Source organism: Diadema antillarum, unplaced genomic scaffold (assembly GCF_040938485.1).
Source record: "Diadema antillarum isolate AM-2024a unplaced genomic scaffold, OU_Dant_1.0 seq00000119_RagTag, whole genome shotgun sequence".
Taxonomy (NCBI): Eukaryota; Metazoa; Echinodermata; class Echinoidea; order Diadematoida; family Diadematidae; genus Diadema; species Diadema antillarum.
This window is the reverse complement of record NW_027271200.1, coordinates 1,826,917-1,890,151: the sequence shown is the minus strand read 5'-3', so window position 1 is coordinate 1,890,151 and position 63,235 is coordinate 1,826,917. Positions and strand designations below refer to the sequence as shown.

Here is a 63,235-nt window from a genome sequence, read left to right as displayed (position 1 = left end):
GATTATATCAATGATAATCAATGATAACAGCAATAACAATGACAATAATGATAATGATAACTTAGAGCAGACAGTGTAAATGTGTATGCGTACATTGCAATTTATGTTTGCAGATACCGTGACCTCCTTAGTTGGTCTAATTTGCCGAATATTTTACATCTTAAAGTCACAGAAATAACAATAGCAGTGCATGAGGAATGGGCTTCGTCATTTGTAAGTCATAATGCAACTTATTTTTACTTAACGACCTAAGAAAGATGATTCATCAATATTGATAGGTCGTTGCATTTCAAACAAAACATTTAAAGTTTTAAACCTGAACAGCTACAAGCAAAGCGTCATTTAGGAACATAGTAACTGTTATCGTTAAATATCTTTTAACTTGATGCTGTGGTAGAAAACGCTTAGCCCGGTTTACAGCTGGATTAAAAGTCTTAACATTCGAAAGTTTCGAACTTTTCTGTATAACCTTGACATATTTTAAGATAACTGGTTTATTTCGAACTCGTGGATTAAAATGGGGCACAAACTGCATTCTTTGTCACGATCCGTCGAAAACTCATTGAAAAGGAGACAGGTACTGTGTGTTCGTGAAATGCTACCCACTCTTAAACTGCTTAAGTCTTTTGTTTGCGACATGAGTTGATTTATCCAGAATATATCTTGCATTAGACACAAATACGAAGACAAACAAAGCAAGCAGTAATGTAACATCATTCATTATTATGCTTCGATCGGCCGATCATTACAATTTTTTTTGTAAACAAACAGAGTTTAAGTTGACACAACACCCACAAATACAAATGTCATCAAAATATGATAGTAACATGTGTTTGTGTGTGTGTGTGTGTGTGTGTGTGTGTATGTGTGTGTGTGTGTGTGTGTGTGTGTAAGTGTGTGTGTGTGTTTACAAACGTCAATATCCATACCTCGAGATATGACATCCATTCGTAATGCTTCTCCCCACGCGGTCTCCAACCCAAGCAAGGTCCATTGTCTGTATACATAATGAGAAAAATCAATTTGCGACATGTTGTACATTATCTTTATACGGTTTTCCCCTTTTTACCAGTTTCATGAACTTCTTTTTTTAATTCACATGTATACCTGCAAAAGATGATAACATTATTGCTTTTCGCTTGATATGGACATAAAATACACCAATGTGGATCGAGTCTTTAATAAAGACAAATGAATGACGCAGGGCGCAGCTTTTGCAACTAAACGAGTGAGGGGGAATTATAGTTATGATACCATAGTGCTTACCGAATGAAAGCAAAATTAAAAAAAAAAAGAGAGAGGAAACGGAATACTAAAGACAGACGGGGTCTGAGGAAGAAAAGTGGTTTTTTTTTTTTCTTCATTGTTATTATTTCTGACAGACTTGACTGTACGAGGGGATACATTGTGAAGGGTTATAGTCCCGGAACACTAGCATGTGCTCAATTTTGAAATCAATATACTCCCTATATTGATTATCAATTTTTGCGAGGTGCCTGGAACATTAAAAAAAGTATTTTTATTTCAGAGTCAGAAGCACACAAAGCAAAATCAGAAAAAAAAACATTCTTAAAGTGGGATCTCCAACAGAAGCAATCTTGTGAGAGAGTGACCCTACTGTGCATTAGTACACTATTTGAAGATTATGTAAACTCAAACTTTCAGAAGTTAAAAGAAAAATGTTCAGGAGATCATAAGAATGCTAAAGATAGATTAAAGTCATGAAAGTAAAGAAATGAGAAAGAAGCTGGAGGACAGACTACAGGTGAGTGAGGCGACAATACAGTGTATATGAAAAAAAAATATAATCACAAGCATTAATTATTGTTCTTTACCTACCAATGTATACGATGGAACATATGCCACTGTCAATGTATCTATATGGTAGGCCTACTTCATTACATGAAGTTATTATATCAGTTAGATATAATATAATCTTCCCACAATTTTAAGCATTAAATTTTGACGTAAAGTTAGCCCTTGATTGTAAGTCCTTCTAATGTCCTATTAATTTTTGTCTTGGTGTCAGAAGCAACAACAACACCAGCAAATATTTTCGCCCTTTCTTTGGAGACTATGGAAATCGAATCAGTATACATCAAACATTTCAACCATTTTATTAAGGGTTAGAATTTAACGACTTTCAAAGGTTTGCAATTTTTGTGAAAAGGTGATCGGAATGAGGATTATAGTCCTTGGATAGAATTCCCCTTTCTTTTATATTATTTAAAGATTTACACATTCCTCTGCCAGAACAAAACAATGAAGGAAAGGTTGATGTTTGATACACTGAACAGCGGAAGGCTTGAATGAGCAAACCAGAGACTGCCTTTCTCTATAATACCTGTGCATTCTGGACGAACTCGTTCTGTGCAATTTGTGGAGCATTGTAAGCGTAGATTCATAGTATAACTTAATGCATTACACTGTAAATCACAGGAAATCATACATAATCATTGAATGACAGCTGCTATAGTTAAAGGACATTGCTTCCATGTTCTTACTGGAAGTTTGCTCTCCCCTTAGAAATCCTTCGTATGTTGTGGACGCATCGTCGTAAAATTTGTCCAGGTAGAACTCCTTTCTCACGAAGTTGGATATCGGCGACACGTGAATTCGTTCGGGCCCCTAATACATGGGAGAGTACACAATAGCACATTCGTCACATTAGATTATGTGTAAAGGGGCCGGGACTAGGGACAAAATAATATCTGACAATCTCGAAACGACTTATAGATCCATTCATACATAGAACTGAAGTACTGAAGTTATTTGCAACAGCCACGTCTTTTACTGTTTCTTCTACTTCCTTCTTCTTCTTCTTCTTCTTCTTCTTCTTCTTCTTCTTCTTCCTATACTGTGCAGAAACTCCTAAGAGTATACTCACACACTTCCACACTTCCACAGCACCGTTACAAACTACTCTCTGAATTTCTTCCTCAAATACTACTACAACTACCACCGCTTGGCTACCGATGTACCAACAGGTATTAAACTCTGGTAACTACTGTCAGCACTTCAGTTGAAGTTGAAGTTCATTATCTAAACAGTTTATATTCACATCCAGAAAGACTTCCATATTATGTACCCCCACTATTCACCTACATTGTATGAGCTTCCTCTGAAGTCCGCATTTCCCTATAGGACACCGAGATCAATGTTACCCTAACTCTAACCCTAACTCTAACCTAACCCTAATCCTAAACTGAGTAAACTTTAATCCTAATCCCAAAGCCACCTAAACTTATTCATGTTACTTATACATAATGCATTGCGGGGGGGGGGGTCGATGGCAGTCTTGCCTAAATGATACAGGATAATGGCATACAATGTCATGGCATAATACATAACAAAAGACACATGCATTAATACAGAATAAAAGGTACCAGAAAATAGCATGAATGCTAATCAAGTCCGATACCTGTCCTGTCTGATGCAAAGGTTCTAAAAAGGTAATAAGTACACTGCAATGAATAGCTCTACAAATTGTAGTTTGAAAAAACATGAAACATGAACATATTTACAAGCATTCATTCTGCCATAGCTAAATACACGATCCAGTTTTTTGGTTTGTCTGCTGCGTCAAGCAGACAAACCTTCTTCGACCTCAAGGTCATTTCTAAACTTCTGGGAGAAACGAGGGAATTCAATCATAAAATCGGCCTATTCGTATACATTGTCAGAAGGCCTATTATACGATGAAGTCACTTCGGGTGACAGATTTCTGGATATAACGCTGGTCCGCTTTGGACCACAATGAAGGTAATATACATACATCTGGGTACACCGACTGCTGATCCAGATCAATGATTTTCTTCGTGAAGGGGTGCATCACTTCTATATTATCGTCCGAAGTTTCTGCCATGGTTGTCCCAGTAATGGAGCGAGCGTAATCTGTGCCCGATCTCGTTCCTTGCACGTCGATGAATGAACAAAGCTCAGACGATTCCAGTTCTACCTCTCGACACAAATAAAGTCGCACGCAATACAATGTATCCATAAAGGCGTAAAAGCTACCGTCGACAAAAAAAAAGAAAGAAAGAAAGAAAAAAAAACTGTCAGTGCGTAAATAGTGCCAATCCTGTTCGTTTCTATTCTATCAGGTCTCCACACCTCAGTGCTCAGTATAAATCGCCTTACCCGTATCTTCTCGAGTGTCAGACAACCATAATGGGGGAAGTTTTTGAAAGGAAACAATGTTATTTAGACGCGTTGCGCTATATTACTTTTCTTGTATTACCTTAGAGCGACGCACCTATGTTTAAAGTGCAATTCAACACGAGTATGCCCGTAATATTTATGTTGGCTCTAATAAGCAGAGTAACATCAGAGGGGGGATGGGAGACGTTTCATCGAAATCAGACCTTAAGATATTGTTATGACATTTTTTAGTTTATAGTTTTCGAGAAAAAATGATGAGTGGAGCATTGTATATATATATACATACGCAAATTGGAGGAGGTATATCATTGTCGTCCCTTTCATATCTCACTCTGACCTGTTTAAATCATATAACTCTCCAATATGAGAAATCGCACATGTAAAAGAATGTTGCGGAGTTTTAAATTATAGTTTCACATGCTTTCATCAAAATTACGACAAACGACTTTGGAAATGGTGTTGATCCAATCTCCTTAACAATATAAAGGAGAGTACCACAGTACATGTGATGCCATCACCCTGTAGAAACTGGTTCTATACAACTTTAAAAACAAAAACACACAACTTCACCTGGCCCTAGTGTTTATGCTCGCACCTGGTTCCAGTCCAAGCTATTGTAACAAAAGACTATGACATCATCACTTCTGTACTTTTTTATCCATTCGATCATTAAACTGATATTATGGAGCTTTATACTTTGGTCGAGGAATTAACAAATGCAACCTCAGTGGTTGAGAGGATGACGTCATCACCTCAGAATTCTCCTTTCGGTCTGTACACATGAATAATATTTAATTTACGAAATTCATATCTTGGTCAATGATTTATAATTCCTAACCATTTCTCCCGTCGTTGCTATATTATGATTATAGAATGATACAGTACATGGTCCCAGGATACATCTTTATAGCTGATTTCACGTCAAAACAGAAGAAATTTAAGATTTATGTCCTTTTCAATGGAAAACTTGTTAAGCTGTGCATGATGACACTAGCTGCTTCATAAGACAAGGGAAACCTCTATACGGATCTTAGAGGCCCGTTGCATAAAAGTTACAATTATGCTAACTTTGCCATCCAATGGTAACTTCCATGGAATTCTTGATTTTGATTGGCTGTTGAGTATTGTTGCCATGGTAGTTACCACTGGATGGCAAAGTTACCATAATAGTAACTCTTATGCAACGGGCCCCTGCATGCCGCACTGTTAGTCTGATTTCATTAGGCCTACATCATATTTTGATGAAAGCCACATTGGGCATCGAGGAGTGGAATTGCACACTTGTACTGCAATTACAGACACACAAAAAATGTGCAGACTATGGGAATTAGGAGGAGGTATCAGGTTTACTAATTCATATTTACATGACGAAAGTCGATCGTATTTGCGGAGTTATGGCAGCGTCAGTTGTCATTCACACACTGCATTTCGTTTTGATCTATAGCGCCCTCCGGCTGGTTGGGTTGCCATACATGACACCTCCAGTGAGGAGCACAGACACATAATAATGGGGTGCTTTCTCCGTTCATTTTGTCGTTTCAGTGACGGTCAGCGACTCATGGTATTTATCACTATTGTTATACCCCTTTGCCTGTTCGTTCGCTTCAACCATGTAGAGCCAACAGATGGGAGACTGTTTTAGTATCGAAAATTGTAATTATCACACAGCACACGCACACACATGCGCGCGCACACACACACACACACACCACCACCACCACCACCACCAACAACAACAACAACAACAACAACAACACCAACCAACCTAATAAGAAATTACATCGTAAAAAGCAAGCGCTGATTTTAGTTGTGGTAGGATATTCAGACATTCCTTTTTTCACTACCAGCTTTTGGGGTGTTTACTTTTAGTAAATCATTATTCTCAGCTCTGATTTGTGTTTTCTTGTAAGAGAGGTCTACCTGTGCGTTTTGAATGCCACAAAACCTTTTTTTATGGGGGGGGGGGGGGGGTGGAGGGGTAAGATTGAAAATGTGCAGCTTTCTCTGAGTGAGAAATCTGCCCTCCAAGAAATATCATACATAATCATACACAAAAAGTTACATCTAAAACAATTTTTGTTAAACTAATCATTTTCATTTTCATTATGATAGTGTATTCATGATGAGTCCTAAGATCGAGTTCTAAGAGTAAGAGGACTCGTGTATTCATATGGAAAGTTAAAGGGACATTCCAGATGATTTTCATAATTTCACATCATGTAGGCCTAGTACGGTACATAAATCGACAGCTTCATGCATAGATTCGTGGAATTTATTGTGGTCCTTGAGTAGAGAAACTAATAAACTGAAAATCTTAAACGAATTACACTGCAACAGTGTTGATGACATCAGAGCCTCACATATTATGTGTTCACTTTGACATATTGGTTGTTTAAAAATGTTGTCCATTCAGTGGCCATTTCTGTGTGGTGGAAAGTGCTTTTGTGTGGGACTTTTGATTCAGTGACCAAGATGATGTGCATATCAAGTTCTTCTTGGTTGTGAAGACATTCACTTGCTTATGTGCATAGGATAGCACACCTGTGTACAACAATTGTTTATTTCTAGAGGGTGAATTTTTGTGTGCGGCCTTTGACAGAAATGGGTACTTTCTTTTGCTGTCCAGTGTAGTAAACATACAGCACAACACTATACGACAACAGGCATTTCGTAGGGCGTACATGAAACCCCCGAATAGATGAAGGTTAAATTACCAGGTGTTATTATTCCTGTCCCATCGTGTATAAAACATACGTGTATAACTTTAACATAACTTTATGAGGGTGATACAGGTGTTTGTTTGTGGAAAGAGTTTGGAATTGCAGGATTCAGAATACATCATCTCTCTATTATGAAATTTATCTTGCAGGGAATCCAGCAGAGAAGCTCAGCACTAAGGATCCGTTCACTACTGACTTTCCACAAGCAGGAATATTTATGCGTGTGGTATGTGGTGACAGTACGCTTTGACTGGCGTCGCCTTCGCTTCTAGCAACGATTCTCTGCGAGCTGCTGCAGGCTGACTCTTTGACACACCTGCGCATCGACGGCGCGGAATGCATTTTTTTATCGGACGTACCCATCTGTATTGGTATTTTGTGAAATTACGTCATCGGTTTAGCTGGCAGTAACTCCGTGCACCTTGCACTGTATGGTTTCAAACGGACTTCAGTATCCAGAGTAAGTCACTATTTGCCAATACCTGCTCATTTTAGAGCTTATCTGGCCGAGTTTTCTAAATATGTCGCAACCTGCTACGTCTGCCTACCATCGCCGCGCATCAGTATCGGCCATCTGATTCGTGTTATGCACATGTAAACATACACTAACTGCATTTTTAATGTAGTCCCACACATACCTTTTCATGTGAGCATATAGTGATATTTCACTACAGTTTCAGTTCCGTTCAATTTCAGACATTTGCATGTTGCAAACATGATCTTGAAGTTGATGTAGGGATGTCAGTGGGGAAAAACCCCTCAGAATTTAATTGCATAATTGTGTTTGTACTCAACTATCAACTGATGTAGCTGAAAGCACCTCCTCAGCTCAGCAGAGCCAGAGGGACTTACAATCGTGACAATGCATGGTCAATGACAATGATGTTACATAATTATCTGACCCTGTCTTGATAGTAGACTAGGTGTAAATATGTTATTATATTGGACTACCAAAATAAGTACTGGGTTTCTGATCCTTGGTTTTTATCATTGCACCTTTCCAGTTGCAGAAGGTTGAACTTGTGTTCCCCAACAAGAGACCATCCCAGTGATGCCTGATGGATCACCGGGGGATCCTGAACTCCTCCAGCAATGCCGACATACCTGTGGAGGAATGGAGGTCATCCCTCCTGGAGAAGAAGATTGACCTCTACAACTTTGAGAGTGTTGCTGCAGAGGACTGCCCCTACATCCTCAGCAGCCCACGGTCGCTACGAGCCTGTGCCCGCATGAAAATTCAGGTACACCACAGTATGATACAGTAATAATAATAATAATAATGAAATTTTTATAGCGCATATGTTCCCTATGCGCTTTACAATCTCATCTCGAAACATATTATAATTAACAATTTACTTTCAATATACACTCACATGTACAAAGAAAAAAAAATTAATTCACAAATAGATAAGTCTTTAAAGAAGATTTGAATGAGACCAGTGAAGACGACTGACGGATATGTTGTGGTAGTGAGTTCACAATCTTGGGGCAGCAACTGAAAAAGACCTGTCACCATAAAACTTTGTATTAACTTTAGGAATGTGGAGAAGGGATTGATGTTACAGTGCAAAGGGAGGAGTGTATAAAATGCGATGAAATGTGTCATTGTGTTAATGTAGTGTTGACTTTGTTAAGCAATGTGGAATCCCAACTGTTTATAATTCCAGTGTAGACTTGGTGTCAAGAGAATGTGTAAAACCAAATGACTACAAAAATATTCTTGGATTATTATATGTGTTATATGTTGTGGAGGAAGATATGATAGAAATGTCATAGATATCAACATAATTGTTTGTTTGTTTGTTTCTTTTTGAGGGGGGGGGGCACATGTCTAATAGGTCATAGATGGAAGACCACTTCAAATGACTAGGTACCTGTGAAAAGCTACACAGGCATGCTGAAGGATAAATTCACAAAGGATTTTACAGGGATCAAAGGATGAAAGATTTAAAAGACGGGTCTGTGGAACTGGGGAATGGGCTGCAGCAACCTCCACTTTTCTTCTTTCAAAAAATTTGAAAATAAAAACAGAAACGAGAAAAATCACAAGAAAGTGAATCCTACATCATGGTTATCCTTGTATGCATAAATTTGCTCAGTATGTTGCGTGATTTTTGCGCTGCATTGAATCTTGATCTGCAGAATGTATATTAATGTATTCATATGCAAAGTGAAGAATATTGACTGCTCTGTCCTCAGCCCATTGAGCTCTTGAGTAAGCCGGAATCTGACTTCGAGGAGGAGCTCCTAGCAGCGGGTCATCAGCCGGGTGAAACTTCCAGGAAGCTGTATGATGCCCATGAAAGACAGAGACTGAGTAAGTCAGCATGTTGCAGCATTCACATACTTATTCTGTCATGATAGATGATAGTACCTCACTCTCTGATAAAGCATGATAGGTGGTCTTTAGTGGAATAAAGCTTGAAGGTACTGTTTACCATTGGGAGCAATGATTTTTAAAAATGTTCGAATTATCACATTTCATGCATATGTGTAGGTCAGTTGTATCACAAAACATCCTACCATATAAACATTTTGCAATAAAGCCTGAAATATAAAGGAGATATCACTATTTTCTCAATAAGCCGTAACTGTAGACAATTTTAATAGTCTGGAAACACTTCCGTTATAACTCTTGTTCACATTTTGTATATTTAACAGTACTTAACATTGATTAAATGTATACTGATTAACTTGTTTACACTGGTTATTTCTACCCCTAACTCTCATTTTAGAACTACTTTGAATCATTAAAGCTGGGTTTTTGTTTCATCTGCAAATGGTAAACAATGCCTTTTTAAAAGTAGCCTGAAAGGGAGAATAACCCAGCAATAATGTCAAATCATCAGTGGGAGACTAAATCTTGAATGTACAGTTTTGCAAGAAGACTGTCAGCAATTTAGAAAATGGAATGAAATATTCAGACCAGGAAGAAAGCTAAACAATGAAAAAAAAATATTTGTGGTCACCAGAAAGGGAGAGTTTTTGTGTGTCAAATTTGATTTTTTTTTTTTTTTTTTTGGTGCAACCAGATTTGGAAAAATTAGTGGACAAAGAAGATGTGGCACAGGCAGTAGGACTGTGTTAACATTTCTTGTATCATACTAGACTTTCATCATGTTCTATAAGCTGTTGACCTTGTCAACTGAAATTGAACCATTTCTTATGAGTATCTGGTATGTAAATTGTAATCTTGAGCAGTCAAAAAGTCTGCCTGAAAGATGATCTTTAAGCAGAAATTCACAAAATAATACCCCTTTGATACTGCGCTCAACTTTAGCACCCTTCTGAAGCGAGATAACTTTAGCTTGGGCTCAATTTTTTTCATACTGCAATTTGCAACCACGCAAGTTACGTGTGAGACCAAAGTATTTGTCATAGTAACCTATCGCCCCCCCCCCCCCAGCCTGCTGTGCTTCCCACAAATTCAGTGGCAGTATGCATGCTTACTTAAGAGTACAAATTCAGAACAATCCGTTGTTATGCATTACGCACAAAATTCAAACAGTCATCAGTGTATAATGTACAATGTATGTACCTTTGCCACTTATTACTTCCCACAGGTTAGTCATGTCATTTGCCATGTTCAAGAGTTCAAGAGTCTTACCCAGTTGTGAACTGTGTGCAGCATAGAATACTACACTGTACACATGTAGTTTACATACCCTATATAGTGCATGCGATGATTAGTACACAGCGAATTGGTGGCAACAGTACAGCAGTAGTACTTATGTGTTGGTAACCCAGAAGAGCTGTACATGCTTTCTGGTTTATGGGTCAATGAATTGAGTACCTTTTATAGTGATCTTAGCTCGGGACTGAAGCGTACCTCAAGTACCTCCCGAGAGCGGACTAACTTAACCCTACAAAGACTGAGCTATTTTGGTAGCTGGAAAGACTGGGGGGGCCCCTAAATGGCCCCTCTCCTTGAGATCTCGGCCGTGGATTGCGCGATCACCGCGAAAATGTGCACAATGGTAGTGTGCGATGTAATCTACAAGATCACATAATTAGATTTTTCAAAATAGTCTCCTTTTATTTTATATCAATTGATTATGCTAATTTATGCAAAAATCAGATTTTTTGCTATAAATCAGTAAATAAAGTTCCAAAAGTGCAAATTTTTGGTCCAAATACTCTTTGTGGCATTCTTAGCAAATGTACTTGAAAAAAAATTCGGTATCAAAATTAATTTCTTATATATTTTATTGTTTTATGAATTTCTTATGTATTTCCTTGTTTTTTGACCTTTTGTTTTTGTCTTTTTTTTTCAGCAAAATTGTATGTCAGACGTTTTTGAAGAACAATACTGCTAAAACAAATTGATTTCAGCCATAGAGAGTAAAAATAAGCACATTTATATGAACCATGTGAAAAATATCAATTTGCATTCACTTTGTACACAAAATCACATTTTGGAGCCATTTTCAGTCCGATGTGCACATACAAAACGTTACATAACATCAGAACCATACCCCCGGGCGTCACAAATTTGGTGTCAAAATGTGCGGGAAACTCAAAACAAAAAAGTCATAGAGCGTCGCGGTGAAAGCAATGCGCGTTGCCGAGTAATCGCACAAAATGTCGAGGGGGGCCTTTTAGGCCCCGCGCCCCACCTCCCCCAGTCTTTTTAGGGTTGAGCTTGGGCTAGGTATTTTCGACCTTTCATACTGGGGGTTAGCTTGCTTCAGGTCTGAACCTGAAATGAGCTAACACCCAGTATAAAAGGGGTATTAGTTGAAATTCATTCCATAGATTATAAAGCAAATTTTGACACTTCAGTTGCGCATGGCATATTACGTACATCAAGAGACAGCCAATGATGAACTTGTGCTGACACATGCATTTTAATCATATGCCTTGTTTTAGATCATGTACTAGATTCAAAAGATGGATTTGATCAAAACCACCCTTGTGTCATTGAAGTTCGAGTTATGCTAGATGTGTATGGCTACTATAAGTCTTTTGTTTTTGTTTTTGTCCAGGGAAACTGTACATGTGTCGCCGTGCCAGGGAGGAGATTATTCAGGAGGATGGTGGTGATGAGAAGATTGAGGTCATTGACCCAACCAAGCTGCTATTCCAGGGATGGAACAAACCGCCAGAGCGAAACTCAGGGCGCAATGTCAAAGGTAGATTTTGCAGTACCTGGTATGTTTGTTGCAGGGGGCTTGAATTCTTTCTTCATGGCTGTTACAATATCAGTTTAAGATTGGATTCTTTGTGTGTGTGTGTGTGTGTGTGTGTGTGTGTGTGTGTGTGTGTGTGTGTGTGTGTGTGTGTGTGTGTGTGTGAGTAAACATAGTGTGCTTCAATAGCCTCATAACCTGTTGAGGATGGGCTGATTTTGCTACAACACGCATTTCCCATAGACACTTGCCCGAGTATACTCGGGACTAGTCCTCAATGGGTTAAACTCCAAAGCCCTCTCTCTATATACGAAGGAAAGGTCCCAGAATTGAAGCTATCTCTTACATATTTCAGATGGTTGGGACATGCAGTTTTGATGGGTTCTGCATCATTTCAGAGCTGAGGCTTTCTTTTTTCAGTAGATGACAGGTTCAAATCCCATGGTTCCTTTTTTCCGACATGTTTGTTAAATTATGGATCAGCAGTTGTGATCCTACAAATTTCATTTGTAGAGGAAGACAAACTGAAGAAAATTGACATCTCAACCTTCACCCCTCTGATTGATATTCCCTTTCTTTTCTAAGACTTTCAAAATTTGACCTGAGCTGCAGAATTTTGTCTGGCAACTTTTTGTTCATCTTGATACAATGAAAGCGAACAGATTCAAAGGCACCATTTCATTCACAACTTTTATTTTTCTTTGTCAGTTGTGGCCAGTGTAAGAGTGGCTTATTGTATTAGCTGATAAACTGATAAGTATGTTGAAGATGATTCTTCCTTTTACCGGGTACTCAGGATTGCCATTATTATAATGCAAACCTATATGCATACATGTTCATTTGAACTTTGCAATGTTTAGATGCCAGCAAAGTCATCATACCCAAATCTGGCCAGGCTAATTCCAACCGACGACCTGGGGCAAGTCCTCGGCCATCGCCACAGTCATCGGCTGGCAGGGTGTCGACTCCCTCCAAGACGTCGACCACCTCATCGTCCTCGAGGACGTCCACCACGAGGACGACCTCATCGTCGGGGAGCAGGAACCTCAACGGGCTCCCTCCGCGGTTAGTGAAGCGATCAGCCTCCATGCCACCGACGTCGAGAGTGCGCCCTCAGTCGGCCTCGGCCTCCGGTAACTCAAGCTTCCGCAGCTCCTGCCGCACGCCGCTGAGCCAGAGGGGCAGCGAGCGACCGTCTCGTTCATCCTCAAGGCCCAGACCGTACAGTGCATCCACTCTTCCAGAAAGGGTGAGAATACAGCAATGCATAAATATGCCTCACTGAAGGTTTATTGATCAAAGATCAACTAATCACTGTTTTTTTTTAAGTTTGTTGATCACCAATGAACTCATTAATGACTTTGTTTATAGAAAAATCAAATGGATGTGTTTGCCATTTTCTTCTTTGTTGACATGTTTGAACATGTATGTATGCATGTATATATCTGTCTTCTCATTTTTGAAGCGCCATGAGCACTGAAAGGTGGACCTGTGCGCTATACAAGTAGCCACAGTCTGTTATTATTAAAAGTTAAAAAGATGAACATACCAGAGACTGCAGCGATCATACTTATGTAAAACTCTGTTTTAACCCATTGCCCTCTAGAATCAGGTTGGCACTTTGTATAGGCTATGGTGATTTCAGAACCAGAACCTTGTAGGCATTAGGTTACCAGACATAGCAGTAATAACACAAATATTAGGCCTTGGTTTTAATAGATTTTTAAAATCAATACCAATAGTTTGGATGTTGTTTGTTTTTCACATAATATATGTGACCCTGCACCACAAAACACACAAAAGTCGCCAGACATGGATTTTTAGTGAAGGGCAGATTCTGAAAGAGCAGACTCTAAGCTTTACAGTGATGTATAGTTCAATTGAAATGGACTCTCCTAACCTATCTAAATATTGGAAAGAAAGAGCACACTCTGGAAAAGTGTGGACCGAGAAAAGAGGCTCTGAAGTACAGGGTCTATCTGTCTATTCAAGCGCTTAATCTTTACCAAACCGTGCTAACTGTGCGATGAATGGGACAAAAAACAGAGCACAAACCACTGGAGCAACAACAATGAAGGGATTATCAGATTAAGTTGAAATTAAGCATGCTCTATCAACACATTCTGTACATGATTACTGCCAACTTTCAAAGCAGTAGCATTATCCCTTCAAAAGTTATCAGACTTGAAAGTGAAGAGTGTGCAAAGGATTATAAAGAAATGAAAAGGGGCCTCTAAAACATACCTGATCTTGATGTCACTACTTTACAAACAAAAAAAGGGTTGTAGAAAAACTGCTGAAAATGCACTTTCCCAATCATTTTATGATCCCAAACATAAAAATGATGTAGAAGAAGGATAACTGTTTCAGATAATATGAAAAACTTAATATTGACTTGGTTGACCCATTTCACCTTTTTTGAGTCCTCACTTAAAATCAAGGGGTGCGACTTTTTGTTCGTTTTGTGGTGCACGGATGTTTTCCTGCTATGTTTGGTACTTAAAGTGCTGATGCACAAAATCATCATTTCACTAGTCAGTCACTGGAGTCAAACCCACATTTAGGGAGCACTCTCTCCACCCCCTTGGGGTGATTCCACCCTCCCTAGGTCTCTTTCATGACCACATACCCATGTAATACTAGGTACAGTAGGTGTACTCCTTTCGACAACCTGAAAGTACATGTTTTTGTGTCGAAACAATCTAGCAAACAGTGCGAACATTTCTGAACTATTCCAATGGGTTGCTCAATTGTCTTGGCAGTCTTTGGAAACTGCTAGGACCTGTAGCAAGGAAAGAATGTAGGGCTGTGCTGATATTGCACATGAAGGATAAATACTGCTTCTCACAGCATGCTGAGTGAAACCAGGAATGTATGTTGGTCACATGTTTACCTATCAGTTTTGTTAGACAGTCATGCATAAAGTTTCTGAATCATAACTAGCCTTGGCCAGTTGTCTCGGCAAATATTATGCACTTACAATCGGATCACACACCAGTGAATCGGAGACGCTGTGATCATATAATACTGAGACTCACAATAGAGAGGCTTGCCATGAGAGAGAGAGAGAGGAAGTAAGGGCGCTCAAGCATGGTGGGATTGTGCATGTATTCAGGTGTACTCTGAGGTTGAATGTACATTTGTAAGGCGAACAAATGTATGATGAATAGTGGAGGCCATGGTATTGTCAAAACTTTTGGACACATGGTATGCATTGCCCCTAGAAATAGAAGGGGTAGACGATATCTATGTGTGTCACAACAGGAGCCCTATCTCAATTTTTTTTTTTTACATTTCTATTTGCTTGTCTGTTTTTGTTTGTTTAAGGCGACATAAGGCTGCATTCACCATTATCCTGCATGAAAAAGGAACCCAATAGTACAAAAGATATCATTCTGTATCTCAGTGCTGGAAATGGAAGAAATCATCACCAGTTATGTAGAAACAGGCAGTTACCACCTTGAGACCACTTCCACTAGAAGGAAATGGCAATGGTTGAACAGAAACAGATCTGTTGATAGGGTTATCAGTAGAAATGTGTATTAACAGTTCTAGCAATTCCTCTCTGTAGTAAAATACACAATTTTCCCCACACAGGAAAAAGTGTAAAGACAGATTGCATTTGCCAAATCTGGCTCACTAGGTCCCACTCAAGTTTCACATAGAAGGTCTATGGCGATTCACTGCTTTGCTAGACATGCGTGCATAAAGCACTAAATTTTGTAGCTCGTGTATGAGTGAGCTATAATCTTCTGGGATTGCAGATTAGCAGTTTTTCCCTCAACAGACCCATTCACAGGATTTAAGAACATAATAGCTGACTACATACGCTGTCTTTCATAGTTTTACACTTTCTATATTATCAACCTGGACTTTCTCAATCCATTCTGAATTTGTCAGGCTATCAACTTCTGGAATATAGGTAAACATGCACATACTGGCATGCCGTCCATAGCACACATGCAGTTATGATGATAGAGACATGTGCACAGATTTTCTAGGAAATTTGGTCATATTTCAAAAGGTTATACAACATATCTTGAAAATATTGGATGCTTGAATTACAGTTCTTGATAAACAACATGGTAAGATCAGTGTATAGTTTATGCCATCCATTAATTTACCAAAAGAGTGTACAGCCACTGTCTTCATGATGTTGTGTAGGATTGTTTGGAGAGGGGAGAGGAGGAGGGGGAGGGGGAGGGGGAGGGGGGTCAAAGTCAATACTGTAGTCACTAGTATCGTTTCATTCACTTGATCCACATGTGTGTTTTGGTTTGTTTCTAATTTTGATTTCTGTTTTCTATACTTATTTGCAACCCGTAAGGATCAGAAAATTTTGGACTGCATGATGTTCAAGCGGGAGCAGGAGAAGGAAGACTTGAAGACCCAGCAGATGGCGAGACGGATCTGGGATGAGGAGAGACAGAACGAAGAAAGGGTGAAGCTGGAGAATGAGCTCCAGAGGAGGAAGCGAGTGGTGGAACGGGATCGGGAAAGGGAACGAAAGAGGGTAAGAGTTCTATCAGAAAAGCAGTAAAATGAGAGATAGTAACCACGTTACTTTGCATTAAAAGATGTTTGAATGGATAAGCGTTTTGCAGCCCAGACAATGTTAAAGACACTCTGACCTTGATTTGTCTCTAGCACTGTCTTCTTCTTTTGTATGTGTAATTATGGAAAATTAAATCACAACATGCATGGAACTACTTTGATTTTTATTTATGATGCCATAATTTTTGATAGTGTAATGATTTCATAGGATAATTTGAGTTGTCCGTAATCAATTGAATTGAGGAATACAACAACCAACAAGCCTGTGAGTGAACAAATTGATGAATAAATCATGACACAAGTCAAACAATACACAAATTAGAAGTTTTCACATTCAAAGCAAATGAGTTGAACCTTTTGCGCTGTAAATGATGTAGACAGTGATAAGATGAAGGCAGGCATATTGCCATGTCCATATGCATCATTTGAGATGAATTTATAGTGTGATTGTCATGTGAATACTGTGTAACACAAGTTTACATCTAAGGAATCTTTTTCATTGAGATTAAGTTTCCCTGTCAAAAAGCAAAGCTGAAATGTGTCAGTGCCCATAAGTGCATGTAATAACAACATCTAGTGTTTTTATTTGTTTCAATGACATTGGGTCTTTTGCTCATGTTCATAGTCCTCATTTAGCAAATGCATGACGGGTGTGTTTCACATATAATTATTTACACCTATTCTCATCTGTTTTACTTTTGTTCGTTTCCTCTTCAATGCTGACAGCAAGGAAATACAGGACCACTCTGTATGAAAAATTAAGACCTGCACAGTTGCCATGTCTGTGTTATACCTCTTCATGCCCCCCATTTACAGATACAGCTCCATCACGTGGTACCAAATATCAACTCATTTACATTTGTCATTTCTATGTTTTGTCACATTCCTGCAAACCTTTTCCAAATATTGTAAACGTGGATATTTTCGCACAAATAATTTCTGCCCTCAGCCAGGTAAGATGGGTTTCGCTTGTTTTTAATTCCACGGAATCAAGACATCAACTACTGGAACATAGTATGACAAGCAAAAATATTCTTGTGCTTTCATTTTTTGTGCTAGTATCTGGTTGCGTGAATTGTGCGCAAATTTCAACATTGCGAAAATTTCAACTTTTGTAGAATGTTTGCCTCTCGATATGGAAAGTGAAGGTGTTGGGATTTGTTGTGTCCTTGTTTCATCTCGTCGATGTTTCATCATCTTGTTGCATCTCCTTTTATATGTAGGAGCAGATGCAGAAGCAGCGGGAGAAAGAGGAGCTGGAGAAGTTGAAGGAGGTGGAGCTAGCCATCAAGCACAAGGACAAGAAGCACCAACTCCTGTCCTCTCAGATGGACCTCCTCAAGGTAGAGTTGTCCTCCTCTCCGGTCTCTTTTGTTCGAAAAGTAAGACCACCTTAGATTTAGCTCATGAGGCAGAGGAGAATATTTTGCGATTGATGGCAAGTCAGGAAATCGGGACATACCCAGGCCATCGATCCATTGGAATCATCATGGCCGGTGCCACATTTTGAAAAGTGGGGTGGGGGGCACTACAGTGCACTCTCGTTATAGCGAACACGGTTTTAACGAAATTCCGGTTATAACGAAGTAAAAATTTGGGCTGCAATGTCATCCACTCTATGTATTTCTATTAATTGTTCAGTTATAACGAAATTCCGATATAACGAAAGAAAACTGCCGGTCCCAAGGACTTCGATATAATGGGAGTCCACTGTATACATTTTCTGGTACCACTTTAGGTTTTCATCAGCTGACAAGCAAAAAAAAAAGAAAAGAAAAAAGGCCTTCATCCGCAACTTCTGCTGCCACTTCCGACCGAGTTTCATCAGCCAACAAGCCCCCCCCCCCCCCCAAAAAAAAAAAGGCCGTCAGCGCAACTTTCTGATTCCAAAAGCTTTACCACATTCTATGTTTTTATTTTTCTGGTGGCACTTCCGGGGTGAAAAAAGAGGGGGGGGGGGGGCAAATGCTACACCCTGTATATTCCTATATTGTGAAAAGAAGTGGGGGGGGGGGGGGGGAGGCCTGGGGGGCATTTCATAAAGCGTTTTGGTGGGATATTTTTCTGACAAACTGTTACAAGCTACTGAAATTGTTGCATCTGATTGGCTGAGAGTAAATTTGTCGGACAACTTTGTCAGACAAAATGCTTCATGAAATGTCCCTCTGAGCTGTGATCCACAGGAGCCGTAACCTCCTGTTATATCATCATCCCCAACCGATGAAAGTTTTCTGTATCAAAATTGTCTTTTGCCGTGGTGTTAGCAATATTTTCTTCAGTGGTGGCAATGATAATATTCTCAATGTACATTGTTTCATTTCTGTCCCAGATTCAGCAGATTGAAGCCAGGCAGCAGGTTGAGAAGACCAAGAAAGCAAAACAGGTGACAACTAAACCCAGTTAGTTTGATTGAAAGTTTAATGGCTGAAAACTGCTGTATTCATATGTGCATGTCACTTTGTTTGTGGGAAAAAAAGAAACAATGAAATTACACCTTCACGTCCAACTTGCATTTTGTTGTCATTCGCGGTGTCGTATGTAGGAAATTCACATTTAACTTTAATAAACTCTAGGGGAGCAAGTGTATAAGATTGCTGAAATCTTGAAATAGAACCTCCATTATCTTCTTTCGAAGATAATTGAGAAAGCTGCTTTGTCTCAAGTCTCAAACTACCTGGATACAAATGATCTCTATGTTGACAACCAGTCAGCTTACCGACGTTGGCATAGTACTGAGACCGCTCTCTTGAAGGTACAAGACGACATCCTCAGAGCACTGGACAACAAGCTTTTTACCTTCATTGTCTTCTTAGACCTGTCTGCCGCATTCGACTGTGTTGACCATGATATTCTGCTGGCTTGCTTAACAAGCCACTTGGGCATCTTTGGGAGTGTGAAATCTTGGTTCACCTCTTACCTCTCTGACCGCAGCTTCAGGTTGAAGGTTGCAAGTGAGCTTTCTGAACCAATGTCTCTCGCTTTCGGAGTTCCTCAAGGTTCCGTACTAGACCCGCAACTTTTCAGTCTATATACTCAACCCATGGCTGACATCATCAAACACCATGAGGGCATACAGTACCATAGCTATGCTGATGACGTGCAACTATACACCTCTGCAGACCCAAAGGACAGTGGGCAATCGAACTTGCTCTCACCACATTATCTGTGTGTCAAGGATCTACAGCTGTGGATGGAGGGTAATATGTTGAAACTGAACTGTAACAAAACTGAATTCCTTGCTGTCGCTATCCGCGGTTCCATCCATTGATATCTGGGGGGCATTTCATGAAGGAACTTGTCGGGTAAAATGTTCGACAAGTCAATTATATCCGACAAGTTCAGAGAAATCAGCCAATCAGACTAAAGAATTTATCAAAACTTGTCAGATATAATTGACTTGTCGGATATATCATCCAACAGGTTCCTTCATGAAACACCCCCCTGACGTCACCTTGACTGTTGGTAATGTCGTCATTCATCCATCAAGTTCAGTTAGAAGCCTGTGTGTCGAAATCAACTCCTCCTTGAAGTTGAATCACCACGTTTCGTTTTTAGGCAGTTCGCTTCATTTCCATCTCTCAAATATTGCACGTATCAGGCCCTTCCTTGATCAGAAAGCTTGTGAAACATGCTGTGAGAGCTCTCATTACCTCAAGAATAGACTACGCAAACTTCATGCTATCTGGCACTTCTTCATGTAATGTCCAGCGCCTTCAACATGCTCAAAACCGAGCTGCAAAGCTGGTTTTTCTGGCCAAGAAGCGTGACCATGCCTCTTCTTCAGCAATTACACTGGCTCCCTGTGTAAAAGCGAATCATCTACAAAATCTTGTCAATCACGTACAAATGTCTTCAGAATTGTGCCCCACTTTACCTCCTGAAACTAATCTCACGTCACCAATCTGAAAGACGAGGAATGCAATCAGGCCAAGACCCAACCCAGCTATCTGTCCCTAGGACTCTCACTCAGACAGGAGACAGATCCTTCTCAGCAGCTGCCCCACGCCTGTGGAATCAGTTCCCTCAAAGTATCAGGGAATCACCATCTCACGTCAGTGTTCCAGAAATCGTTGAAGACTTTCCTTTTCCATAACTGATTGACTAATCATGTACATTTTGGGTGTTTTTTTCTTTGTCTGTCGTAATTTTTTCTCCTATCTCCCAAGTGTAAGGTGGATATTATATTTTTTTGAAGCGCTGTGATACATGTTCACTCATTGTAAGAGCACTATATAAGTACCCATATTGTATTGTATTGTATTGATGTGAGGAACAATCCATTATAATTGATATTCTTATTATTTTTTGTTTGCTTGTGTTTCCTTGATAAGAGATATCAGCTCACTTGTTCAAGCATGAAGATTTTATTGTATCCCCCGAACAGAGTTCGGAGGATACTATGGATTTGGCCTCGTCGCGCCGCGTCCACGTCCGCCGCCGCCGCCGCAGAGATTTCCTTGTGAGCGCTCTACCAGCTGTGTGTCTTTTCCGATCATCTTCAAATTTGGCATGAAGGTGTATTATGGTTAGACGAAGAAGCCTATTGTTTTTGGTGATGGCGCCCTCGCTTGTTCCGTCTGTATACATGAAGAGGTAAATCCAATAGGTCTGTTTGTGAACGCTCTACTGGCTGCAGTTCTTCTTCGATCATCTTCAAACTTGGAATGAAGGTGTATTATGGTTAGACGAAGACGCCTATTGTTTTTGGTGATGGCGCCCTCGCTTGTTCCGTCTTTATACATGAAAAGGTAAATCCAATAGGGTCTGCTTGTGAGCGCTCTACTGGCTGCAGTTCTTCTTCGATCACCTTCAAACTTGGCATGAAGGTGTATTATGGTTAGACGAAGACGCCTATTGTTTTTGGTGATGGCGCCCTCGCTTGTTCCGTCTTTATACATGAAAAGGTAAATCCAATAGGGTCTGCTTGTCAGCGCTCTACTGGCTGCAGTTCTTCTTCGATCATTCCTTCGATCATTTTCAAACTTGGCATAAAGGTGTATTATGGTTAGGCAAAGACACCTATTGTTTTTGGTGATGGCGCCCTCGCTTCTTCCATCTTTACACATGAAAAGGTAAATCCAATGGGGTCAGCTTGTGAGTGCTCTACTGGCTGCAGTTCTTCTTCGATCATCTTCAAACTTGGCATGAAGGTGTATTATGATAAGATAAAGATGCCTATGGTTTTTGGTGATGGCGCCCTCGCTTGTTACATTTTTATACATGAAAAGGTATATCCAATAGGGTCTGCTTGTGAGCGCTCTACTGGCTGCAGTTCTTCGATCATTTTTTCGATCATTTTCAAACTTGGCATGAAGGTGTATTATGGTAAGACGAAGAGGTCTATTGTTTGTGGTGATGGCGCCCTCGCTTGTTCCGCTTTATAGATGAAAAGGTAAATCCAATAGGGTCTGCTTGTGAGCGCTCTACTGGCTGCAGTTCTTCGATCATTTTCAAATTTGGCATGAAGGTGTATTATAGTAAGATGAAGAGGCCTATTGTTTTTGGTGATGGCGCCCTCGCTTGTTCCGTCTTTATACATGAAAAGGTAAAATCAATAGGGTCTGCTTGTGAGCGCTCTACTGGCTGCAGTTCTTCGATGATCTTCAAGCTTGGCATGAAGGTGTATTACGATAAGACGAAGAGGCCTATTTTTGGTGATGGCGCCCTCGCTTGTTCTGTGTCTATACATGAAAAGGTAAATTCAATAGGGTCTGCTTGTGAGCGCTCTACTGGCTGCAGTTCTTCAATCTTCAAATTTGGCATGAAGGTGTATTATGATAAGACAAAGATGCCTATGGTTTTTGGTGATGGCGCCCTCACTTGTTCCGTCTTTATACATGAAAGGTAAATCCAGTAGGGTCTGCTTCTTGATGCTGTGGGTTCGGGGGATACATGTGCTCGGCTGCGCGACCCGCCGAGCACGAAATTTCTAGTTTTCAGATAATTGCTATTTTAAGCGGACTGGTACTATTCGATTACAGCAATGTCTTCATCCAAATAGTAGGAACAAGGATTTGGGGTTTTTATGCCTCCGCCAACGAAGTGGCCGGAAGCATTATGTTTTCGGGTCGTCTGTCCGTCCATACGTACGTCCGTCCCGTTTTGTTTTTGTCGATATCTCAAGAACTGTGTGGTGGTTTTACATCAAACTTGGTATGAGGGTATATCCTGGTTGGATGATACTTTGTTTGGATTTTAGGGTCACGGGGTCAAAGGTCAAAGGTCACAGGTTATTTTGTGGAAAAAAAAGGTTGAAAATTCATGTTTTTCTCCATATCTCGCAAATGGTTCAAGGTATCTTCATGGAACTTAGTATATATGCTTGTTCCAATGGGCAGTGATTATCTAGGGAAGTTGGGGGTCATGGTTCAAAGGTCAGGGGTCAAAGGTCAAGGTCAACTCCTCAAAATATCACTACTCTCCTTATATTTATGCAATGCCTGAAGGTTTTTTTTTTTTAACTTGATGTATACATGTATTACCCGATATATATTCTGTGGGAAGTTTCTTGCCTAAAGGTCAAAGGTCAAACGTCAAGTGAAAGTGCTAAATTGCACTTCTTCCTCCATATCTCAAAAGTAACTCAAGGTATTATCATGAAACTTGCATATTTATGCATGTTCTACCTAACAGTGATTCTATTGGAACTATGAGGTCAAAGGTCAAAGGCCAGGTTTAGATAATACTATTTTACCATTTGTTACTGAAATTATACTTTTTCTCAATACCTTGAAAATTACTCAATGCATAAACTTACAAAAGGGTCAAAAGTCAAGTAGAAATCATCAGTTCCCCCAAATACCTGCACTCTGACATTTTAATCATTCATCCAATTGAACCTGTCATTTTAATATTTTGCCAATTGTGTGAAACTGTCATCACACATTGTCAAGACATTGTACTATAGACCTATTAGGAGAACCATGCATTATGGCGGAGGCATACACCAGTCGCCGTAGCGACATTTCTAGTTTTTATGTGTGCAGTGCCTCCAAAGGTATGAATTCACTGATTGGTTAGACTTGCAGTACATGTCTACAAAAGTATCAGAGTTATTTTGTCGGTGTGTATCATGTGTTTCACACAGGAGATACTGTTTAAGGAGAAGCAGAACAAAGATGAGGAATACAGAAGAACAGTGGAGAAACATATCACCTTGTCGCTGGATCTGGCAGAATCTAAGAGGGAAAAGAAACAACACGAAGAAGTGAAAGTAAGTTCTTAGTTTTTGTGTGTGTGAGATAGAGTGAGAGAAGAAAAATTACTATTCCATCAAATACCATCACACAAGAGCCATGATATACAGTTGAACCTCTCTTATCCGGCCTCCCTTTATCCGGATCTCTCTATTATACGGACGCAATCTCGCCGTGATTCTTTTTTTTTTTCAATAATTACGGGAGGAAAGGGGGATTCCCAATTCCTTGAGAACTCCTACACAAACACGCATGAATTACATATTACACTATTGTACTTCCAACATGATTAACATACATTACATCAAATTTCCTTCCGAGTTCTTGCAAACACGAACCTCTATTTTGGGGTCTGTTTATACTGAGTGTAACAATGAAAAGGTTGCAGTATACACATTACTACATGTGGTACTACAATGGGCTACATCAGTACATGTGTATGTATATGTACATGTATAAAGCATTGAGTCTCCCGTATCCGGCCAAATCCCTTATCCGGATGAGCCCTGGTCCCGACTTGTCCGGATACGAGAGGTTCAACTGTATATGTGAAGAACAGTGGTAAGTTTGAAATCAAGGGTTATTCATTTGTAGATGATGAAATATATTTCCCCAAACAGTACGTGTCAGTGGAAAGTAGGGGTACACCTCTCAACGAGTTTGGTAATGGTGTCATAATCCTTATCTGTGGCAAGATCGCTTGTAATTGATCACTGGGATATTTCATTGTTCTTTCGGTGTTTAGTGCTAGATTTCTTTCCATGCATTGTGCATAAGATGGAGTGATACATTAACCTTCATATTTAGTCATGTCACAAGAATCAGAATTGGTATGTATTTATGAGACAATAAAGTTGGCTGTTATGTATGAGCATTACTATTGACATGATAAAGCCACCATCTCAAGCTGTCCAGTAAATAGGTTATGCTCTCAAACACAGCATTTCTACTCTGGGCATACATTGTAATATCGTATGAAATTACAGTGTTAAGTGTTAAGTTCAGTTGTGAGCAAACATACTACTGTATATATGTTATATATTTAGCAAGTCTAAATTTTCGTGAATCGGGACTTCCCGGCAATATCGCAAGTGGTTAAATTCGAGATCACGTCATTTTAGTACTGAATGGAGAAATGTATGCGTGCACGTCAAATTCATATCAGGATCCGAGTCAATATTTTCATGTGTCTTTAAATTCGCGAATAGCACCTAACTTGCGAAATTCGCGAAAATAAAAATGTAACAAAATATTCCGCATATAAAGTACTCTTCTTCATCTGTTTACTAACCAACCGAAAACTCATCAATATTCTTTCTTTCAGGAGCTGCAGAAACGAAACAAAGAGTTGATGAAGCAACATGAAGCCAGGAAGAAGGTCATCGACAAGAAGACTGAGTGAGTTCACTTTTGGTTGCTATCTGAGTGTTTGGTTTGTTTGGTCATCTTTGCAGCATTATCCAAGGAAGATTACAACATCATTTGTGCTCCAATTTAAAGTAATATTATTGAAAATTAGTGCAATTGAAGAAGTTCCCTGCAAGATTGAGAGAGGGATTGTCTTGTCTCTGGAAATGACTGCAAAACATGCCATACACATCATCACCCCAGAAATGTGAGATTTAACCCGTTGAAGACGAGTCCGAATTATACTCAGGCAAGTGTCTATGGGAAGAGTATGTTGTAGCAAAATCAGCCCGTCCTCAATTGGTTAAGCTGCCAATACCAAACCAAGCATCATCTCTATATGTTTTTTTATAGCTTTCATAATGTGTGTAATACATGATGATAATAGACTGTCACTTGCTAATATTGTCTTATGATATGACCACAGATAACAAAAATTCAAGACAAATTCATCTGCCGGCATTTCATTGTTTGTTGTGTTTGTGTATCGTGTTTAATGACCATGGAAGATGCCTACCTAATCAAATCAAGGCACAAGGAACGAGTGTAGCTCCTCCGTGGAGGTGGTGACTGTGTATTATCATCTGTTATCTTTCAGAGAAGAAAACGAGTACCTGCGGAGCTGTCTGGATGTTAAAGACAGCAAGCACAAAGACCTTATCAGCAAGCAACATCTTCAGCGACAGACAGAGCTCAGGAACAGCAAGTAAGTCCTGTTTGTAATTATGTATTCAACTTTTTTTTCTTGCCTGTGGTATCTGAGGGATGTTTGAGGCACCCTTTTTAATATTGTATGTCAGGAATTACTGCAACTGAGGGTTGTGCTTTCTTTATGAGCACATCAGAGATCAAAAAATAAAAGAGAGGGAGAGAGAGATAGGACAACTGAGGAAATCAAAGTGAACACAGCCTTTTGCTTTGTTGATTTTTGTTTGTTTTAAGCTGAAGATCACAGATATATCATGAATTGGGGACACACACAGAAATATGGTGACTTTTTTTAAAGAGATCTAAAGTGAGGCCTGTGCAGTATATGCGACATGATATAGTGGGCATGTGAATGGACTGTCCAGCCAAAGCATCCTTTTTTGTAAATGCTTCAAATAATGGAGATTAAAATTTTATCTGATGCTCTCAGGAAAAAGTGTGATTAGGTAATCTACAACATATTCTAGAAGAATCTATGAAAGATCACATTTGTCATTAGTAAGAGAAAAAAGGCTAAATTCTGAAACTCCATTCTATACTCATTTACTTCGGAAATATCCACTGTAGCATCTTGAAACAGATGGGGAAATTTGCAACTGCTATTAACCTGTTGAGGATGAGTCCCGAGTATACTCGGGCAGGTGTCTATGGGAAATGCGTGTTGTAGCAAAATCAAACCGTCCTCAACGGGTTAAAAACCGGATGTGGACGAAGTAAGAAAACAGAAACTCTGCCTTCAATTTTTTTTAACCCTTTTCCAGAGGTATCCAAGCTGTCATTTTCAGCTCACCATGAAGAATTATCCCATTATATTCAAAATCACTGGCAAGTTTGATATGAAATGAATCTCTGCTTAGTTTTCCTCCCTTTTTTTTTTTCTTGTTGCAGAAATTGTAGCTCAAAATCACCAGCAGGTTTGATAAAAATTAGTTTGATCACAGAATCATTGAGATATCCAGTTCTTCTTGACATGACTATGGCTATAAAAAGATGGGAGGCAAGCTTTTCACATGGATCATTATACATGCCATTTTTCATCATTTTCTGTTGAAATAGAAATTGTGCAACTGTTTGTAATTGGAAGCTATAGTCCCTAAATGCAGTCAGAAAATTCATGTTTGTTGAAACCTGGCCCTTGCATCCACTTGTCACCTGATGGCGCCCTTCATCCCGTAACAGGCGGAAGCTGGAGAAGCAGCAGAAGAAGACGCACAAGGTGAAGGAGGAGATTGACACCAACATAGAGAAGTGGAAGGAGGACATCGTCAAACAGAGATCAGTGGTGAGTGACTGCATCATGCTTTTTCTGTTATTTCCCCGTCTCTGTGGAATATTCAGGTAACACTTCCTCTCCATATTCGTAATGCTGATAACGTTGATAAGTTCAAGTCATTGTTGAAAACTTATCCGTTTACTCAACTTTAATTATGTTGTTTTGCTGCTGCATGTTATATCATAATACGTATATTTGCATAATGCTGTATTTTATTTTAATGTCATACTTCTTTTCTTCTTTTTTTTCTTTTTTTTTTTCCCAGATCGATGCGCTTAGAAACATCAGTATTAAGCGCTATATAAATGTTATTTATTATCATTATCATTATCCAGCATACCAGCAGAGATCCCGACTCTCTGTGTCATGTTCTCTCATTCATTGGCATCTGAAGATGTTCAGTGATTCACTAGCTTTTGTGCAATATCTTCTTGTAGGTCCACCATGGAGATGTGGCATTGTGTCATGAATTTCTCCTTAAATCCTCATAATACTTGCTGGGTCTTCCATTTGTGTGGAAGAAAAATTGAGGTGAACATATGGTGTGTGCTTTAAATAGTTGGACCACGGCGTTGATATATCAATATAGTGGTTACCGGTACTTCATTTGTGATTTCAAGCTGGAATTAGCAACTAAGTTCTTCTTCTTAATGTTCTTTCACTGTTAATCTCCCATGAAGGCCAACTTTATTCTGATGCTGTGCCCATATTTTTCACAAGGTAGTATCTTTAGTGTTTGCACTATTCTCTCAAAAAGCCCTACCAATACCAGGTACCTATAATGTGCATGCATACACCTTGGTTATAAAGAGGGACAATAGGGGGTAAAACATATCTTGCCCCAGATTGTACACCCTGAATGTGTTTTGAACTGGGAATCTCCTCAAATCTCATTCATTACTCCACAGTGCTGTCACAATAAACTGCTCACTTCATTTTGACCGTGGTGACATTTCTTTTAGCAGAACTTCTGGAAAATAAAGTCTTAAGATTATTGTCTCTCTCTTTCATTTCAAGAAAGCCGTGCACTATTGATTTTTTTGGCTCTATTTAATGTACAACATGTTCATCTTATGACTGCAAACCATGCTTCCACAGATAGATTTAATGCTAGTCTATCAGCCAACTGTATTTCAGGAAATTGCATATTTATTTGGTTTTGATAATGAAATGTAGAGAATGCTTATGTCTTTTCTGCATTCCACATATCTCATATCATTAAAAAAAGCACTATGTTTCCATTTTTTCAAGGCAATTTAAGATGGTACAGAGCTGCTACAATGGTAAGCAAGTCTAGCTTTCAAGGTACAACACATTGAAATATCAGGGGCATTTCATCAAGCATTTTGTCAGCTATTTTTTTTTTCTGACAAACTGTTACAAGCTACTGAAATCCTTGCATTTGATTGATTGAGAGCAAATTTGTCTGAAGAAATATCAGATCAAACCCTTGATGAAATGCCCCCCCCCCCATTCGTCTAGTGGATGTGCATTTGTAATCATCCATAATTTTAAGTCTTGTCGTGTGTCGCTGATATTATCGTAGGTGCAAGATCAGGCAGTGATTAAGGCAGAAAAGGCTGTACAGGAGAAAGCACAGAAGGCTCAAGAGCAGCGGGTCATCAAAGAAAAAAGTCACAAGGAGCGTATTGCTAGGTATGTATCCCTCCTTGCAAATCATCCAGGCAGTTTGATTACAAACGCTGTCTAGATCATACCATGGCCTGTAAAGTCTGGAAGCAGCCAGTTCTAGATTGATGGCATGAGCAAACTTGCATGATAGCCACAATGACAAAATTTGTGATCTGTTATCGTGTAGCGCCTCTGCATGGTTTGAAATGAACACTTCGAAAATATTAGCCTTCTCGATAATGAAAATTTGGAGGATTTTCAGAATGACTATTGAGTATTCTTTTCTTCAAAATGAACATGGCATGAGCCGGATAATTTGTGGGATTTATAGTGACAAAATTGATGTGCTTTTATTGGAGAGACAGTGTGATTTACACTTTCAAGCTAAATATTACTGTGAACTTTACATTTACAACCACTCTGTGGGTCTGTCCCTGTGTAGGGTGATTGAAGATGCAGAGCAGCTTGCAAGGTACACGGAACAGAAGATCAAACACAAAGACCAGAAGATACAAGAAGTGGTGGCCAAGAAGCAGCAAGAGATTGACCGCTCGCGGGCCGTGGCCCAGAACTCAGCCAAACTGCGAGAACAATTACGCAATCAGTACTCAAGGTGAGTCCAATTTACCACCGACCTTTCTTCTATTAAGCTTTAAAACTGTGAAGAAATCGTCAGCTTAAAGCTTTGCAGTGTACCGTGTTTTATTACAAAGATACAAAAATAGTTCATCATGTGATTTTTGTCCAGTTCACACAGAGTGATAACAGCAAAAAGATAATAAGATAGAAATATCTTGCCTTCTTTAATTTGTCCTTGTAATTTTTCAAAAAAAGTTTGTCAACATACAGTGTAAACAAATACTTAATATTTTGACAGATGTTGATCTAAAAAACAAAACAAAAGCTAACGTGCAACATATATCTTACTTGGCCAGGCATGGAAAAATTACTCTCACAAATAAAGTTTCACTCTTAAACTGTTTATGTACGAGTAGTCCATGATAATCCCAGTAAATAAATGGTCTCTACGCTGTAGGTACTGATTCAGACAGTTTATCTGGTTGTCGCAGGACCTTTGATAGGATGGCGCAAAAGGCCGAGTTGGAGTCCAAGATTGGCACAGGTCCCAGTCTTGCCACCAAGAACTACTCCCACACCATCATATCATGAGTCCAAGCCCCAACCTCCTCACCCTGCCAACATTCCATCTCTCGGTCGCACTCGACTTGGTCCCTCCCATCAAGCACCTGAATCCTATGCATGCAGAGAAACTACAATGAAATGTGTGCTATGCACAGGGTGCGTTGTTGTTGTTGTTTTTTGTTTTTGCGTGTTTGCAGTACATTTGCTGCTTTAGTTGTAGTTTTACGACGGGGGCCTACTGGTGTTTCTCATGGAGATCAGGGTTAGCTTGTGGTAGCTAAAATTGTGTACAAATGTCTTGCCCAATGGTAGTCATGCCCTGAACTCAAGCCATTATGATTTGCTTGCCACAGTTAAGTATTTGTGACTTCAACAGCAGCTTGTTTGTATGGTGTAGTTATTTATGATATACCCCCCCAAAAGTGAAAACAAGACAAGATATGACCATTTCATGAAATGTTGCATGAGTCTGAGTGATCTATGTGAAAAATGGACATAATATATTTATTATATCAATACCAATATTCAGATTTTCAAAAGTTTTTTAATTGGATAGAAGTATATGTATTATATCAATGTAAGCAGTGTGTTCAGCTACAAGTGTTTCAGAGGCTATAGAAGAATGTACATGTATATGCATTTTCATTAGACAGTACTTTATTTGACAGCCATTTTAGCATGTGTGTGCTTACAGTAGTGTGATATTCTTGTTTTAACAATGCATAAGGGTGACAGTTACGTCTGTGGGGTAAGTAATATATAACTAACCCAAAAAACTGGTGTTTCACAAACACCTTGCCTTTTTCCCTTCAGAAGTCAAATGGAGAAACTTCACTGAAATTTGAATTCTGTAAAATATTTGCTCAAATACTAGTAGCATTTGAGCAGTGCAAACATCGATAAACACTGAAGTAAATGACTCTCTGAAGTTACTGTCAAAGTCCTTCTACCATAAGAATAAATTGAATACTTGAAAGTAAGAACAGCCCAAGTCCAAATTTTTGTTATTGTCTTCAGAGGACCCTTTGCAAAGTAATGCAAATGAACATAATCACTCAAATTACTGTTTTACATTTCAATTTGTGTACATAATATACACATAATTACAAATCAAGAATATTAGGATGCTATATATATATTTTCTTCTCCTTCTTTTTATTCTCTCTCATGAACCTGAGTCTTTGTTATAATCAGGTATTCAATTGTTAGTTTGACCATGTCCACTGCTTAACTTCTGAAGTGCCCTCTGTGCCAGAAAAGAGTAATGTCCCAAGTCAAGCTTGTTTTCAGTGCATATTTGTAGTGTCTGTGTGTGCAGTGACAGTATTAAACCAGAAAAGTGAAAGTAATCATTGTCCAGTGTTTTAGGGAAAGACTCAGTACTTCTTGAGGCACACATTCACACACAAAATTAAAATCTCTGTGTTTATATCTAGCTTGCAAGGCCTTCCTTTCACCACAAATATTTTATTATTACAAATATTACGGAAAGAGATCTGATGTGAATGGAGAACTATATATGTATTGTCTCCATGGATGGAGTTCGAAGTGAGCATAAAGTGGGTCTTGATAATACTTTACTCAGTCAAGTGCATGATACATTTCATTCCAATTTATCTTATCTTGAATTATGGCTCTTTCGAAGTATCGTAAACTTTTAACTGTATGTGATGAAAGTGTTTGTTGTTGTGAGCACAGTCCATGATGCAAGTAGGCATGCACAATGTCGTGTGATTTACTTGTGGGTTCTTGGGCTGTACAGTTGTATGTGCCAAAGTTTGGTTGAGGGTGATGAATTATGGGACACATGTAGCTGAAAAAAAAAAGTATTCAGGAGAGTTCACATCATCTTCCATGAAGTTATGATGCTCATTCATAGCACTGTTCTCACTTGAAAAATCTAAAAATGAACCAAGAAAAATATCCCAGGTAATTGATCATTTTAGCTGGTTTTATTCTCGTACATGTCACGAGCAGGTAGCTTTACATTAGACGAGATTACAAGGTATTGTAAAAGCTGTTATTTTCACATACAGATATTTTCATGAATGAGGAGATCACAGACATTTTCATGAAATGTTGTTTTCACGATTTGACACCCAGGCTATCGTAAGTGCACTAATGCCTGTCTGTAGATTTATTGCGATCGAGATCAGGTGGCTATATTTGAGCATGATGTTGAATTCGCGGCCCAACAGTGATTCGCGAAATTCGTGAAAATTAAACCCTCGCGAAAATAACAGCTTTTAGAGTACCGGTATGTATCATAACAGTGTGAGAGAGGAAAGTAACATGCAGAAAATGGTACTGGAACCCATATGACTTTAAACATGAATGTGTTCGAAGGAGTATAATTGCATCAGTGACATAAATTAATGTGGAATCTATTTTCGTGTATGTGTGTTTCTGTCGTTTTGGTTGACAATCAAAATTCGTAATCAACATCACCATAAAGTATATGTAGCATTGCCAACACACGTAGAGAGTCTTGAAGCCAAATGCCTTGCCAAAGAGTCGTCTATGGTTTCTCGGAATCCTGATCCTCACGTGGGGATCTGTCTCAGGTTATGTACACTGTTTGCGCTAGAACTGTCATTATTATGTTACTATACAAATTGAGTGAAAAAATGTGTAAATTATTGATGTTGTGTTTTGTGTGTGTACGTGTGAGTGTTTAAGATATGCAGTGATTTTTACCTACTGTACCAACACGGTTAGCTTTGAGAAGGATGTTGGTGGATTTGAACTTGTAGTATGCACTATGTACATCATTTTTATGTAATGCTAGTGATGTCTGCACATATGATGATAGTAATGAGGTTGGAGATCCATGTAGACAGTTGATATCTTTCAAAATGCATGCTTAATTTGCTTTGATAGGTCAAAAGAGTGCTAAGAATTGTTGCCATGTCAAGTATTCATTGATTCCCAGGATAGTGATATTTTGTTAGACTACTGTTACCTTGAAAATGATTTCCTAAAAGTATTTATATCTCGCTTTGCGATGTTAATGCCAGAAGATGCTTTGGGTTCAAACCACAGCTATAAAGAGAGCTGATACGGTTGATGATTTGCAGTGCCGCAAAGACAGTTACTGTAAAACAAGGAATGTTCGCGTGCATTTTAATTTTGTGAATTTCGCGAGCCCAAAGATTCATGAAAACAAAATGCACTCGAAAGTTCTTATTTACACTGTATGCATTGAACGCCAGTGGCAGTTCGCGAAAATTTCATGCTACGAAAAAAGGCCGTCGGCTGCAATTCGCGAAAATTTCATGCCGCGAATATATCATGTTTTACAGTACCATTCACTCTTCTTTCTGTTTAATGATAATATAGATGAACAGAAGTAAATACTGCATAACATGAATGTAACACCTCACATGCATACTAGGTAATGTATGCTGACATAAAGTCAGCCTTATCCCATTCTATGCCAGGAGGCAGCACTCTGAAATTTCAGTCCACCGCAGCCTTGGTGTACCGGCACGAATATTGGACGCTGCTTTCTCCAAATGTTATTCCTTTAGTGAGTGATTGAACAATGTTGTCGTCATGGCGTGTAGGGCTGTGAATGGCAAAAAAATGAGGAGAAGCACATGGCAGTTGCCATGGCAACATCAGTCAATCATATTTCATACAAAGTAAGTGGTGACAGAATGCAATGAAGACATTAAAGACTTCTGTCTTTGGTTTATAAATCTTCATGCATGATTAGTTTCTCAGCTAGCATGACATCCCACTCTAGAGAACATTTTTGTCTTACACAACTCCATTGATGAATAAAAGTTGACATTAATGTTGAGAACATCAGTACTAAGAATCAAGGCTGCTACATTCCTCATTTGTTGTCCTGGTTATGATAATTTAATCTAATAAATCGAGGAAGTTTCTTTTGTTTTTGTAGCTTTGTCTCATATGTTCATTAAAAAGAAACCATTAAAGATTTAATTTTCAGAGCAAAAATCCTTCAGTATTTCTGTGCTTTGAAAGCTGATCAAAGTTATCCTATGCAGCAACAAAAAAAAAAAAAAAAAATACTGTGGGAAGGCCACAATTGGGAGAAATTTCAGAACAAAGATAGACTGTGTATGCTACATATCTCTTAAATTTTAATACTTTCTTTTCTTCATATGTCAATCAAGATAGCAATGTAAATATTTGTTATATGTATTATACACAGATCTGAAATTTCAATGTGTGAATTTGTCATGTATTTTATTATTGTAATTATCATCATTCCATGCTACCTGTGCTACCGTGCATGCTGTTTGGTCCAATGTATTATGATTGATTTTTAGAATATCTGCATTAGTATATGCATGTGAAAGGCATTCCATATTTTGTTATCATTTTACAGCCATGGTGTAACAAAGCATTTTAGTACATATCTTGAAGAAACTTCCAGAATATGATGAAAGTGAGCCATTTTTGTATTCTTCCCCCAACACAATTTGAGACTACTAGTGTTGTATTTATTATCATGAGCAACAGTCTTGTCACATTTCATCACCAGTGGGCCTATCTGAAGAAGTCTTAGTCTATTGGCACCTGTTGCCAGCACATGCTGAATGATTCTACAGCCCTGTGCACTTTGGCACGTCACAGTGGCCAGCATATAGCACCACGATACCGCTGCTGCCACTGCCGCTGCCGCTGCCGCTGCCGCTAATATTAGGGAGCTTTAGATTTGCGACGCGGACGTTTAACCCTAACCAGGCCGGGCTTTTTCGCCTGTTCTGTGGCCAGGGGAGGGTTGATTCAACCCCCTCCCCCAGATCTCGGTCGTCGATCGCGCAATCGCCCTGAAAATTGGCACATACATTACCTGTCGAGTAATCTACCAAACTATAAAAGAAAAAATTTGAATTCATAAATTTTGCTCTAATTCAGAAAATAAAGCTAATGGAATCGTAATTTTTAGTGACATTTTTCCTCGTAGCATTCGTAACAATGTACTTGAAAAAAAAAATCTGATATCGAAATTAATTTCCTATGTATTCTGTTGTTTTATGAATTTCGTATGTATTTCTTTTTTTCCCACCTTTTTCAAAATTTTAACAGAACCTATTTTAAGCTTAATTATGCTAAAATTAATTGAATTCAGTCATTGAAAGTGAAAATAATTATATATTTTTGAATAAGGTGAGAAAACTTTATGTGCGTAGACTCTGTACACAAAATCACGTTTTAGAGCCATTTTTGGTCTGACATGCATGTATAAAAGGTCGTGCAGCGTCGTAGAAGGGTATGTCCGATTTTGGCGAAAATGGTGTCAAAAGGTGTGCGAGACTTGAAAGTAAAAAGTCAGCGAGCGGCGCGGTCAAAAAAAGTTCGCGCGGCAGAATGGTCGCAGAAAATGTCGAAGGGGGTTGATTTAACCCCCCCCCCCCCGCCCTTTTAGGGTTAAACGACGAATGCGTTGGCCGTTCTCCTCTCTCCCTGCGTCGTATTACGAAGTAGCTTTAGATTACGCGAAGAGGTACATTTATGGCGCCTCCATTATGATCAGTGCGTCAAGTAGCTTTTTGCGTCGTGAGTTGAGCGGACGCAAAATGGCCCAGAACGCGTAGTGACAGTGCACACGACGCGATATTGATTTTTGATAAGCGATTTTTCCCCTCTGAATGAACGTCCGCGTCGCGAATATCTAAAGCTCCCTATTTTGATAACTTAGCACAATATAATAAAGTTTGAATCATGACAGACAACGGGAACTCAATGTAGAATTTATGAGGATCAACTATAAATAGCAGGTGTTTTTTCACCGCAATGACTGCATTTAGTGTCGTTGGTAGTTGCCAATATGGCAAAGTCTACCAGAATAGCAGATACTTTTCATTCTTTGCGTGTACAATTTATCTGTCAAATATTCAGTGGCTTTACATTTTTTGTGGCTTGTTTGTAAGATGATAAAAGTACGTTCTCATCCATACATAGCATGACTTCAGTTTGCAGCTGTATGCATAGATGATTTATCAATTCAACCTATAGCCTTAGGCATATCAGTGGACAACGACATCGGTGTATACGATATTGAAAGCTTGTAATGATGCATGGAAAAGTTTCACGGCACATGGAATCTATAATTATGATGAACCTCCCCTTCAAAACTTATGTAGTTCCACTCATACTTGATCGTGGTCCGCGTCATAGCAACATTTATTTTCAACGGATGTATTAGAGGAAATCGGAAAAGTACTTGTTCCCATAAGCTTCGAGTGACATGATATGATTCTGCAGAGGCGATAAAACAACATGACCTCGTTTTCTGTGTAGATAAACGTGTATGTAGTACAGATGATGGCGAGATGTTGCTGTGCAGCGCACGGTGTTATAAAAAAAGGCGTAATGGCTGCACTTTGGTGTAGCACTATGGAAAACTCGAACACGATTGTACACTGTTGCAATGCCGAAGTGCTGCATTGCTGCACATATTGTTGTAGATCGTACAAAATGTGTATGTTTTTACAGGGAGACTGTACAACACCACTGATTGATATGAGAAGCACAGTTTGAGTGGGTTTTAAGTGTCAAAGATCAAAGTCATGCAGCATCTCCATTTTCAGGTCTGACGTGATGAACAATTGAACATGTGATTTTACTCCTGACCTCATTAAACTTGGTTTATTATTAGGTTACGCATTAAAAAGTTAGAGAAAAAAAAAGAAATTAAATCTTTAATATTAAAGCTCAGCGCAATGTTCGTGCACCTAGGTGCACAACTTCACACTTTGTCATTAGTATAAGATCATTGCACGGCAAACTCTTGCGTGACAAGCATTGAATACAGTTTGGGGCTGTATGATATCACAACATTCTCTATAGGTCTAAGGACACTCAAAATGTCCCGATAGCGATTATCAAGGCACGCAAGTCCTTATAAAGTTGATTTTTTTTTTACCTTTTACACCATGTTGTAGTTTTTGGTCACAGATAGTGAAGATACCTACATACCCGCATATGCCTCTTGCGTTACGAGTTCATGCAAGACTGTTAACTGAATTTGAGCAAGGAACGGTGGAAAATGTGATGTGTTACAGGTCGAGTACCGGGTGTTAATTTTTTTTTTTTCTCGTCGTCTCGGGTACTTCTATACTTTGCAGTGTATTTTAAAAATGTAAGGATTGACAAGAACATGGAAATTCCCTGCTCGCTAGGCGCTTTCTGTTAGTATGATATTGTATTCAGTGATCATTATTTTGTATAATTAATATCCATTGCTCAGTTCGTATGCCCCTGCGTTATTCCGGAAGTTGTGAAGTAAGTGGTAGGTTACCCCCACATGTAATCTGTTGGCCAAGATAACGGTTATTTTGTGACGATGTGGAAGCTGTTTGTATACATCGAGTTGTGCTTGCTTCGGTTGTAACTATACGTGTTCGTTGTGAATGCACAGTGTAGAGAAGCCAACAGGGTTTACACAATTTGATGTGGACATTTTTATGAAATTTGCCAGTTTCTTGTGAATAGAGAAAGTTTTATGAACAAATTGCATTCATAGAATACCGAAAAGAAAGGAATCAGTATAATAATAAATGTGGTGCTAGATACTACAATTACGAAATTGGTTTGTGTCATTCGTTTTATTTGCGCATAGTGACTCAACTTTTCGCCTGAATTGATATTTCCTATTTGGGACACCTGTATGGTACCACAGTAACTCGTGCAGTTAACTTGTTTTGTTTTCCCATCTCGCGATGCACGTTTGTGTTTGAAACAGTATCGTTACAAGTACATGTAGTATCAAACAAGATCATAATCCGTTCGTTACGATGGCAATGTCCCGTAGGACAGTAAATTATCACCACCCTCTCTCAAGATTGTGGTGACAGGGATGACTCTTCTTGGTATTCGTTCTTAGAATCAAATAAGTTCACTTCCTTCTTCTTGTGTTCTGTACTGTTCTGTAGACCCAATTAAATCACGTAACTCAATATTCGGTTCCATATAAGAAATACTCTTAATGTGTAGCCATTAGTGAAAGCTATTCATATCCACATCCTATCGGCATGATCTGTATTCATGGTATTATAGAAGTAACATTGGACTCCAAAATCTGTTGTAAAAAAAAAAATAGAGCTCGTGTGCTTTGGAAATGTCTTTCATAACTATGATCATGAAAAAGAGTAAAAGTAGTAGGTTTCGTCAATCATAATGGCAAAACTTACTTCAAGACTCTTAAAAAATACTCATGCAAACCTTTCATGAATGTAATTATATATATACAGTGTATATATATATATATATATGTATAGGGTGTATTATAGTGATCTGTGTATTTTTCTGAAATACCTCATCAGTTTCGAAACTGCTGAAAATCAATCATCTCAACATACAGCCCCTGTTCCACTCAGATCGGGAAGGATCACGTAAGACATAAGCAGATCTGGACACAGTACGATGTTAAAACGCTCTAAGAATGCTGTGTTTACGACTAACACGTGCTTGCTACGCTCTTGATTACGATGATTGGGAATAAGACATTCATTTCTGCCGCTGCAGTTACGCTTTAGAACGATCCAATTACGCTGACAGTGCGATGTTGCCGGTGTTATCCGAACCTTGCACGCTGTATGAACGATCTACTGCGATCTTATGACGCTGTTCCCCCGTCCAGAGAGCCGAAAAGTGCCCGATGTGCCCAGATGTACCCCGATTCGACAGCCGATCCTCAGTCCCGATGTACAAGTTTTTGCTTTCCTTTTGGTTCCTTCTTTACTCGATAAAGCCCCCGTTCCAATATCACGATTTGGACCCCGATCTCATTCTGTCCCGATCGAGCAGATCGGGAGAGAGCGGCAATAGCGTACGGGGATCGGAAGCATCGTGATAGTGGCAGCGTTTGGAAGTCGGGGTTGGAGCGGGCGTTTTTTCAGATCGGGAAGAAATTTTGAACCTGTTCCTAAAATTGACCCATTTTGAATCGTACGGCAAGCGGGAGGGCGCAGTAACAGCGTAAACACCGCGGGATGAGCGTAACAAGGTCTTTCTGAGCGTAGTAGCATCGGTACAAGAACGGGAAGTAAACTGAGGCACCGACGTGGTCCCGCTGCTGCGCCGCTCTTCTCTGATCAAATCACGATCTTCCCGCTTTAACGACGCTCTCACTACGTTCTCTACTCTCGTATGGAATCAAGGCCCGTTACTACCACACTCTCAGTACGCTTCATTCCCGCTTTAGTTACGTCGTTTCCGCTTTAGCTACGCTGTTCTTACGCCTTCCCAGACTCAATTAATCACGTCTCCCGCTCTCAGCGCTCTAAAAGGGACACAGCCGATACGCTGGAAAAATCGCAGCCAAAGTGTCTGCCAGAAGAATATAAAGAGATCGAGATGCAAGACTGTTGAGGAGGAGGAGGAGATTGTCGCTGCACCTGTCGAGGCAAAATATGAAGAAGGAGCTCAAATTTTCGAAGAAGAAGAAGAGATGAAGAACTAGAAATGTCGCTATGGCGACTGATGCCTCCGCCATAATGCATGATTCTCCCAATAGGCGTATAGTACAATGTCTTCACAATGTGTGATCCATGACAGTTTCACATAACTGGCAAAATATTGAAATGACAGGTCTGTCAGAAATGTCTTGAACTGGGTTTGCTATAATTTTCTAAGAGTGCAGGTACACATATTTGGGGAATTGAGAATTTTTACTTGAATTCTGACGGACCTTTTTATTAGTTTATGCATTGAGTAATTTCCAAGGTATGATGAAAGAGTGTAATGATGGTACAAAATAGATTTTTTTTTTTTTTTTTGGGGGGGGGGCATTGAAACCTGGCCTTTGACCCTTAACCTCTGACCTTTGACCTTCTGGCTGGAAATTTCCCGGAGAATCTTCATTAGGTAATGCATGTATTAAGTTTTGAAACTAATAATGCAAGCATTGCATATAATGAGGGAAATAATAAAATTTTGAGGAGTTGACCTTGACCTTTGACCCCTGACTATTGACCCATGACCCCTAAATTCCCTAGATAATCCCTGCCAGTCAGTACATGCGTATTTACCAAGTTCCACGAAGATACATTGAACCATTTGCGAGAAAAGTGATATTGCAACATTTTCGTCTCACCTTTGACCTTTTGACCTTTGACCTTATGTCATGAAACTCTCTGGAGAATCTTTATGCAGTTGTACATGTCCACACCAAGTTTCAAGAAAACACCTTTTGGGCATTGCATAGATATGGGGGAAATTGCAACATTTATAGCATTTGACCTTGACCTTTTGACCTTTGACCTCTTGCCACTGTCACTAAAATCTACTCAACTAATTGTCCCATCATACATCATCCTTGGACCAAGTTTGGTGAAAGCTGCTTCTTCCAGTTTTGAGTTATCACGTAAACAGATAAATTTTAGGATTTGACCTTGATCTTTGACCTTTGACCTCTGTCCGATTTCACTGAAAAACTAATCAAGTAATTGTCCCATCATACATCATCCTCCAACAAAGTTTGGTGAAATTTGCTCAATCCAGTCTTGAGTTATCGCGTAAACGGATACAATTTCATGATTTGACCTCGACCTTTGACTTTTGACCTTTAGCCAAGTTCACCCAAAATCTAATCAAATAATTGCCCCATCATACTTCATACTTGGACCAAGTTTGGTAAAATTCCAGTAAATATTACTCAAGTTATCGCGTAAACGAAAGCGGACGGACGTACGGACGTACGGACGTACGTACGGACGGACGGACAACCCGAAAACATAATGCCTCCGGCACCACTTCGTGGCGGAGGCATAAAAAGAAGAGAAAAAAAAAGCAGCGAAGCAGCTACACAAAGGGCGAAGAAAGAGAGACTGCACGTGATGCTCATAAAGGAGAAAGAAGAGGACATAGTAGAATCATTTTGAAAAACATGAAATCATCTACAACTGGAGAAAGAGGGACTATAAAAGCTAGAATATCAAGAAAAAGCCTTGGAAAGATCAGCACGCCCTTGATTAATAATGCATCGCCGCAAAATAACCATGATTTGAGGAGCCTCTGGAGGTCCACAGTATTATATATATATATTTTTTCCTTTTTTTTCTGCATGCTAATAATTAAGTTGACTGACTTAGGATCGACAGTCGAATCGGGGTACATCGCGGCACATCGGACACTTCTCAGCTCTCTGGACGGGGAAAGATCGTATAGATCGTATAGATCGTTCAGAGCATAAATACAGCGTGCATCGCACTGACAGGGTAGCTACATCGTTCTAAAGCGTAGGTTTTACCCGAGTCCTTCCCGACCTGAGAAAATTGTCAAATCGTAGCGAGAACGGCATAGTTGCATCGCTCAACCTGTCGAGCACTTTATGTCAATTTTGTCTCAGTTTGTCCTTTTCTTTGTTGCTGAATTCATGGTTACAGCTCGTTATTCCGAAGGTTCGTTATTCCGAAAGTTCGTTATTCCGAAGATTCGTTATTCCGAAGGTTCGTTAATCCGAAAATGTGATAAGGTTTTGTTATGCCGAAAGTTCATTATAATACGAAAATGAAATAAGGTTCGTTATTCCGATGGTTCGTTAATCCGAAAATGAAACAAAGCTCGTTGTTCCGAAGGTTCTTTACGGAACCTATATCACTTCGGATCAACGAACCCTCGGAATAACGAACCCAATTTCATTTTCGGATTAACGAATCTTCGGAATATCGAACAGCACCCGAATTCATAAGCCAAACTGCATCACCCCCTTTTTTAATGAGTTGGATACCGGTCTTCTGTCGTACGTTACTTTCTGGCGAGTGCTGCTCCCTCGTATGTTTTTTTGCGTTATTTTTTCTCGCCAGATCCCTGACTTTCCTCATTTCGTTTCAAGCGTGTACGCGTAGTTGGTTTCTTCGTCAGGGTCTGTGCTTGTATCGGGTAGTTTCACGCTTTGTCCCAGCATCAATTCACATGGTGAGAACTTGATGGTGTCGTGAATTGATGTCCGGTACGCCATCATCACGTATGGGAGCCATTCGTCCCAGTCTCTTTGGTCAGGCGCTACGACTTTTGAAAGCATAGCCTAGAGTGTCCTCTTAAATCGCTCGACCATCCCATCTGATTGAGGGTGAAAGGGTGTGGTGCGTGTCCAGACTCTTGTCTATATCCAGCAGTCGACAAACGTCTTTAAAAGAGGTTTGATCGAAATTTCTTCCCTGGTCGGTGTGGATTTCCACCAGTATGCCAAACCTACAAACGAATTCTTCTACCCAGCACTTTTGTTACTGTCTCTCGATCTGCTGTTTGATCATTGATCCGAAAAGAAATAATGTATTTACTTCCATTCCTTGACGTGGGAAGTGGTCCCATGATGTCGATATCTATTCTCTCCATTGGCTTTCCATCATTGTACTGTCTCATTTTGGCTTGTCTGCGTTGAGATAGCTTCTTTGCTCCTCCGCAGATTTGGTATGAATTACACCACTCCAAATCTCTCCGGTAACCATAGGGTCCTACCACTAGAATCTCTCCGTTAACTCTGTGTCCCGTCCGTGTGATTCCAGTAGGCCCTATGTCCTGTCACTTTGTGAGCGTGAAACTATTCCAACGCTTGAGCTGCCTTTAGATTTGCAGGTACGAGTTGCCAGATGATTTGACTGCCATCGTCACTTTCCCATCTACGGTGGAGCAGACCATTCCTCAGATGCAACCTGTCCATTGCATCCGATATTCATATGTCTTAAGTTCTGGGCCCCATTTCATAAAAAGATGTTAGGATAGTAAATCTTGCTCGAATGGCAACTTCCAATTGTAACAACCAATCAGGAAGCTGGGCTCTCGTCGATCGTTGCTATGACAATTACTATTCCAACAAGAGTTGCTATTGTATCAAATTTTTATTAAATGGGGCTCTGGTCTTTCCAGTGACACTTCTTCCCATGATGGTCGATAATCTGCCTGTTTCCAAGCCATAAGCTTCCGAAGACACCTGCCGTCTTAGGGTGGACGTCCACTTGGGTGCGGACAAGCCCCGGAAGGGTTGCGGAAGAAAATTGTGTCATTTCGGCATCCTGTCCGCGACAGACGCGGAATAACTTTGTGAATCGGCTTGTCCTGGGACATTCCTAGGACTGTCCGCGGACTGTCCGCGGACTGTCCGCGGACTGACTGCGGACATTCCTAGGAATCACTCCGGAAGAGCGCGAAATACCTCGGAATATGCTAATCGTAGCCGGGCAGCGCGGAAACATCTAGGATTACACCAGGAATGAACGCGGACAATCAGGATGCCTTCCGGACAACACAAGTTAGGCATGCGGACAAACTGCGGACAATACCAGGAAAATGGAAAGGTATAAATTTGGCGCTGACTTTGACTTTTCCTCATTTGACTGCTAGCCGTCATTGATGCTTCTTGTTGTCAGGGATCACTCCGTCGCCTCAATGGAAAAAGGGGTTAACGCATCCGAGCTACGCGGGGCTGCGCGAAAAAAGTTTTCGAGATAATCGACTTTAAAGGTTTTTTGGCTTCAAAATTGGGTTTAATCAAGGTTGATTCCTTCATTTCTTATATATAGTGTAGATTAACGATTAATTACTTTACAAGCGTACTTTCAGCGATAATCCTCATTAAATCTTTGAGTAATTACAATTTTTCCATTAGTAACCTTAATACAGCCATATCTTCGCGTGCTTTTGAATGGCAAAAAGGGGTTAACGCTAAAGCGCGCGTCGATAACCCCTTCTTGCCATTTAACATCGCACGAACTGACGGTGTTGAAAGGGTACTGTCACTCCATAACATGTGTGCATTAAGTTTGTCTGTACCCAATAGTGATTTTAACGTAACTGCTAGGCTTTATCAGTCGTGTCTTTTATATACTGTAGTGGGGCCTTATCCCCATTTTATTACTGGAAAATTCTAAATTATAGGATTCAATATATTGTATTTGTGAGAAATGCATTAACCCCATGCATACCAGACCACATTCCTAAGAGGACATCAATCGCTTTTTAGTATTAAAATTAGCAACATAAATTTCTTCATTTCTAAGTCAATTCTATGAAAATGTATGCTTTGTGTATACAATATGGCATAAAAACATGTGGCAATCCTTTCCAATCGAAAAAGTTGCCAATTTGCACCTACAACAGTGTATAGAATTATGTTGCCAATTTAAGGATTTGCAGCTTATTTTGCCTTTAGATAATTCCTGCAAGCTATTTCAACATATTTTGCCCGTGACAAAAGGGGATAATATTTTGCAGCATTGGTTATTTCATTTGGTACATAATTCATAATTTTTAAAGAAAAAAATAATCAAGAGTTACGCATAGATAATACATGTATATTGTACGAGAAAATTTTGAATGTGGTCTGGTACTAAGCACAGAGATAGTTTTGGGAATGAAAAACAGAAAATAAAATAGAACTTGCTCTTTATATCTTAAGACATTCTCGCAAGTGTTTCTAAATAATTTTCACGCTTTGAACAAATATTAGACTAACGATTTATTCATAGTTACACCTTGTAAACTATAGCTGATAATGTGCATGTATTCATTCGAATGCCCTCGAGACCATTCTTAAATAACTCACATAAATTATTTAGAAATTAATGAAGAAATTTAGAGCAATTACTACTGCTCAATGACTTGGCACAATGATCATGATCAAAATTAATACTACAATTTTTTGAGAAGTATTTTTCAAAGGTTTTCAGATTTATCAAAGCTATCTTTGTGCTTTAATGGTCTAATGTAGCTGACCAATGAAATACCAACAATGAAATCAAATCAAACACCATGTATGTTCAAATGAGTTTATTATATATATATATATATATATATATATACAGCCAATTAACATTTAAATTGCGGCATCGGTCTACCTGACATGACACTTTTAAGCTATATATTCAAAATTTGAAGTCGATAAGTCACGCGAAATTCAAATAATACACATAAACAATACATGATTGATAGTTCTTGCTCAGACAATTGACATGTTTATTTGTTGAAATAATAGGTTTCTGCGTATAATTTGAAAAAAAAAACAAATGTTGAACATATTATTCATTATTGTAGAAGATATTTTGGAAAATATTGTAATAATATGGTAAAAATAAGGACTTCACACATCATTACATAATTACAAATAGGGACTGTAATACAGACTAATATTTGTTTCGAGGTATGAAAAAAGGTCGTTTGAAATTTAACGGCATAATGTTTTGCGTGTATACATCAAGATTCCAAACGTGAAAGCTTCAGATTGTCTAAAATTACATTTTAATCAACTTACGATGTTGCATAGCTATTCAAGGAACGAACCATCTTTAAGGCAGTTAATACAATTAAATTCATTTTATTTATTTTCTCAAAGTTACCTCATTTTTCCACAAAATGACCTCTGTGACCTTGACCTTTAACCCAATGACCCCAAAATCGAACCAAAGTATTATTCCCCCCCCCCCATATACCCTCATACTAAGTTTGATGTCAAACCATCACGGTTCTTGAGATATTGAAAAAAACAAAATGGGACGGACATACGCACGGATGGACGACCCGAAAACATAACGCCTGCGGCCACTTCGTTGGCGGAGGCATAAAATATGAAACAATGCTAAATATCAAAATATTATTCACTTTCTTGTTCATGCTGTGCAGATATAGTTACGAAAGTGAAATCGACAATTAGATTAATACATTTCGAATAATACACAGTGTTGCATCTATGCAGGACTTGTGATGACATTCTGCCAGGTATATACTCGCGTCTCTAACTATGATACTTTTTCAAAACTTGTTGACATTTTTTTACTGTTCTTGCCTTTATTTACATTAATATGAATTCATGCTCTCCTTGCTGTCATTGCATCGCAGAATATCCAAATGCTAATCACAATTATTAGTTATGTTGTGAAAGTAGTCTAAGAAAGTGAAATCGTGGCATTTCAAATTGCAACTTAGAAATCAATTTTCAAACAACACATTTGTAATTTTGCAGGGCATGTCACATTCTTCCAATACTTACATTTCAAAAAATAAAGATAATGGTGTAAATTAAGCATAAATTTTCTTCACTTTGGGCGAAAAACCCCAAATCTCATCAAGTTCATCGGAATATTTTGAAATACAAGAAGACATGTATTCAAATTTCCCAAGGTTTGAGGATTTGCAGATTCGATTCAATTCGTTTTGTAATTTATTATGATACAATTGTCACACAAGCACACATTATACCAGGTATTTCTGTAATTATTGTTAGTGTCCTTATTTGCACTTAATTTTGAATATTTCGAATTACCAATGGAAAAACAGAATTCCTAGAATACATTTTAATTTATCCAAAAATGTGTACATACTTACTGTATTTTCTAAGTACAGGCCTACGTGTTCAATCTAAGTAATGTCCAAGTCCAAGTCATTGCATTCTCCCTTCAATGTGGTGCCCTAGTTGGGCAAAACGAAGTAAGCGACAAAAGTGATACTCCTTGTAATGACCAAAATGTGTCTCAAATTTGCAAGGGCATCAATGGAATATCACAATGTATAACCTATTATATCTCTGAGCAAGGTGAGTGTTTGTGCATTAAATTTGACTTGGAAGAAGAGCACATTAGGTGTAATATAAAAACGTCAATTACTCAAATTTGGATGGTATGTCTCTTGATTCCTTTTACCAAAGTAAGGCAGTATGAAATCTAAAGTTCCATTCCATATGCTAATAGGCTCTAATGCAGACATCAGGTTGGCTCATGTTATATACTGTATGTGTATCTCCGCCTTAAAGTTAGAAAGTCCTTTTGCAGACTTCCCTAAATACACCAAACACTGTATACAACTAATGATACTAGTATTTGGATCATGTCTGTGAAATGTCAAAGTCGCAAGATGTGTAGAATTCAAACGATGCACAAGAGTACTACAGCTGTATATGTATTTGTACTGTCGTCTGTGTTCAAGCCACAACAGTAGGCCTACAATATGATTCACTGTTCGGATGTTTGATGCATGTGTCCATCATTTTCCTCCTCCTCGGATTCATCACTCTGAGACTGTTGTACCTCTGTCGTGAGGTTTTCATAGTAGCTGTGATACATCGATGGGATAATGTTGTCCTTGCACAAACTAAGCAAATCTTGCTTCTTTTCCCTTGAGAGGGCGAGATGTTGCTTGTACAACAGAGGCAGACGCATGTCATTTCTTCGACTTGAGCCCGAGACGCGAACTTCTACGAAGTCTTCGTTGAAACCATACTTTATTTTGATGACAGAGGGGTCTGTCCTCTGTACGCGGATCTGACGAATTTTCAACCAGTTGACGGGATTGCCAGCCCTGTCCTTCTTCATGTACTTCACACAGGGTGTTGTCAACTGACGCAGATCAAGGAAGTCCTCTTTCGTCATGTGGGTAACTTCATACCGATTCCTGTTCCTTGCTGTTTGAATAACTGGTATCCACTGGTCGGGGTGATGGATTGTCACTCCCCTTTTGTTCCTTTCGATGCAGGAATGCATCGCGTCACATTCCATTTGAGTATGTCCGCTGATCAAGAATTTATGGTCAATGATGGCAACATTAGTGTGCAGAACTGCATATAGCAAAGTGCAAGCTATAATTCTGTTCCGATTTTGGCCTCCACAGCAGTCAGAAAAGAAACTTATGTGTGTGGTATCAGGATCAAGTGACTGCATGAACTTTAAGAGGCATGAGCCAATCTCACATGCTCCCCGCTTCGCTGTAGTCTCATGCCAGACAAAGCAATTTCCACATGCAGTAGCCTGGTTGTATACAGTGAAATTATACGTAGACATTTTCCGCTTGTAATAGAACGAAGATGTCTGGCCATAGGGTGTAGTCAAGACCTGTTGAAGATCAAAAGTAAAGGAGCTAAAGATTGGATCGATCTTTGCTCGTTCCTTGTCTCTTTGTTTCTCTTCTCTTGCACTTTCCTTTTCAGCAATGTGTTTCTTGTAGTTCTGCTCTTTAACTTCCCTTTCTTCCGGAGTTGAATTATTGAATGAAGCACATGTGTTACATTCATCTTTCTTCGGATGATGAAATCCCAAATTATATTGGGAATTGAAAATGTTTCTATACACTGCGAAGGAAACTGGTTTCGATACAGACGATTCGTACATTGCGTACATCTTGGAAACGCTTAAAGAAGGGTCCAGATATTTCCTTTTTGAAGACGCACGACAGTAATGTGATTCAACAACAGGAAATGAATCAATGTGTTCACATACTTTTTTAACATCTTCTTCTGAAGTTTTGTTCACTGACGGTAACTTTCCCCTCCTGTCTTCTCGTGCAAACGGGCCTTCATACTTCTTCAATGTATACTCAATAAGCTTGGAACCAATTCCCAAAGTACTGAGAAAGAAATGTTTGCACACTCGTTCCCTTTGTGATGTGAGCGGGAGATGGTATTTGTACATGTGACGCACTCGCTTCTGACTTTTTCTCTTTTTTCTAGGTATTGCTTTGGACCGAGAAATATGGTGATGAATAAAATCTCGCTGACGGGTGTAGGAGCCCGTTTTCCAGTAATCCTCGAACAATGTTTTCCTGTCTTCATCAGAGAACTTAGAGAAGCACTTATGGGGACATTTTGTGTTACACTTCTTTCCTATCTTTCTGGCAGGGATTGTTTTATTACGTACAACATATTCCTCTCCCCGATTACGTTTTCTTGACTGCTGTCTTTTCTTCCATTCTTCTGGATTCCGTTTTCTCTTCCTCCCACGTTTCTGAAATAGAAAATAACACATGATTAACTCTTTCTTTCTCCTTGCTACAAGTAGCACACAGAATGTAAAAAGGAAATTTGTTTCATAAGTTTATTGTAAAAAAGTGGGAATATACTGAAGGTTCAAAAATAATCCACAGAAACATGTCAATATGCAAGTGAAAAGTCAATATTAGATATGGGCCATGTTTCGTGAATACAAAGGTACTGTCCTACACTGAACCGTTTAGCGTCTAAAAACGTATGCGTTTTTCAGCGAGTTTACAGACGTAAATTAGAGGTCGAAAAAACGGCACGAGGCAGTTCTCATATTAGTTTCCCTAAAATTCTGCAACAGTAAGTAATAATGATAATAATGATTGATGAGATTTGTAATGCGACAAATCCACTCTGTAGAATGCTCCACGCGAAAATAGAAGAGTAAGATAGAAAGTGAATTATTAATACAAGGCATGGGTAATCAAAAGGTAGCATTAAAGAAGTGAGTTTTAAACTACTTTTAAAGGACTCTGATGAAGAGCAAAGTTTATCTAACTAAAAGGAGATTATTCCATACAGTGGAACCAGTCTGATCCTTGTGTGCCCCAAGTTGTAGCGAATTTTGGAATTTAGAATTTAGAAACTAAATTTCTGGCGCGTTTGCAATGGACTTGATTGTAAGCTATTGCAAGTCTGTAATTGAACTACAGTACATAACCCGTGTATGAAGAGCCAATCACACTTTCCGAAATAAGCAGTTACTAAGTGTAGATAATGATTTGACAGAGATTTTTGTTGTTGAAATACTGCTCATATTATCATAATTCATGACACCTTTTATATCATATAATCACCTCAGACTGACTGTCTTGAACCTCGTGCATGTTATCTTCATGTTGGGTATGCTGACCCTCTTGATGCTCGAGGGAGTCACGGTCACCTTGATCTTGCTCCGTCTCATTTATTTCATCCTTCGAGTGATATATGGAGACAAGAAGCCAACGTAAGAGCATTATCTGAATATCTAACTGGACTCAGTAAAACAAAAAGAAACAGAGAATACAAAAAGGGGGTTAAATTTTTAGCAAAGTTTTCATTAGCCTTTCAAAAGCTTTGAAGGTGCCTGTGATGACATGTTAATAGTTTTAACTGAAAGCCCATGCTGTCTTCAGGGAACTATGTTATATATTCACAAATCTATGAATTAAGAATAAAAAATATCGCTTTTATTCAAAACACGGGAAGAGGCTGCTATCGTTCTGCCTGGCTAAATTTGAAGGAGCTTAGTCAATTGCCGTTATGCCATCAGGAGAAATAAGCAAAATGCTAGCAGAAGCACAATTGATATGATTGTTTTAATAAGTTTGTGATTTAGAGGACTTATTGATAAGGAGAGCCTTAAAGACATTATGTCCCTTTTGCATTGAATTTGTGTATACAATTGGTGTAAAACAATAAGGTATATAATGAAGAAGACACTGTTACAAAAACCTTTGTGTAGTTTTTAGACCTGTAGGGTCTTCATTTGTGAAGTACAAACTACCGTTATAATTTGAATTTATTTTTTCTAACCTCGAAAAAATATATTAGTCTCTGACACAGTCCTTTTTAATTATTTTACAAAATATTGAATAATGTCTTCTATAATGTACATTATGTTCATAATGTGTTTTGTAATTTAAATTACACACAGATAACTATTATTTCAAGAAACAAAACTTCCAAGTGTCTGAGCAAGACTATCTCTCATGCACTGTTTACGTGCATTATTTGAATTTTACATGATTTAACTATTTCACATTTTGAATATACAACCTGCCCACCATGCTCTAGGGTTTACAGATGTTTGGATGGTTTTCTGCTGATCTGCAAAAAGGACGATATGTCTTTAATTGTGTGATTGCTTGTTGTCACACTGATTTATATTTGAAAGAGAAGAAAAAAATCCGTATTACCTTCTGCTGTTCAGCATCATCAAGGTTAAGTGAGACCTCCGGGTCTGGCTGCTCACGGTCGCTTCGCTCTCGCTCGAAGTCTGCATGGTTAAGTGAGACCTCCGGATCTTGCTGCTCACGGTCGCTTCGCTCTCGCTCGAAGTCTGTAACATCCTACATATATATAATTATATATATATAATATATATATATATCAGAATCAAACAGAAATTTAATTCTCATAAAGAACTAAACGCAATTTCAATTATCTATAATTAGTACGAGTCACACACAATGCATCAAAACATATCTGGTTTCAATTCCGACACTATTTCCGTTTACATGTGAACGAAGTGTTGAAGATTTCTTGTTTAGTTCTTATGCTATCTGCATTAGTTTGTTCGCAAGAAGAAATCAATATTAGAAATATTAGTTCATTTCCATTGACTTAAGTTTTTGTTTGATTTTGATTACAACATAGAAACATTAGAAATAATCATATGTTGTGGTACAGTCTCTGAAGAATTAGAATAAATATTGACTGGCAATGTTTATCACATTCAAGTTCATGTATGCATGTGTATATTGAATAACGAGCTCCAAGCTTACTGTAAGTCACCATGACAATATCTTTTATGAGAAGTTCATGAAAATGACAATAGTATGTCAAGGTCTGTCTACTATGTCAAGTATGTGAAACCTCACGCGGAATTATTGGTGAACTGTTAGTATTTAGTTTCTTTTTGATATTTTTAAATTAAAGCTTAGACTTAACGTGCTAACTCTTACCTCCCAAGCTTTGCCATCGTGACAACTGCAAGGATCCTTTGCGACAAAATGTTCATAGCAGATCAGCTTCCAACATGTCATACATTCCTGGTAAACTTCACGAGTACATCCTCTATTACAACAGAACATAGGTAGGCCCTGTTGCAGTTCATACAACGACTCAGGAAATGCTTGACTTATATCCAAGAAAGTACCTAAAATGGAAAACAAGTTAACACTCGTTGCCGAATTCCAATCACTTTAACTTTTCATTTATATTTCCATTCAATTGATCAAATGCCTCTTTTTAGTAAAACAACTAATTACTTTGAATGATTCCAAACACATTATCAAATGTCAGTTGCCTTATTGCTCACTTGTGTTTTAAGGGGGCGTGGCTCATTTCCATTTTGGAGATGGCTTACTTCAAGTCTTCGACAACAGATTCATTTTCATGTTTTCACACTAATGAAATTATAACCTCTTCGCCCGATATGTTAGAGAGGACTTGTATGTTGTTTTATCTTACACTTTCAAATCAATATTCCCTTATGACCATGAATTAGGTAATTACGTAGAATGTGACAGCCAACATTGTTTTAACTAACTGTTACCAACTCATGGCTTAAGTAATACATAAAATTATATTTCACACAAATAATACCCCACCGTCGTTACCAAGAAAAATGGGGTAGCACTGGAAAATGACATATGCCACTTATTCATATTAATTCACTTCCAAAATTTTAATAAGATTTTGTTGTTGATATTATAACCATGTGATATTTATTTAACTGTAAGAACGTATACATGAATTCTGTATCGTGTCTGCTTTGCTATCCTGCTCCTTAATTCAGTTTCCGGACTGCATACAATAATAATTTTATTTCACTAGGGTTTGCAGACTTGACATCGAATGGATGGTCATAAATGGAATTTAACAAAATTGTAGATGAATTACCCGAACTTGTGTCGATTTTGTTTTCTTTTAAGACACATACTGTCATACAGTCCCATTTGTAAATGCAATAATATATAATTTCTATTCAAGCAACCTGACCAGTTAAATTCAAGCCATTTACATTTCTCTAATTCCCATAAACTCTGGCACATGCCCATAAAACGGCTGTGCGTTCTGCCAATAATAATTTCTTATCATATATATCCACTATTGATCTTTCATTCAGGCTATTCGCAAAGTATATGTTGGTTGACAATTCTTAATCTTAATTGAGTACCTTTTGGGGTCAATTCTGGTAGAGATGACTCATCTCCACCATCCTCGTCATTAGTATCTGTTCCCACTGCTTCCTCAATAGAGTCTCCAGAAAATTGCATGGGCTCAGTGGCCTGGTAAATGTGGTCCATTCCTTTAAAAAAATGTTACAGAAAACTCTAGCATTTAGTTCATGTTTCCTTTTCAACAAATTATGATAAAAGCAATTGGATAGGTTTCACGAAGTGCTAGCAATTTGTTATCATACGCACTGCTGCTAATTAAGGGGCTTTCACAATCGGTCATGTGATCGCTTGCGATTGCTTGCGATCCTGTACAAAGTATACTATCAAGAAATAATGGCAATAGCGATCGCACAACCAATTGTGAAAGCCCCTTTCCCCAGACAAAAGGGGTAGCCATCGAAAAATTACATGTGCCACTTATTTCCTTTCATTGTCTTTCAAAATGTGAACAATATTTTGTTGGTGATATCATAACCATGTGATATTTATTCCAACTGTAAGAACGTATACATGAATTCTTTATCGTGTCTGCTTGGCTATCTTGCTCCTTAATTCAGTTTCCAGACTCCATACAATAATCACATTTATATCACTAGGGTTTGCAGATTTGACATCGAATGGATCATCATAAATGGAATCTAACAAAATTGTAGATGAATTACCCGAACTTGTGTCAATTATATTTTCTTGTCAAGACATATACTGTCATACAGGCCTATTTGTAAATGAAATAGATATATAATTTCTATTCAAGCAGCATGACAAGTTGAATTCAAGCCATTTACATTTATCTAATTCCCGGAACTCTGGCATATGCTTGTGAAACGGTTGTGCTTCTGTCAATAATAATTTCTGAACATCGTATATCCACTCTTAATCTCTCATTCAGGCTATTCGCAAGTTATATGTTGGTTAACATTTCTTAATCTTAATTGAGTACCTTTTGGGGTCAATTCTGGTAGAGGTGACTTATCTCCACCATCCTTGTCATTGGCTGTTCCCACTGATTTCTCAATTGAGTCTTCAGAAAGTTGCATGGGCTCAGTGGCCTGGTTAATGTCATCCATTCCTTAAAAAAAAATGTTACAGAAAACTCTAGCATTTAGTTCATGTTTCCTCTTAAGTATATTATAATACAAGCAATTGGATAGGTTTGACCAAGTGCTAGTCATTTGTTATCTATTATAATTATGTCACAGGAAGACTTTAGAATACGCAGTAGAATACTATAATGAACCTGTCCCTAAAAGTATTTTAAATAATGCAGATAAATTCTCACGCTCATTTAAATTTATGTGTGTGCTAATTTATATTTATATAAACACACTTTGTTCAGTCAATTCTGCCAAGGACAGCTCGTCAGCATTACGGTAGTTGGTTATGTTCATTTTTATCATATTTCATTGACCAGAATGACTCAAATCCAGACCTGCACTTTGTTGTGATCAACATCCATGGACGAATTAAGCTAGGCAATTACAAATTGGTATAGTGCAATGTGTTTTAATTTTTATTTTAAATTTTCCTTTCCATACCTGGCTTAATCAATTCTGCTAGGGGCAAGTCGTCGTCGTCGTCACCACTGTCGTCTTTGTCACTACCATGTTGTCTGGGCTGGGTTATGTGGTTCTTTCCTGAAAGAGTATGCAACAAATCACTCGAAAACAATGGCAATTTTTAGAATGTTTTCTTCCAGCAAATCATAATACAAGCAGTTCGATAGGTTTGACCAAGCTCTAGTCCTTTATCATAATTATGCTCTGGAAGAACTTCAGAATATGCAGTCAAAATAGTATAATGAACTTGTCCCTGATGTTAATGGAATTGAATATCTGTCAATGATTTTTTTCTTTTTTTTTTAAAGAGGGAAATTACAAGCACGTTACTCTCTACCACTTTACCGTAGCTGGTTTTTTTTTCTGTATATACCTGGCTTGATCAATACTGCTAGGGGCAAGTCATCGTTGTCGTCACTGCTGTCGTCTTTGTCACCACGATGAAGCACTGATTCATTCTTGGCATCGGTAGTAGAAAGTTCCTTAAGTGGGCCTTCGAAAAGTTGTCTGGGCTGGGCTGTGTGGTTCATTTCTGAAAGAGTATATCAGAAGAGAAGTGTGTAAATAAATATTGGCAGAGTAGCACAACGTTAACCAAGGTACACAGACCATACGTGTTCTAATTGTTCAGGAAATTATTGCACTCGGTCCTTACACATGTTATTGTTTGAACTATACAATTCTGGTTTTAACAATCAACTTTTTTGGATTCTTATTAAATTTCTTGTTCTACCATTTCAAATCTTATCTTTACTTAACACTGGCCGATGACTTTTGTTTTGAACATATTAATTGTAATACTCACTTTACTCTCCTTATCAAGCTGTGACAACATCTCAGTCTCAGCTAGTTGTATTTCAAATTATTACAATCACATCAACACACCGAAGGTGACTGAGATTAGTTCCATTAATATTGAATCCTTTGTTTTCGTTATCCTATCATTTTAAAGAAATACATTGGTTGATATGGAATGCCCCAATACAATCTCGCACAAATCATTACAAACCTTGTTGGGTTGAATTAGCACGAGGAGACTCCTCTTCTTTTTCGATGTAGGAGCTGGTACTTGGGGCTTCATCATCACTGCAGTCATCATCATAAATTTCCTCAGTGTCTATAATTGTCGCCTTCCAGATGTCCTTCCTCCTTTTACCACATTTCATTGCTATTGTATTCCCTGGTAGAGGAAGTCCGATACATTTCACCTCACTCAGTTTGACGACATTGCGGGATTTATCTCTTTTCCATTCCACATACATCAAGAGGTCAGTTTCAGGTCCAGGGTGAACACCACTGTCACCACTGACGTCTTTGTCACTACCATGTTGTCTGGGCTGGGTTATGTGGTTCTTTCCTGAAAGAGTATGCAACAAATCACTCGAAAACAATGACAATTTTTAGAATGTTTTCTTCCAGCAAATCATAACACAAGCAGTTCGATAGGTTTGACCAAGCTCTAGTCCTTTATCATAATTATGCTCTGGAAGAACTTCAGAATATGCAGTCAAAATAGTATAATGAACTTGTCCCTGATAATGTAGAGTTGTAAAAATGGAATTGAATATCCGTCAATGATTTTTTTTTTTTTTTTAAAGAGGGAAATTACAAGCACGTTACTCTCTACCACTTTACCGTAGCTGGGTTTTTTTTCTGTATATACCTGGCTTGATCAATACTGCTAGGGGCAAGTCATCGTTGTCGTCACTGCTGTCGTCTTTGTCACCACGATGAAGCACTGATTCATTCTTGGCATCGGTAGTAGAAAGTTCCTTAAGTGGGCCTTCGAAAAGTTGTCTGGGCTGGGCTGTGTGGTTCATTTCTGAAAGAGTATATCAGAAGAGAAGTGTGTAAATAAATATTGGCAGAGTAGCACAACGTTAACCAAGGTACACAGACCATACGTGTTCTAATTGTTCAGGAAATTATTGCACTCGGTCCTTACACATGTTATTGTTCGAACTATACAATTCTGGTTTTAACAATCAACTTTTTTGGATTCTTATTAAATTTCTTGTTCTACCATTTCAAATCTTATTTTTACTTAACACTGGCCGATGACTTTTGTTTTGAACATATTGATTGTAATACTCACTTTACTCTCCTTATCAAGCTGTGACAACATCTCAGTCTCAGCTAGTTGTATTTCAAATTATGACAATCACATCAACACACCGAAGGTGACTGAGATTAGTTCCATTAATATTAAATCCTTTGTTTTCGTTATCCTATCATTTTAAAGAAATACATTGGTTGATATGGAATGCCCCAATACAATCTCGCACAAATCATTACAAACCTTGTTGGGTTGAATTAGCACGAGGAGACTCCTCTTCTTTTTCGATGTAGGAGCTGGTACTTGGGGCTTCATCATCACTGCAGTCATCATCATAAATTTCCTCAGTGTCTATAATTGTCGCCTTCCAGATGTCCTTCCTCCTTTTACCACATTTCATTTCTATTGTATTCCCTGGTAGAGGAAGTCCGATACATTTCACCTCACTCAGTTTGACGACATTGCGGGATTTATCTCTTTTCCATTCCACATACATCAAGAGGTCAGTTTCAGGTCCAGGGTGAACACCACTGTCACCACTGACGTCTTTGTCACTACCATGTTGTCTGGGCTGGGTTATGTGGTTCTTTCCTGAAAGAGTATGCAACAAATCACTAAAAACACACAGGCAATTTTTAGAATGTTTTGTTTCAGCAAATTATAATACAAGCAGTTCGACAGGTTTGACCAAGCTCTAGTCCTTTATTTTAATCATGCTCAGGAAGACTTTAGAATATGCAGTAATAATGGTATAATGAACTTGTCCCTGATAATGTAGATTAAATGAACTTTCAATTTCACGCTCACTTATCTCTACATAAGTGCTAATTTATGTATATTACACACCCTGTTTAGTAAATTCTACCAAAGGGCAACTCATCAGCATTACGGAAGTTGGCTATGTTTATTTATACATTAAATTTTGATTGACGAGATCGACTCCAATCCTGCAATTCGTTGTAATCAACATACCTTGAAGAATTAAGCTAGGTAATTTGAAAATGGAATTGCATATCTGTCAATGATTTTTTTTTTTTTTTTTAAGAGGGAATTTACAAACACGTTACTCTCTACCACTTTACCGTAGCTGGGGTTTTTTCTGTATATACCTGGCTTAATCAATACTGCTAGGGGCAAGTCATCGTCGTCGTCACTGCTGTCGTCTTTGTCACCACGATGAAGCACTGATTCATTCTTGGCATCGGTAGTACAAGGTTCCCTAAGTGGGCCTTCGAAAAGTTGGCTGGGCTGGGCTGTGTGGTTCATTTCTGAAAGAATATGCAATAAATCACTAAAAACACTGGCAATATTTAGAATGTTTTCTCTCAGCAAGTTATAATACAAGCAGTTTGATAGGTTTCACCAAGCTCTAGTCCTTTATTATAATTATGCTCAGGCAGACTTGAGAATGTGCAAGTAAAAATAGCGGGATTTATTACTTTTCCATTCAACATACATCAACAAGTCAGTTTCAGGTCCAGGGTGAACTGGATGAGTGAAACATACAAGTATTTGAGTACTTTTAGAGTACGGTAATTGGGTTAATAGTTTCTGCCAAACTTCATTTCAGTTATTTGCTCTAAAATTAATAGATATTAATCTGCATTCATGCCAAGGAATAAACACATAGATATTCCGTTTAACTTTAAATTACATTTAGCCACTTAGCTGCATACTAAAGTACATCACAAATGTTATAAATATTACAAAATTATTACAAATTAAAAGACGGAGCGAATAGCATTCTTATACATCATGACATGGAAATGTCATATAACATTCCCCTCCCCTAACATTTGAAATTGAATATATCCGGCAACAAACGATGGATCAATTTTAAATGGCATTTTCACCCTTACCATCAGACTTGTTCTCCAGAGGCCCTTCCATGCTGACGTCTATATGATTGTACTGTGAGGCTTCCAGTAACAGTTAAATGGTGTCCTAAAATGATTTAAGAGGATACAGATACAGAAGATTTACATATATTTGATATTTTATATGGAATTCACGAGCCCACTGTAAATCTGAAAATGGTATAGATCTAAGGGTTGTCCAAAAGGTCAAGTAAAGGGGGTAGTTTTCAGGGCAGCTGGACATGTCATGTACGCAACGTGAATACTGAAAACGGTATGAAATTCAGTCATAATGGCTGTCCAAAAAATTGTATATTTTTGTGCTGTTACGTACTTACGGTCCACTCCAGTGTCATTTTTTGTTTTGTTAAATGCAAATGGACAAATGGATGGGTTTACGCAATGCAAATGACGTTTTTTTAGAAAAATAGAATGGTGTTCCACGTCTAGATAGAGATCTAGACAAACTCAAACTACAGTAGATCTAAAGACTTAGCATATTATTGAGGTAGTGGCTATTCTTGCGACGAGTCATCGCTCGCACAGCCACTGACTTAGCCACAGTCGGTATTTTGTGTATCGCGAGATAGCTAGCGATAGACGAGTCTACTTGTCTAGTCTCTAGTAGAGGCATAGATCAATCTACTCGTGAAATAGGCCCCATCACTACAAATACATATGATATGGGACCTTACATGCTGATCGATCATAACTCTCTATATCAAATTACTGATCGCGCTCAGAACCAACAGATGTGAATTGTACAGACTACAGCTAGGGCCTACAGGATTTATACGGCAGTGGGGCTGGTGAGCACAGTATCATAGATCTACTCGTGTTTACGACCCCACCAAACGGCGTTTGCGCGCTGTTACCACATTGGTGGGGCTGATATCCACCGTGCATCTTTTATATAACCCTAAACCTAACCTATCAATATGTCGCGATTTCCTTAACCCTCGGCCTTGAATCAGTCTCCTACATGTATATCAGGATTTCCCCAACCCTACCTAGGCCGTGAGTCTGCCTCCTTATCGCGATCTTCCTAACCCTAGGCCGTGAATCTGTCTCTTATATCGCGATGATCGATTCAAGTAATGGGGCCGGAAACACGATTTTGCCTCTCTAACGTTAGAATCTAGAAATATTACCTAACGCTAGATCTAGATTTTACACAAAATAATGAATGGGGCTGTGCGAGTGACGTGACAATGTAGGACTTAAGTTCGAAGCCGATATCGACCCTACCCGTGATCCGATCTCGCTCAAAATTTGGAAGACTGACTTGATGTTTGAGAACATTTCCTGCGAGTGTAACTTATTTAGATCTAGATCTAACCACTAGTGTTAGGTCTACCAACGTATCTAGAGTCGAGCCTCTAAATGTTAGGTCTAGAAATTTCGTGAAATTCTACTCGGGAGAACATATATTATGAGCATGGATACGAAACTAAATTAGCGCCCAAACTAACATCTAGATCTAGGGTCTATACATATCTATACATATCTATATTCTATAATATTAAAATTATAGACCAGATCTAACTTTAGTCTCAGACTAGATTATAGTCTAGGTCTATCTAACTACTTACTAACTTAGATCTAGAGTTTCTAGATCGAGGTCCAGCAAATCTAAATTGTAAGTAATCCTATGAGAATCATGCTGCTAATTCTACAAAAAAAAAAACCAACAGCAATTAAAATATAGTGTTAACATAAAGTCGTCTAACTTAATTAGATCGGCATTATCGTGAAATAAGTCCCCAGTCCATTCACTGCCGTTTATTTCGTCAGTGCTGTTGCCCGTTACCCTCTCCCATCGACTTTGTATACGGAGCGAGCGCACGAGCGAGGTGAGTGGTGGCTGATTTCACGATTTGGCCCTTAGATCGATCTAGATCTACTAAGGTTTATCCTTACCATTTTTCCGATTCGTCTGAACTCTGACGTTCGTCGTCGATCACGGGTAGATCTACGGAGTATGAGATAGTTGACGTCCTTCAATTCAGCAGTCCAATGCAATTAATGATATCATATTGAAGTCAATTTTAATACCGGTAGACTCTGCGTACTAACCGTACCCATTATGCATACTGTACATGTACATGGCATATTGAGCATGCAGCCGATGCGCTAGCTCATCTCAGGCGGCGCGCGCGCGCGCGTCAGTACAGTTAGAACGACGATAACGCCTTTTCACTTGTCAGGACGCATTGCAAGCGAAATTACGAGAAAGCGTTATGTGGTTGTGCATGAACGATAACCCCTTTATGCTTCTCGTACCATGCTTTAGGCAAGAGAAGCGAAAGAGCGCATTCACGTTAACCCCTTTTTGCTACCACAAAGACGTGCATACGGCACGTTATCGCCTTTTTCTTTTGGGATTTTTTACAAAATTAGATCGAATTTGACATATCTGTTGATATGAAAATGTAGCTCATGCCATCTGCTTTCGAATGACAAATTTTTATTTTCTTGGAAAATTTGAGCCCGAAGGTGCGCTAACCCCTTTTTCCATTGAGCCGACGACTCCAAAATCTTCGAGTGATCCCTGAGGTCACTCCAAAATAATAATAATAATAATAATTGATATGATTTATATAGCGCCAAATCCACTCTGCAGAGTGCTCTTGGCGCGGAAGGAAGAGAAAGTGAAGGAGATAAAGTGAAAATGAGTGAAAATGAACATTTTCACTCGAAATTCACTCCAATTTCACTCTAAATTCACTCTTTTCGTGTATTCACTCCTTCAAGAGTGAATATTTTCACTCGAATTTTATTTTTTTTTTTACAGAGTATATGTATTCTTTATTCCCTTTTTTAGACCTGTGCTTTATCCATCGTGAAGTATTGTATACATGTTTTGTCTGATACTTTGTCTGATTTCCTTCTTTTGGGGGGGGGGGGTTCAGCTGGGCTGTCAAATTGGACAATCGATTTTATTTCCAACTAAAACAAAAAGAGAAGATAAAATTATTAGGTAATAACAACTACGAAAATCATTCAGGTAAAGAATATTTCTGAAATGATTTGTGATGCTTAATGTGTACTTAAATATATATACTCAGCAAAAAAAGGAAAAAAAAGAAAGAGAAATTTAACACTTTTTCGAGTTCATAATTTATTGCTTTTTCTCTCATTTCACTTGGATTTTGAATTGACAGAAAATTCTTCATTTTCCTCCATCATCTTTAGCTTTCATTGTTATTTTGGGCTTCAAAGATATTACATTGTAATGAGACCACAGGTATATCTTTGCAATTGAATTCATGCTTTTTAATGTGATGAATTTGTCTTTTGTTCTAAAATGTTGTATCATTAGAAAGCATTCACGTATGAATAACAACTTGTTCATGTTTATATAATACATTAACATTTAGCCAAAAATGCTATGCTTTTTTTCTGAGTGTACTTCCACCTACTTTTGTGATTTTTCAGCTGCTGGGCTGTCACATGGGACAACCTAGTTTGTTTGCAAATAAAATACGAAAACAACATAAAGGAAAATGTGATAGTAAGTAATAGGAACCAGAAAAGTCACTCAGATTAAAAATAATTTCTGAAAAGATCAAATCAACATAAACTTACTAGGAAGTTAGGGGGCTGATTTCACTTCTTTCTGGTTGCTTTTGGCACAGTCTCTACTACCTTCTTCTTTGCCTTCTGGGACCGGAAATTCCTTAGATTTACCTGATCTTCATCACTAGACGAAAGGTGTGCCTGTGATGGGGATATTTGCATGGGGGCCTCGCCTCCCTTCTTGCTCATTTTGCGTTTCATTGGCATGACGCTCGCGGAAAGTGTCGACATTTTCGTGTCTGGATCACAAAATTTCCGCATCGGTTCCGGACACTTGCATATATAGATCCGCATCGGCTCCGCGCTGTCCTAAAACATTCCTGGTGTCTTCCGCTTTCATTCGCGAAGCTTCCCTACACCGCGGGATTCTTTCCGGAGCGTGTGCGGAAGGAGCGGAAGGGTTCCGGACAAGCGGGACATCCTCAGGACATCGTCAGGACAAGTCGCCGAAGGTGTCAGGAAGTTCATTTCCGCGTCCAAATTTTGGTCTCGATCAAAATTTGGACGCGGAAATTTTTCTCTCTCCCGAAGGTGCGGAAACGCCCGGACATGTTTAGGACAGTGAGCGGACACGTTCAGGAACGTGCGGACAGGTTCCCGAAGGAGTGCGGAATACCAAATTTGCATTCCGGGGCTTGTCCGCGTCTTGTCCGCGCCCTAGTGGACGCCTGGTCTTATTGAGCATCGGCCACAGGGTTAACTCGACAACTCCCTATACCATAGCAACTATCCGATCTGTCCTGAGCGTCCTCAGGCTGACCCGACTGTATCCCCACACTGTGAACCCGAACATCAGTCCCATGAGCTTCCCGCTCATCATATGGTTATGTTGATACACTGTATAATAAAGTTCATACGGGTGAGCTGCTATCATTATTATATTAGATCCATTATCTTATCACTTTCTATGTGTATACGATATTCCGTTGTGTGTGCTGCATGTACGAAATTGAAAAATGAGCTTGAAAATTTCGACATTTTACAGTCCCCAAACTGCCGTTTGTAGCCATATTTGTTCACTGTGGAAATTAAGGGGGACACACCGGGCGCAACTGCTGGCAATTACTGCAATGGCAGCAACATCAGGAAAATGGCATAACAATTAAATGTGAGCGAGCTTGAAAATTTTGACATTTTACAGTCCCAAAACTGCCGTTTGTAGCTATAATTGTTCGCTTTGGAAATTAAGGGGGGCGCACCGAGAGCACTGCAGGCAATTACTGGCAGCAACATCAGGAGAGTGGCATTACGATTAATTGCGATCGAGCGAGCTTGAAAATTTTGTCATTTTACAGTCCCAAAACTGCCGTTTGTAGCTACATTTTTTCGTTTTGGAAATTAAGGGGTGCGCACCGAGCGCAACTGCTGGCAATTACTGGCTGCAACACCAGGAGAGTGGCATTACGATTAATTGCGAGCAAGCTGAGCGAAGCGAGCTTGAAAATGTTGACATTTTACAGTCCCAAAACTGCCGTTTGTAGCTATATTTTTTCGCTTTGGAAATTAAGGGGGGCGCACCGAGCGCAACTGCTGGCAATTACTAGCAGCAACATCAGGAGATTGGCATAACGATTAATTGAAAATTTTGACATTATATTACAATCCCCAAACTGCCGTTTGTAGCTATATTTTTGGCTTTGGGAATTAAGGGGGCGCA

The 63,235-nt window shown here is 38.8% G+C and overlaps 2 protein-coding genes and 2 long non-coding RNA genes across 4 annotated transcripts; 1 reads left to right on the top strand and 3 right to left on the bottom strand.

Moving 5' to 3' along the window:
- The first annotated feature begins 7,939 nt into the window (after positions 1 to 7,939).
- LOC139727136 (uncharacterized) lies at positions 7,940 to 30,018 on the top strand. The gene is made up of 14 exons (XM_071638116.1): positions 7,940 to 8,122; positions 9,081 to 9,198; positions 11,867 to 12,016; positions 12,868 to 13,259; positions 16,338 to 16,523; positions 17,788 to 17,907; positions 18,894 to 18,947; positions 23,652 to 23,777; positions 25,085 to 25,158; positions 25,766 to 25,873; positions 27,055 to 27,157; positions 28,695 to 28,804; positions 29,223 to 29,393; positions 29,851 to 30,018. The coding sequence occupies exons 1-14, from the start codon at positions 7,940 to 7,942 to the stop codon at positions 29,948 to 29,950; spliced, it is 1,995 nt and encodes a 664-aa protein (XP_071494217.1). The 3' UTR covers positions 29,951 to 30,018.
- Positions 30,019 to 47,181: 17,163 nt separating this feature from the next.
- Positions 47,182 to 50,653, bottom strand: LOC139727121 (uncharacterized). The gene is made up of 3 exons (XR_011710735.1): positions 50,543 to 50,653; positions 49,442 to 49,558; positions 47,182 to 48,609 (listed from the first exon to the last, which is right to left on the bottom strand). It is a non-coding gene; the product is annotated as an uncharacterized lncRNA (long non-coding RNA).
- A 1,942-nt stretch (positions 50,654 to 52,595) lies between these two features.
- On the bottom strand, positions 52,596 to 54,328 carry LOC139727120 (uncharacterized). The gene is made up of 3 exons (XR_011710734.1): positions 54,067 to 54,328; positions 53,472 to 53,600; positions 52,596 to 52,659 (listed from the first exon to the last, which is right to left on the bottom strand). It is a non-coding gene; the product is annotated as an uncharacterized lncRNA (long non-coding RNA).
- A 1,390-nt stretch (positions 54,329 to 55,718) lies between these two features.
- On the bottom strand, positions 55,719 to 58,205 carry LOC139727135 (uncharacterized). Its single transcript, XM_071638115.1, has 4 exons — positions 58,003 to 58,205; positions 57,253 to 57,411; positions 56,387 to 56,734; positions 55,719 to 55,909 (listed from the first exon to the last, which is right to left on the bottom strand). The coding sequence occupies exons 1-4, from the start codon at positions 58,031 to 58,033 to the stop codon at positions 55,719 to 55,721; spliced, it is 729 nt and encodes a 242-aa protein (XP_071494216.1). The 5' UTR covers positions 58,034 to 58,205.
- Between the last annotated feature and the right edge of the window lie 5,030 nt (positions 58,206 to 63,235).

Excerpts from the sequence above, each read along its gene's own strand:
- LOC139727136 (XM_071638116.1), top strand. The coding sequence starts at position 7,940 with ATGGATCACCGGGGGATCCTGAACTCCTCCAGCAATGCCGACATACCT. Across the intron at positions 9,199-11,866 it reads CCATGAAAGACAGAGACTGA|GGAAACTGTACATGTGTCGC; the intron begins GTAAGTCAGCAT and ends GTTTTTGTCCAG. Across the intron at positions 12,017-12,867 it reads AGGGCGCAATGTCAAAGGTA|TAGATGCCAGCAAAGTCATC; the intron begins GATTTTGCAGTA and ends CTTTGCAATGTT.
- LOC139727135 (XM_071638115.1), bottom strand. The coding sequence starts at position 58,033 with ATGGAAGGGCCTCTGGAGAACAAGTCTGATG. Across the intron at positions 57,412-58,002 it reads TCTGGAGAACAAGTCTGATG|AAATGAACCACACAGCCCAG; the intron begins GTAAGGGTGAAA and ends ATATTCTTTCAG. Across the intron at positions 56,735-57,252 it reads AGCAGTATTGATTAAGCCAG|GAAAGAACCACATAACCCAG; the intron begins GTATATACAGAA and ends ATACTCTTTCAG.